The sequence below is a fragment of the Acomys minous genome (assembly GCF_964271855.1).
Source record: "Acomys minous genome assembly, chromosome: 9".
Lineage (NCBI taxonomy): Eukaryota > Metazoa > Chordata > Mammalia > Rodentia > Muridae > Acomys > Acomys minous.
In genome coordinates, this window is record NC_140490.1 from 80,328,833 (window position 1) to 80,389,630 (window position 60,798).

The 60,798-nt window shown below is 53.3% G+C and overlaps 3 protein-coding genes across 7 annotated transcripts; 2 read left to right on the plus strand and 1 right to left on the minus strand.

Moving 5' to 3' along the window:
• Nucleotides 1–13,627: 13,627 nt before the first annotated feature.
• Nucleotides 13,628–19,576, minus strand: PRSS57 (serine protease 57). The gene is made up of 5 exons (XM_084795597.1): nt 19,394–19,576; nt 18,031–18,184; nt 16,844–16,988; nt 14,797–15,060; nt 13,628–14,052 (listed from the first exon to the last, which is right to left on the minus strand). Exons 1-5 carry the CDS (start codon nt 19,470–19,472, stop codon nt 13,861–13,863), a joined length of 834 nt encoding a protein of 277 aa, XP_084651723.1. The 5' UTR covers nt 19,473–19,576; the 3' UTR covers nt 13,628–13,860.
• A 4,844-nt stretch (nt 19,577–24,420) lies between these two features.
• Nucleotides 24,421–50,590, plus strand: PALM (paralemmin). Of its 3 annotated transcripts, none has more exons than XM_084795582.1 (9): nt 24,421–24,616; nt 36,725–36,776; nt 37,284–37,364; nt 37,605–37,735; nt 39,510–39,660; nt 41,496–41,517; nt 42,996–43,055; nt 44,493–44,624; nt 48,660–50,590. In XM_084795582.1, the coding sequence occupies exons 1-9, from the start codon at nt 24,612–24,614 to the stop codon at nt 49,181–49,183; spliced, it is 1,158 nt and encodes a 385-aa protein (XP_084651708.1). In that variant the 5' UTR covers nt 24,421–24,611; the 3' UTR covers nt 49,184–50,590. The 3 variants fall into 3 exon arrangements, with proteins under 3 accessions (XP_084651708.1, XP_084651709.1, XP_084651710.1); XM_084795584.1 differs by lacking the exon at nt 24,421–24,616 and adding an exon at nt 35,929–35,950; XM_084795583.1 differs by lacking the exon at nt 44,493–44,624 and having other exon boundaries at nt 24,422–24,616.
• A 100-nt stretch (nt 50,591–50,690) lies between these two features.
• On the plus strand, nt 50,691–60,582 carry MISP (mitotic spindle positioning). 3 transcript variants are annotated; one of them, XM_084795705.1, is made up of 5 exons: nt 50,691–50,768; nt 55,433–57,173; nt 57,948–58,078; nt 59,208–59,246; nt 60,070–60,582. In XM_084795705.1, the coding sequence occupies exons 2-5, from the start codon at nt 55,496–55,498 to the stop codon at nt 60,157–60,159; spliced, it is 1,938 nt and encodes a 645-aa protein (XP_084651831.1). In that variant the 5' UTR covers nt 50,691–50,768; nt 55,433–55,495; the 3' UTR covers nt 60,160–60,582. The 3 variants fall into 3 exon arrangements, with proteins under 3 accessions (XP_084651831.1, XP_084651830.1, XP_084651832.1); XM_084795704.1 differs by lacking the exon at nt 50,691–50,768 and adding an exon at nt 52,318–52,402; XM_084795706.1 differs by lacking the exon at nt 50,691–50,768 and adding an exon at nt 54,501–54,762.
• The last annotated feature ends 216 nt before the right edge of the window (nt 60,583–60,798 follow it).

Sequence of the window (60,798 nt, forward strand, 5' to 3'; positions counted from 1 at the left end):
ATTTCATCTGGCGACCACGAAGGGACTCGAGGTGCGGGTTTCTCCCCGAACGGATTAAGGGACCGGTCCACAGGAGTTTTCATGACCAGCCGAGCTCGCCCGGCCGGCTTCGTCATTAGGTGAGTCATCCGTTCGCATATCTCAAGAATGGGCCATTCGCTGTCCAAGGAAGCAAAGTTCATAAAAGGCTTAAAGGACGTACTCAGAGAGAGAGGTATTAGGGTAAAAAAGAAACATTTGATTGAGTTTTTTGTTTTTATTGACCAGACCTGTCCCTGGTTCATGATTGATGGACCTACTATTCATTCTGAAAAGTGGCAGAAGGTGGGGCGTGAGCTTAATGCACTTATTAAAAAAGATGGTAATACAGCGGTGTCGAACAGTATTTTTTCTTATTGGGGCCTTATACGGGACATAATTGAGTCCGGCGAAAACGAAAGCGGAGAGAGGCAGCTCCTCTCCGTGGCTGAACTCTGCCTGCGCGAATCTCTCCCTCCTTCTCGTGTTCCTTCCTGTTCCTCTTTGCAGGGTTCCTCTCTTCCTACATCCTCGGAGCCCTTAAAAAATCTTTCCCCTGCGCCTGCGTCCAAGCCTTCCCCTTCCTCCCGCCGTCTCTATCCGTCGCTTCCTCCCACCCATGAGGACCCCATTTCCGCTATGGAACGCGGGTGTTCACCACTTTGTGCCCCTGTTTTTCCCCCAAAAAGGGCACCCTCTGTCCGATCCGGTCCGCCAGCCTCTCCTGTTCCCCCTCCGTCAGTCGGCCCTTCACGCGCCTCCCGCCATTCCGCCATTTTCCTTTCTCAGGCCCCAGATGAGCCCTTGGATCCGGATGCTGCTGCCACCCTTGAGGAGGAGGCTGCTCGACATCATTCCGATGATGGCCTCCTCCGCGCGGCGCCAACCTTTCCCTCCTCTACCTTGCTCACTCTTCCTCCTCCCCTTGCTAAGCCCTACCCTGCCTCCCGGCTCCCGCCACCTTGTTCCCTCCCAAACTGCTTTTGCCAGACGGAGGCTCATCTCCAACACCAGATCTCCCATGCGACGAAGATTCTTCAGCTTCAACAACGGCTTTCGCTTTTAACAACGCGCATTTCCTCCACAGCTCCGTTTATTTTCCCTGTCACCCGTTCCCAGAGCCAGCCCGCCCTGAGCGGGGCGAAAACTGAGGCCATTGATTCAGGCGCTGCTTTGGGAGACCCACCTGCCCCTACACCCTCCCAGTCGTCCGCGGCCCTTGTAGATTCTGATAGTGAGCATGATTCCTCAGGTTCGGAGGGAGAACAGAAAGGTGGTGGAACGGCTCCTGACCCTACCCCCACTGCTTATCATAAACTCAAATTTAAAAAGCTAGAAAAACTTAACACGGCTGTCCGTAGTTACGGACCTAATGCGCCGTTCACACTCTCCCTCCTTGATGATTTGGCAGATGGAGGTCATCTAACGCCCAACGAGTGGATCACCACTGCACAGACTGTCCTCACTCGAGGACAGTTCCTTTCTTGGAGGGCGGACTGGGCTGATCGTTGCCGTGACCTTATCCGAAAAAACGTACAGCAGGGACATCGCGAGACCCGTGAATGGTCTCTTGACAAACTCCTTGGCCAGGGCAAATATGCCACTGACGAAAAACAGCGTGCACTCCCCTTTTCCTTACTTTCACATTCTAGTTCTGCCGCTCTCGCTGCTTGGAGAACTATTGCTTCCACGGGCTCCGCCCTGTCCCCTATTACCAAGATTCTTCAGGGACCTCAGGAGCCCTTCAGCGACTTCGCTGCGCGCCTCCTGGAGGCTTCAGAAAGATCCCTTGGTCCTGGCCAGACAGACAGTAAATTTCTTACACAATTGGCCTTTGAAAATGCCAACTCAGCCTGTAAGGCAGTTCTTAGACACAAATATAAGGGCAGGGATCTTGATGAGATAATTCAGCTTTGCCGAGAGGTTGATCCCCTAACTGATAAGTTTACCAAGGCCATTATGGCCGTCGGAGCCCTCCCTAGCGGGGCCTCCTGTTACCGGTGCGGCCAACCGGGACATTTTGCCCGCGCCTGCCCAAATGAGCGTAACCGCCCACCCTCACAGGCTGGACAGCCGCCGGTCGTTCCGCCACCCACTGGATCCCGGGGACCTGTGGCCCGGCCCCCCCCTACTACGCTCTGCCCTCGTTGCCGTAGAGGTCGTCATTGGGCCAACACCTGCCGTTCCACTGTTGATGCTATGGGTAACCCTCTCCCCCCGCGTTCGGGAAACTCCTCTGGGGGCCAGTCCCGGGCCCCTCACCCTATCCAATTCCAGCCTGCGTCGGGACCGGTGTCACAGGCTCCCCCCAATTTACAGACCCGCTTCCATCCACAGACCTCCTACCCCACCTCCCAAACCCAACCTCCTCCCATTCCAGCGGCGGCCCCTTGCCCTCCCCCACAGGATTGGACTTCCGTGCCACCACCTCTACAATACTGACGCCCGAGGATGGAACCTTGTCCTTGCCTGTCGCCCTCTTTGGAAACCCTCCCCCTCTTCCCCTCCTGGTCCTCGGCCGTGCCTCTTCTGCCCTTATCGGGCTACTCATCTATCCCCTCGTTTTAAAACACCCGCTCCCTTCTCCTACGCTCCTCCTTGCCGCCGCTACCCAGGGCCCTCTCTCCATCTCTCCTGGTCAGATTCTGGCCTGGGCCCTTCCGTTAACCCTGGCTGACTCTGTTGTCTCTCCTCCCGCCACCCCGACTCCCTCCCTGCCCCCCTCCGCTTTTTGGGTCCAACGCTTAACTTCTGATAGACCCCATCTTACACTAAGGCTTGATGGCCGCCCCTTTGAAGGCATCATTGATTCCGGGGCAGATTCGACGGTCCTGTCCCAATCTTCTTGGCCCTCGTCTTGGCCCTGTCAGCCCTCCCTTACTCACCTTCAGGGCATCGGAATATCTACCAATACCCTTCAAAGTTCTAAGGTCCTTCGCTGGACTGACCCTGATGGCCAGACAGGGACGGTGCAACCGTTCATTGTCCCAGGGTTACCCGTTAATCTGTGGGGCCGGGACATACTCTCTCAGATGGGGGTCTTTATCTATAGCCCCTCCTCTCCTGTCACGCATCAGCTTTTGGATCAAGGCTATTTGCCAGGCCAGGGCCTCGGCAAGCTGGGACAGGGGCGTCTCGAGCCCATTGTCCCTATGCCTAGGATTAGTCGCCAAGGGCTGGGATATGAACAAAATTTTTTATAAGGGCCACTTCTCCCCCTGCACTCCAGGCCGATAAAATTACTTGGAGAACTGATTCTCCTGTCTGGATCGATCAGTGGCCCCTTCCTTCCCGTAAACTGGCCGCAGCCTCAAGGCTGGTGCAGGAGCAACTTGATGCAGGCCATGTTGAGCCCTCTACTTCCCCCTGGAACACCCCCATTTTTGTCATCCAAAAAAAGAATGGTGCCTGGCGACTCCTCCAGGACCTCAGGGAAATTAACAAGACCATGATGCCCATGGGAGCTCTGCAGCCTGGTCTCCCCTCTCCTGTAGCTATCCCTAAAGGATTTCATAAACTTGTTCTCGACCTTAAAGATTGCTTCTTTTGCATTCCCCTACACCCTGACGATTCCAAACGTTTTGCCTTTAGCCTCCCTGTTGTTAATCATGTGGGGCCCTCACCCAGATTTCAATGGCGGGTACTTCCTCAGGGCATGGCCAACAGTCCCACTCTTTGTCAAAAATATGTAGCCCAGGCCATCGACCCGCTACGCCTTAGGTACCCACATTTATATATTATTCATTATATGGATGACATCTTACTTGCTGGCCCTAACACGGCTGAGCTCTCTCTCGTCACCCAGGAACTTGTTAAGAGTTTGGGTCATCTGGGACTTAAAATTGCCCCAGACAAAATACAACTACACCCCCCTTTTCTTTTTCTGGGCTATGAACTTGGGACCTCTTCAGTCAGGACCCAAAAGGTCCAGCTCCGCCGAGACACCCTTAAAACACTTCATGACTTCCAGCAGCTTTTGGGGGACATAAACTGGCTGCGCCCCTACCTTAAGCTCACTACTGGAGAGCTTAAACCCCTTTTTGATATTTTAAAAGGCAACTCTGACCCTTCTTCACCACGCAGTCTCACTGCTGAAGCTTCAGTGGCCCTACAAAAGGTCGAAGACGCCATCTTCCACCAGTCCATCTCCTATTATGACCCTACCCAGCCTTTCGCGCTCATAATTTTTCCTTCCCTCTTTGCCCCCACAGGACTGCTCTGGCAACGGGCCCCTCTTTTTTGGCTTCATCTCTCCTCCTCCTCCACTAAGGTCCTTCCTACTTATCCTACTCTGGTTGCGTCTCTCATTCGGCAGGGGCGGGAAGCGGCCACCAGGCTTTTCGGAAGGGACCCTCACTCTATTATCACGCCTTACTCGGCCACACAAATAAGGTGGCTTTTTCAAAATTCAGATGATTGGGCGGTCTCCTGTATTTCTTTTTGCGGCCTATTAGATAATCATTATCCCCCAGATAAACTAATTCAATTCCTGCAGCGACAACCTGTCATCTTCCCGAGAGTCACCCGCTCCAGACCCCTCCCCCAAGCTTCCCTGGTTTTTACTGATGGCTCCTCTACCGGGGTTGCTGCCCTTTCTGTGGACGGAGCTATCCTGCAAAAACAAACCCCCCATACCTCTGCTCAGCTTGTTGAGCTGGAAGCTGTTGCACACGCCTTTACATTGCTTCCCCATACTCCCTTTAATCTATATACTGATAGTGCCTATGTCGCGTCCTCTGTTCCACTCCTCGAGACGGTTCCTCGTATTAAGCCTGCTACTAATGCCTCCCCTCTCTTCTCCCGTATCCAACAGCTTATTCTTTTGCGCTCTCAGCCTTTTTTCGTTGGTCATATTCGCGCTCACTCTACCCTGCCAGGGCCTCTGACTACACTTAATGCCCAGGTGGACTCAGCCACGCGCCCCCTGCTTTCAGGGCTGGCCGTTCCATCCGCCAGTGACCCCGTTGCTATGGCCAGGGAGGCTCACGCCCTCCACCACCTTAATTCCCAAAGCCTCCGCCACATGTTCTCCATCACTCGGGAACAAGCCCGGGCTATTGTTAAAGAATGCCAGGCATGTGTCACCTTTCTTCCCGAGCCACATACGGGAGTCAACCCTCGTGGCCTCATGCCTGGACAGGTCTGACAAATGGATGTTACTCATTTCTCCTCTTTTAAGAAACTTAAGTATATTCATGTGTCTATAGATACTTTTAGTGGATTTATTTGCGCCTCTCCGCACGCTGGAGAGGCTACTAGAGATGTTATTGATCATGTTTTATATTGCCTTACTGTTGCCCCCAAACCCTTTACATTAAAGACTGATAACGGCCCTGGGTATACAAGCTCTGCCTTCAAGTCCTTCTGTGCCCAACTACAGATTAAACATGTTACGGGGATACCTTACAATCCCCAAGGACAAGGAATTGTCGAGAGGGCCCATCAGACACTTAAAGCAATGCTTAATAAATTACAGTTTTCCAAAGGAATCCTATATCCCTCTACAGCAGGGCCTCGCCTGCTTCTCAATCATACATTGTTCATCCTAAATTTTCTACAAAAGGATGATCTTGGCCATTCGGCGGCCGATCGCCTTTGGCACTCCTCCACCTCCTCCACCTATGCCAAGGCTCTGTGGAAGGATCCTCTGACCCACCGATGGCATGGACCCGACCCAGTCCTTATTTGGGGCAAAGGTCATGCCTGCATTTATGATCAGAAAGAACAAAATGCGCGCTGGTTACCTGAGCGCCTAGTCAAACCTTTTAACCCCCCTCTCCCAGGGAACTCCCCTGAGGAAAAGATGTAATTGTGCTCTTTTTTAGGATAAAAAAGATACCGCCGATGCATCACGTTGCTACTCACCACGTCGCTCCTTTGCCTCTGCCTCCCTGAAGTGATTCTCGCCGCATTTCTGCGCCAACCTCAGCCTTATACAATCTATAATTTTATCTGGGTCATTATTAACCAAGCGGGAGATATTGTTAGTTCCTCCTCCTCTCAGGGCATTAATCCCCAGTGGCTCGATTTACAGGTTGACCTCTGTGCCCTGGCCCTGGGAGGCCCCTCTTCTTGGGGCGTGGAAGACATTTTTTTTTCTCTCGCTCGGTTGGTGGTCCCAGTCCCGGCTGCTGTAATGACCTGGAGCACATCATGCTCCACAAAACCTTACACCAAGATGGGATTGCTTGGGCCAGAGGGCTCTATGTTTTCCCGGGACCCTCTCATCACTGTGGTGGGGCCCAAGATTTTTACTGTGCCTCTTGGGGGTGTGAGACCACTGGCGACACGTACTGGAAGCCATCCTCTTCTTGGGACCCTTAAAGACCTTTGCAATGTAGCTCGTTCAGTTACCAATGGCTGGTGCAACCCCCTGACCATTCGCTTCACTGAGCCCGGTAAACGTGCCATTTGGACGGGTCGTGGATTTAAATGGGGCCTCCGTGTTTATAAATCAGAGTACGATTTTGGACTTACGTTTTGGTTACACCTCCTGAAAAAGGTACCCAGTAAGGGCGCTGCAGTGGTTGGGCCTAATCATATTTTCCATCATCCTGTTCCCGTTCCTGCTCCTGACCCGCCCCCCCCCCCCCCCGCCTAAACCCGCCACCCCCATGCCTCCCTCCCCTCCCACCCCCTCCCTTCCGACCTACCCTCCCCCTGGGCCCCCCCCCCCATTTCGGCTGATGTCATTCCCCAGTTGACAAATGCCTCCATATGGGCCTTTAAAAAAAAAAAAAAAAAAAAAAAATGAATGACTCCTCCTTGTCATTTCCTGAATGTTGGATGTGTTTCTCCCCCTCCCCGCCCTTTTACGAGGGTATTGCTCTTCTTTCCACCTTGCTCTTTACTAATGTTACCCCACCCTCACCGGCTTAGCTCCCGACAATCGCATTACCCTCCAGCCTGTTTCCGGCATAGGTACTTGCCTCCTGGGTCCCCATATGCTCCCTCCCCCAACCTCTTCCCCTCAGCGACGTTCGCGCCCAGACTGTCATTCCCGACCTCTCCCTCCCCTACATTCTCGCGCCAAATAACACCCATTTTGCTTGTTCCTCTGGTTTAACCTCGATCGTCTATGCCCCTACCTTCCTTTCCTCCAAAGACTGGTGTGTCCTTGTTATTCTTCTTCCCCGTTTTACTATTCATGACCCCGACTCATTTTTAAATTTTCTGAAAGGGGGAATTTCCCCAACCCTAACCTTGCCTCCCCCTGGCTTACTACCCTTCTCCTCACCCTACTCGGGCCCCTCGTTGGTGTTCTCCTTCTATTATCCTTTGGCCCATGGACTTTAAACCGTCTTACAGGGTTTGTTAAAAGTCAGGTTGAAGCTGCCACCAAGAATATCCAGGTTCACTACCGCAGCCTGGAGACTGAGGACTCAAATGAGACTTCTATTTCCATCCAGGAGATTTCACCTACGCCTCAGTCGGTTAACTACGGGCGGCCTTTGCAGTTCCTATGGGCGGCCTTTGCAGTTCCCGAGGATGCAGAATGCTGGATGGTGAGCCTGGTTGTGCCCTCGGTGCCTTTGGTAAACCTGTGCAAGCCCTCCCCTATATCTTTTGGCCTGAGCCCACCTTGACCTGACCCGCGATAGTGCCTGGTAAGTCAGAGACGGAGCGATCGAATAAGTCTCGGTTATCAGACGTCGGTCGGTCCTTGGTGGGAGGACAGACCATAGGCGTGGTAAGATTGAGCATCGATCCTCTAGCAGGCTCAGGCCATCGCGAGGCCCCCTCTCCTTGGGAATTTGGCCGGTCCAGAATAACTGTTGTCCTGAAACATTGGACATTAGTGATTCTTAAATATACCGCCATCCTGTAACAATGACTGGTGACCTCCTAAAGGTCATTCGCTGGGCTGTAAGGTCTCCCTCAGGCCAAAGTAAACAAAAGGGGTGAGGATGCCAGGGACCAAAAGGCCTGAGGCCGACTCCCACCCATTCAGTATTTGCAGCAAACATCCTGCTGGGCCACTCATTAGGTATGCAAGGCATCCGGCTTAGTCCTGAGAAGACAGCGATCTGATCCTAAGATAACCACAGAGATATCCTGCTTTGTCTCACCTGAAAGACCCCTCCCCTTGCAAATGTTCCCGGGGCTCAACCCAGAAGATTTTGTACTTTTCCACTACTCCCTTGCGTACCCCGCCCGCCCTAAAGCAGGTTTTAAAAAGCCTGCCCTTACCTTTAATAAACGAGCTCTTGACAAGCAATTGTTCGCTTGAGCTACTGTCTCTCTCCCGCCCATGTCTTTATGTACAGGTTGCGACCCCCCTCGATCCCCCAATAACTGACCAGCTGGACTGGTTGGTGGACTAATTATCGTTACATGGATTAATTTCATCTTCATATTAAGCATGGGCATCCTCTGCTCTGGAACATGCTGCAGGGATAGTCAAGCCATCCGTCTCCTCAGTTTTCCCATCCTTGTTTTCGGCATGCTTAATACACCGCTCAGGTATCCACTGAGGTGCAGGAGCATCTGTAGGATAAACACAAACATACCCACGCCCCCATACTAGTACAGGGTCAGGGCCGTAAATTTTCCCATCTAGTGGATCCTTCCAGTATACCAATGGCTTTACCTTATCTAAAGGACGCCAATGGCGGTCTGCTGATGATGATTCATCTTTATCCAAAGTTAAAAAATTTAAAGTAAAGAGAGCATGTGATAATAGGGTTTTTGGAGTATCCTTTATACCCCATATTCCCCCTTTTATTTTTCTTAAATGATTTTTAAGTAAATGATTTGTCTTTTCTATAATCCCTTGCCCCTGTGGATTATAAGGAATTCCTGTATTATGTTGTATTGAGAATTGATGACAAAATTTTTTAAAAGATTTACTAGTATACGCAGGGGTGTTATCAGTTTTTAATAACTTTGGGTACTCCTAAAATAGAAAAACATTGTAATAAGTGAGTTATAACATATACAATACGTTCTCCTGGAAAAACATTAGCTACCATATAATGAGAAAAAGAATCTATAGTAACATGCACAAATGATAATTTTCCAAAAGTGGGTATATGTGTCACATCCATTTGCCATAAATCATTAGGTCGCAGCCCTCGAGAATTTACTCCATAATGAGGGACAGGCAACAAAGGTGCACAGGAAGAACATTGTTTAACTATATGTCTAGCCTGTTCTCTGGTTAAATTAAATTGCTTTCGTAGTGATAAAGCAGATTGATGATGTAAAGAATGAGAACGATATGCACTTTCAATATTAATATTATAAATTTTTGTAAGAGAATCAGCAAGAACATTATTTTCAGCTAAAGGCCCGGGAAGGTCGGAGTGACTACGAATATATATTTAAAGGATAAGAACACTGCAATAACAAGGATTGAATAAGACTTAAATGTTTCTGAATAAAGGAAGCTGAAGAATTAATTAAAGTAACAATTTCTAACCATTGTAAAGCTTGCACTATATAAAGACTATCCGAATAAATATTTAAAGAATCAGGAACTTGTAGTAATGCTTGATAAACTGTATAAAGTTTTACTATCTGAGTGGAAACGTCCTGTAATTTCCATGTATATCTTTGATCATTAAGGATCAAAACAGCATTACCATTAGATGAGCCATCAATAAAAACAGCAACTGCTGGGGTTAAGGGTGTCTGCTTAACTATTTTAGAAAAGACTATACTATGGTAAGATGCAAAGCTCAATCCTTGTCTATCTTTAGTTGTCCTAACTTACATCTTATAAAGATAAAGCAACGTTATAATCTGTAGTCTGCAGATAAGTGTTAGAGGACTACATCTGTTTAATTCTAGTGTATCTGAATTGCTTGTTTTTAGCTATATATTGGCTGATTATTTTAGAAAACACCTGCGCTTAAGTGAGCTAGTACTTAACAAAACCATGAGCTTTAATTATTTTAAACAGTTTGTGATAGTAGCTCTTAACTTTACATACCAGTTGTAGTTAGAGTACCAGTATGGCTTAAGAGTGCTTACTATTATGTTTATAATTATTATTACTGTTGTATTTTTTAACCCACTAATAACCAATCAAAATATAGACACCTTTTATTATTACTTTTATAATAGGCTTAGTCTGAGTCACAGCAGACACTGCAGATATTAATTATTTAAACTATCTTTTTATAGTGGAGCAGGCACGGGATCCCCGTTTCAATCCCATGCCATCTGTTTTTAATAATTTTTATTAAGTTACCTTTTATCTATAATCTTAAATATTTGTTATTATTATTATTATTATTATTATTATTATTATTATTATTATTATAAATCTGGGCCACTCTTTTATATAACTTACAGCTCTTTGCCCAGAGTTTGGCAATGATTCCCAGTATCTGTCCCAATCCCCCACTGGGTAGAGTCTCTGAGAACATCTATGCTGGGCTAATATTTACTTATACATGAATACATACCATTGTTTTTTTTTTTGTTTTGTTTTGGTTTTTTGTATTTTTAAATGTATCCCTTCGTTTTACTGGAGCGGCTTTACCCTTAATGTAAGCATACAGTAACAGCTGAGCAATTTTATTTCTTGCATTAATTTGTATTTTATTTTACATATACTATGATTTTTTTTATATTTATATTTTATAATACCTTGAGAAGTTACTTCAGCATCAAGTTGAAAACTTTTTTTTCCCATATGGCATATTAATATAGATTACAGCAGTTTTAAAGAAAATTTATCAGTGTTACTAATATGTTTAATTTATAATTTATATAAGTTTTAAGTTATTAATACTTTATATTGACTGTATATAATTAATACAAATGAGTCCTGTTACATTTGTTTAAGAATGAAATCATAGAGTATAACCATAATTTTTAGAACTTAAAGCCAGATTTTTTACAGTGTTTTGAACTAGGATTGAATTGTATAATATCTGTATTACAAATGTACATGCACTCATATATTTTAAACAAGAATTTGAACTTAAATTTTAAACATCATAGTCAATAAGCAAATTATTAATCCTTAGATAAAAGTTCACAGATATATGCTGGAGATGTAATTTTAATACTTTTAAAGTCAATAAGAAACAAACATGTAGTAAAAGAGACAAAATGTTTCTTAATTTTATAGCATAATTTAAAAGAATCTTACACCTAAATGTTAAATGTTAAAGGCAGAACCTGTTAAAGATAATAGAGAAACTAGTAGTATCTGAGTTTGGCATCCTGCCCAGAATGTTTCTTGTGTGTGAAACTTTTTTTTTTCTCTAATGGACAGCCTTTATAGTGAAAGTTGTTCAGAGCCCATCACCAAGGAGTACAAGGAGTGACTAGGACTGAAAAAGACCTTACCAGTGCTTTTATCTGGTCACTGTTTATCACCCAGTTCCCGGAAAGACCCATCACATTAGCTCTCAGGGTTCAGTCTTTTACTTTTCTTGTTGGGTGTAGTAACCCTGTACTCACCATGTTGAGGCTTCTAGGCTTGTTGGAGTTTGGAGCACATCATCAGAAGTTCAGGCAGCTCTGGGCTTGTTGCCAGTTTGATCTAAGCAGAAGACTCCCAGTCCGCTCCAAGGACAAAGCTAATTAATCAGTTTTTTACTGCCTTTTTTGAGAATCTTTTAAATGAGTTAGAACTAATGGCCAACAGATGAAATTTCGCCCTTTTTTTTTTTTTACACCAGAATATAAAATAACACCAACCTCATGCTGGCTGTGGGAGCAACCTGCCTTGTTTCATGTCCAAAGCAACCTGCCTTGTTTCATGTCCAAAACTATCGTCAGTCTCAGTCCACAAGCAAACAGATAAACAAATAGACAGATACAGAAACGCCTTTGTCACTTGCAGGGGGGAAGAAAACTAGACCAGTGGATGGAGGCCACTTATCCACACAAATAGATACAAATAAAGACAGAAAACAACGCCAAAAGTCATAGTAGTCTGGACTATACCAAAACCAGAACCAAATGAGCGGTCAACCCGGTGATCAGGCGGGCCGAGGGCGCTCCCCAAGTGGAGGGAGATAGACTCCCTTCCTGGAGGTCAGGAACGTCTTCCAGCCTCCCCGTCAGGAGGTACACCATCTCCTGGCACAGGCAAAGAGCCACCTTGACACTGTGACTAACCCAAATGCTCGAGCTCCAAAGTGAAACTAAGAGGGACAGAGAGACAGATAAGACAGACAAAGAAGAGTGGCGGCCGCCCTACCTAATTCCTCGACCGGAGTCCGGGTCCTGGAGGGGACTTGGTGATCTTGCTGGGGCCTCCAATGTAAGACTGAGACCTCTAGAAAGATTTCCAGTCTATTCCCCGAGTCCCCACCAAGAGACGGAGTCCATTGCCGATGCAAATGCATAGGAGTAGAAATTTATTGAGCCATCGCGATGGGGTCTGTCCAGCTCTTTTAAGCTGTAGACCTCGAGAAACAGAGGCACAGGCCTTTTATAGGTTTTAGACAAAAAAAATGAGTTAATTGGTTGGCATTTAGGCATAAAAGCTGAAAGCAGGGAGTTACAAGTCTTGGCGTTTGGTGGTTGGATAGTGGGTGGACAGGCAAGTTAACCTATGGAAAAGATTGATTGAAGCAGTCATAGGAACTTTTTTAGTTGAGGAGGGGTAGTGGAAATTTTAAACACAGCTGGTTGTCCTTGAGCACAGACTGAGACCTTGAGTCAAGTTGGATTCTTTAGGCTTTTTTTTTTTTTTATAAGTGACCGGAAGGTACAAGCATCTATAGGAACTTTCTCTAGTCCATGAGCAGTATAAAAACCCTTGATTCATTCCCCTACTTTATTCCAGGTTTCAATATTAATTGTACCTTCTTTAGGGAACCATGGACATACTTCATCAACAAATTCAAGAAAACGAGAAACTTGTTTAGAACCTACTGTAATACCTCTAGCAGTAAGCAAAGATTTAACTACATTAACAAACATTTTTCTTTCAGTACTTGAATTTACACCCATTTTATCGCCTGTGAAAAACTCTTTTACATATTTCTCTCAATACTTGCATTTATTCTTATTTTATCGCCTGTAAAAACACTATTCCTTGCCTCAGATACTACTCACCCTGGCCGCGGCTGGTTGAGGCAAGCGGCGTTCCTTGGTTCCGAGTTCCCGGGTTTCGGCACCAAATGACGGAGACCAGCTCCGCGAACGTCTTGAGTACAGGCGGACTACTGCTCTGGTGGCAAGTAGCCTTGAACAGGCGGACTACTGCTCTGGTGGCAAGTAGCCTTAAGAAACGGGCGGACTATTGCTCCGGTGGCAAATAGCAGTGGTTTATTTCTTAAGTACAGCTTTTATACTATTCTAAAGTAGCATATTCGGGCTTGGCGCGTAACATTAGTTATTCATTAATATTACCAATAACAAACTTGGTTCTCACACCTATTAGACTAAACACATTCTGGGAATCAGTCAAGGGAGACAATTTCACGAACAAGAAAGAAGATAACTATAAGCCTTCCCTCACCTTGAACCAACAACTGTTTCAACTTTATCAAGAAGTTCTCAAGGAGCTACTGCCAAGACTTCTGGGAGCAGAGCCAGAGCCACCCAACCCTTCCAGGAGGGGCAGCCCCTGAGCTCTTCCCCAAAATCCTTAGTTAACCCTTTCAGGCCGATACCAAGTAGCAGTTCTCCTCAGGTGGGGGCATCGCCGTGGGTCTTGGCTGAGAGGGTGCGCATGTGGGTTAAGGGGGCTCCTGGAGTTGAGCACATAACAAGCCATGTGTCAGCCTTCAGTACAGCTCTTAAGCTACGATGGACGACTGCAGCCCAGGCGCCAAGTTCTCTGGCTTCCGGGCCAAGCCATGGACTCTGCCTGCGGTGAGCAAGGGCCACAGGTTGCCACTCTTCTCCGCCCCAGTAGGGGGCTGAGGTTCAAACCGCACCGGCAGAGCACCCCACAGAACCAGGGCAGGGACTTCGCCGCACCACATCCCAGATCCAGGGCACAAACGCTGACACTTGAGTGTAGACATCCGGGGTTTTGGGGTCACCACACCAGAAGCCCGAGAAAGAGACAAGTCCATGGGCCCGGCTCCCACAGACCAAGGGCCCCCCAGAGTCTGCCTGGGGTGAAAAAAAAGGTTGAAGTTAAATGTTGCTCTTGGGGTCTTGTTCCCCCCCCCCCCCGGAATCTCATCTACAGACAGTTCTGTGGTCTTTGAACAATGCACAGCCTGTGTAGCTGTGTAGCAGCCCTCCAATGTGTCTCCCCAAAACGCTGATGTTTTACTTAAGTCTCAGCCTGTAGGTTATCTTTCAGAATTCCTCAATATCCACCCTAAAAATCCCCAACTCACTGGCTAGTCTCGCGCCGCCATACTGTAATAGAATCTTATTTTAGGAGCTCAAGCTGCAGAGAGCATGTCTGCTTTCCCGCCCCCTACTGGACATGCCTCGCACGTTCAGGTACAGAACCCCAGGACAGCCGGGCGTGGTGGCGCACGCCTTTAATCCCAGCACTCGGGAGACAGAGGTGGGCGGATCACTGTGAGTTCGAGGCCAGCCTGGTCCGACAAAGTGAGTCCAGGACAGCCAAGGCTACACAGAGAAACCCTGTCTCGAAAAACCAAAAAAAAAAAAAAAAAAAAAAAAAGAACCCCAGGACATTTTGCGCAGGGTCCAGCCTGCAGAAATACAAGTAACCCTGGTTCTCAACCCTACCTCTCACCTTCCTGGGCCTCGATTTCTCCATCTAGTCAAACACTGGTGGGACTCAGTTCTCAAAGGGACCCTATTTCCAACCCCTGACCCTTTTTGTGGGCCTCGGTTTCCCCATCCAGCAAGCAAGCGTGGTGTGTGGGATCCTACCGAGCAGAAGCCACGCCACCTGCGGTCCACGCTGTGAGTGCAGAGCATCGCAGGACTCAGCAGGCCTTGCCAGGAGTTGTTGCAGACACTCAGGTCCAGTACGCGCACCTCTGCTTCCATCAGGCCGGGCGGAAGCTCCTCAAAGTCAGACACGGAGCCCCAGCCCAACACGTGGCAACGCGTGCCGGCCGAGGGGGGCCCGGCACCTCTCCGTGGCAGTCGTAATAGCCTCACAGCAGGGCCCAGGGCAGCAGAACCATTCAGCTGCGAAAAGAAGTCTGGATTCAGGGCCACCGACTCGCTCACCCCACTCGTAGCCGTCTCCCACCTTAGTGTCCCTCCAGAGACTGCAGGGTGTGGATTGCATCAAGAACCAATAGTGGCTGTGGTCCGCCGTCGGATCCTTTGCATCCTGCCCCACGATGTAGCTCCATAAGCACCAGGGCTAAGACCTCCCACCTCACTCTCAGCTTCCTGCTCCTGGCTTCTTAGCCCCCAGAACTCCCCTTGTCCTGCGGGCCCACCACTGCAACTCTCTTGAGAGTTACCCAGCAGGGACAATTTGGACGTCACTTCCTTCAGTAGGCCTCGCAAAGTCTACAGTGCTAACAGGCGCGTCGGGACCCCTGGGCACCCGTTAGCTGTGGGGTGCTGTGGGGCTCTGTGGGGCACTGTGGGGCGGCTGCCTGGGGCCTCAGTCAGGTCTCCTGACACAGGAAGGTGTGAAAAGAATGACCAGACCCTAGGGAAAGGACTGGCACATGTAGCTGTACCTTTACCTCAGTTTCCCCATTCTCCCAAGCTTCTCTTACCCCATTTCCTAGCTTTAGTTTCCCCACCTGGACTGGAGATCAGGGGACTCTAGAGGGACCCATCCCCCAGCCTCTGCCTGTGGAAACCCTCATATATTCTCTCTCTCTCTCTCTCTCTCTCTCTCTCTCTCTCTCTCTCTCTCTCTCTCTCTCTCTCTCTCTCTCTCTCTCTCTCTCTCTCTCTCTCCCTCCCTCCCTCTCTGGTTTTTGGTTGTGTGTGTGTTTTTTTTCTTCTAGATGTATTTATTTATTATGCATGTGGTGTACCCCTGCAGGCCAGAAGAGGGCACCAGATCTCATTCTACATGGTTGTGAGCCACCATGTGCTTGCTGGGAATTGAACTCAGGTCCTCTGGAAGAGCAGACAGTGTTCTTAATCTCTGAGCCATCTCTCCAGCCCCCTGGTTTTTGGTTTTTGAAGACAAGGTATCTCTGTGTAGCCTTGATTGTCCTGGACTCACTTTGTAGACCAGGCTGGCCTCGAACTCACAGCCACCCGCCAGCGTCTGGTTCCCACAGTGCTGGGAGTACAGGCGTGCCCCACAGTACCTGGCTTCATGCTCTCCTTTTTGACATAAGAAATCACCACAGTACTTGAGAGTGTTTGAGGATGCCATAGGCCAGCTCTGAGACATGCCCTTGAGACACAGGACCCAGCGGCTCTTGGCTTGAGTTTTGTTCTGAAAGACGTGGGAGCCATGGAAGATTCTGGGCAGTAGAGACACGTGACAGGATTCAGGGGTTCAAGGTCCCGCCAGGCACATTCAAACAGAATTCAAGGACCGCAGGCATGGGCGAGTGGCAGAGCCCTTTCTTAGCAACCAAGAAAAGAGTTCAGAGCTGGGCGTGGTGGCACATGCCTTTAATCCCAGCACTCGGGAGGCAGAGGCAGGCAGATTGCTAACACAGAGAGACCTTGTCTCAAAGAAAAGAAAGTGTTCATACCAAGAAGAGACTTGATACCCTATGAGCATATACAGGGGGAGGAGGTCCCCCTCAGGCACAGTCATAGGGGAGGGGAGTAGGGGAAAATGGGAGGGAGGGAGGAATGGGAGGATACAAGGGATGGGATAACCATTGAGATGTAACAAGAATAAATAAATTTTTAAAAACTCAAAAAAAAAAAAGAAAAAAGAAAGAAAGAAAGTGTTCATACCCAGCGACACGAGAAAATTAAATGAATAAACTCAGAATTCAGGTGGGCCTGGACTGCCAGTCACCCTCCCGCAGCTCACCCTTAGTAGGCAGATATCGTTGGCCTGTGTGGCAGGCTGGAAATTGGGGTGCCTGACAGCAGCTGCAATGCTAAACACCTGTTGTGTGGGCTCCGGGGCGAGCAGCGCATGGGCCCCAAGCACCACCAGGCCAGTGGAGGGGTCCCTGCAGGGAGACGAGGAGAGCAAGATCAGCAGGAGCTCTGTGGTCGTGAGCTAACGCCGCCCCCCCATCTCCAGCCTTATAGCTCCCCTCCACTATAACAATGTACTAACTTACAATGATAAAAATAAACTTAAGCTGGACACAATACAACCTTATCTGTTACAATTCTTACTTCTATGTCACTATTTTGTAGTACTGCTTATGAAGCTAAAAGCCTCAGGCTTCTAGCTGGACAAGTGCTCTACCCATGGCTATGCTTGAAGCCCCTCACTGGGGGATTCTAGGCGGGGCTCCACCCTGACCACGCCCCCAGCCCCTCACTGGGGGATTCTAGGCGGGGCTCCACCCTGACCACGCCCCCAGCCCCTCACTGGGGGATTCTAGGTAGAGGCTCCACCCTGACCACGCCCCCAGCCCCTCACTGGGGGATTTTTTTGTTTGTTTGTTGTTGTTGTTGTTGTTGTTGTTGTTTTCCCTAGAGACAAGGTTTCTCTGTGAAGCCTTGGCTGTCCTAGACTCGCTTTTGTAGACCAGGCTGGCCTCGAACTCACAGCAATCCTCCTGCCTCTGCCTCTTGAGTGCTGGGATTAAAGGCCTGCACCACCATGCCCCGACTCACTGGGGAATTCTAAGCAGAGGCTCCACCCCTGACCACACGCCCCCAGGTTCTGGGGAATCTATGTGGGGCTCCATACCTGTGTCTTGCTCCAGCACCTAACTGGAGAATTCTAGGTGCGGGGCTCTACTATTCAACTATTTGTTTCTAGTGGAGGAAGGGTTCCAGTCTGTAGCTAGAGCTGAACTTCCATTTTTCCATCCTCCTGACTTAGCCTTCTGGCTAACTGGAATTCCCAGGCAGTGCTGTCATTCTGGGCAGCAATGTGAATCCCAACAGGAACGCGCTTTGTTTGTGTTGACGGTAATCATACTTATTATATTCGATTTTTATCACCAGAAGCGCCGGAGGGAGGCGGGAAAGCTTGGTCCTGCCTGTGTCACACCCTGGCCTTATGGTTGTCCCTCAGTGGTCCCAGCAGGTCACCTGTCACTGAAGCAGTGGGCAGCTGACAGCACCCAGCGGGCATGGAAGAGGAAGCCTCCGCAGTGGTGACGGCCCTCGAAGCTCACAGAGGCCATGTAGGGCCGGGAATGCGGCATCACCTCGTGGCCTCCAATTATGTGGGATCCGCAGCAACCTGTGGCAAGTGTGGCTGTGTGAGAGATCAGGACAGGAGGCTGGCCGGCGGAGAACACCCATGGGCAAGGAGTAGGGGGGGAGGCGGGACTGAGGGGAAGAGGTACATGTTGAGGGAGACACTCAAGAGGCAGAGGCAGGAGGATCTCTGTGAGTTCGAGGCCAGCCTGGTTTACAAAGGGAGTCCACGACAGCCAGGGCTACACTGAGAAACCCTGTCTGGGAACAGACAGACTGATGAATGGACAGACAGACAGACAGATGATAGACAGGAGAGAGAGCAAGAAGCAGAGAACCTTTGGGCTAGAGAGACGGCTCAATAGGTAAAGGAAATTGCTACCAAGCTTGACAACCCGAGTTCCATACCGAGAGCCCACTGGTAGAAGGCCAGAACTGACCCCCGCAAGCTTTCCACTGGCTGAGACAAGCACCATAGACACGTGTCCCCTCAAAATAACATTTGTTTGTTTGTTTTGGTTTTGGTTTTTGGAGACAAGGTTTCTCTGTATTAGCCTTGGCTGTCCTGGACTCCCTTTTGTACACCAGGCTGGCCTCGAATTCACAGTGATCCACCTGCCTCTGTCTGCCTCCTGAGTGCTGGGATTAAAGGCGTGCACCGCCACACCCAGCCTCAAAATAACTTTTTAAAAAGCAGGAGGCTTGGATAAATGCCCATTACTGAAAACCCCTGGTCTTCAGATGTTTGTTCATTTTTTTAAAATTTTTTTTTGGTTCTTTTTTGTTTTTGTTTTTGTTTTTTTGTTTTTCGAGACAGGGTTCCTCTGTGTAGCCCTGGCTGTCCTGGACTCGCTCTGTAGACCACACCTATCTGCCTGCCTACGCCTCCAGAGGGCTGGGATCACAGGTGTGCACCACCGCAGCCAGCCAAGGGCTCGGATTCTAACCCTAGCACCTGCGTGGTTGCTCACAACCCTTTGTAAGCTCCAGGGGCTCTCTGCCTCCCCTCTCTAGCCTCATTTCTCACTGCATGCAGGGAAAACCCCTCATACACACAAAAATAAAAACAAGAAAGGTTAAGGAAACCCAGACTTCACTACCATGTACCTGAGGTGGCAAAGATCCCCTGCTGGGGTCCTTGCACTCCAACACAGTCTGCCTGTTCAGCAGCTGGATTAGGTGGGGGCCTGTTTAGGAGCCTGGAGTCACCTAGGGTCACCTTGGGGCGTGTAATAATGGCGGGAGATCTTACCAGGGCTCCTCGTGAGCTGCATCAGGGCAGCTGCCGCTGTCAGCAGCAGCAGCCGCTCCCAGCCTCCTGTCCTGGGCATCTTGGCTGTGGCGGGATGGCGTCTCCCTGGCAAGGTCTGCAGGTGCAGGAGGCACCCTCACCAACGGTCCAGCCCAGAGAGAGACAGGCTGTGTGGTCTGTGGTCAGGAGGCGGAGCAGGGGATTCTGGGAAACAGGGAAAGGCGATCGGACGGTTCCGTGTTCCCAGAAGTGCTGCTCATGACAGTCCAGAAGCTTAGAACCAAGACCGTTTTGTGAGCTCAAAGCCACCCAACACTTCCCTAGTAAGGGTATCTGGCCCCTTCCAGGCTGGACACAGGTCACTTGCTCCTGCCCCTCAGGAGCATCTCGGGACAGTCGCCCTGGAAGCACCAACTCTGCTTCTCTGTCTGTCCCTGTGAGGACCATGAGGAAAGCCTATTTTTTGGAGGGGTCTGGATTTGGCTGCCTTTGTCCCATCAATTGAGCTCCTACTGGGTCCCAGGCTTCCTCAGAAAAACTGGGGGTATAACAGAGACTGACCATGAGGTCTGGGGTCCAGAGACCAGCCAGCAGGACATGTACTGGCCTTGGCTTTCCTTATGGTGGGGACATTTGGGAGAGAAAGTTCAGATAGGCTTATGTAGCCCAGGCTGCTCCCAAATTCAATAAGCACCTTGAAATAGCCACCCAGCTGAGAATGACACTGGACCCGGGGTTCTCCTGTCTCCACCTTCCCAGAGCTGGCATCACAGGTGTTGGCTACCATGGCCCCAGGTAAGGTGGGAAGTTAAGCCTCCGTAGGTTGCGGGATAGAGTCCAGAGCACACACTGGCTGCGCTGGCACTGGTCTACATATGGTGGCCAGGGTCGCAGCTGGAGGTCCACTACAGGCCGAGCTTCAGGTGGCCTGTAGGACCCCGCCCCCGCAGGGCTGAGGCACATGTTGGGGACAGATAGGCCTGGGTGGGCTCAGGGAGCAGCTGGGGGGAAGGGGTGAGGGCACGGGGTCAGCAAAGCCGCCCTGCAGGACAGGGCACTGTTGCCTTGGCTACCGGGGGCGGAGTGGAGGCGGCACGGAGGGAGAGATAAAGAGCCAATCTGATGGTGTGCACCGTTCATCCTAGCTCTCTGAAGTCACTCGTAGATGGGTCTCTGAGCTTAGGAGCAACCTGGTTTACAGAGTGAGACCTTGCCAAAAAACTGAAAGAGAGTCTGGGGAGATGGCTCAGCAGGTAAGAGCGCTGGCTGGTCTTCGAAAAGACCTGGATTTGGGTTCTCAGCATTCACATGGCAGGGCCTTATAATAGCTTGTAACTATGGTTGTAGGAGAACTGACGCCCTCTTCTGGCCGCTGTGGGTACTGCATGCATGTGGTGCAGATTCACAGGAAAACACTCATGAAAAAAAAAAAAGAGACAAAGACAGAGCTAAAGGGGCTGGAGAGGTGGCTCAGAGGTTAAGAGCGCTGCCTGCTCTTCCAAAGGTCCTGAGTTCAATTCCCAGCAACCACATGGTGGCTCACAACCATCTATACTGAGATCTGGTGCCCTCTTCTGACTTACAGGTGTGCATGCAGGCATAATACTGTATACATAATATATAAATACATCTTTTTTTAAAAAAACGGAGCTGAAGACATATATAAAGAGACAGAGTGAGCTGGGTGTGGTGGTGCACGCTTTTAATCCCAGCACTCGAGAGGCAGGGGCAGGAGGGTCTCTGAGAATTCGAGGCCAGCCAGGTCTACAGAGTGAGTTCCAGGACAGGCAGGGCTACACAGAGAAACCCCTTCTGGAGGAAACGAAACCACATAGCCAATGAGGCAAGGGTGCAGGCTGCAGACGAGGGGCCCGTCGCTTCCGGTTTCCTTCTGCTTTGTTGAAGTTGTGAAACGTGTAACCATCCTGTGCTCACCTCAACTGCCAAGCTCGCAACAGCGCTCAGGAATCCTGTACAGCCTTGAGAAACCCACGAGGCCTTCCCACCTTGGTTCTGGGGCCCCTAGACCTCCCTATGCCCTCTGCGGTTATTTTGGTTTGTTTTTTGTTTTTTTGTGTTTTTTGTTGTTGTTGTTGTTGTTTTGTTTTGTTTTTTGAGACAGGGTTTCTCTGTGTAGCCCTGGCTGTCCTGGACTCGCTTTGTAGACCAGGCTGATCTCGAACTCACAGCGATCCGCCTGCCTCTGCCTCCCAAGTGATGGGATCAAAGGCGTGCGCCACCACGCCCGGCGCCCTCCTGGGGTTGTCGTTTTTTGTTTTTTTTTACTTTCATATTTTATTTGCTTAATAACTAATGTACTCATTGGTAAATTTTTGTGTTTTTTGAGACAGAGTCTCCTATACATAAAGAGATAGAGAAAAGGAAAGTGGAGAGAAGAATGCTGTACAAGGGCCTGGTGTGGTGGCACTCGCCTTTAATCCCAGCACTCTCAGGAGGCAGAGGCAGGCGGATCGTTGTGAGTTCGAGACCAGCCTGGTCTACAGAGTGAGTCCAGGACAGCCAGGGCTACACACAGAGAAACCCTGTATTAAAAAAAAAGAAAATGCTGTCCCAAGCTTGGACCTGCCCCCTTGCATTGTCAGTGTCCTCACCAGAGGGCACTGCTTCTCCATCTCCTTCTACTTTGGATGAAGTGTTTTTCTCTTTTCTTTCTTTTCTTTTTCTTTTTGTCTTTTTGAGGGTTTTCCTGTGTAGGCCCGGCTGTCCTGGCCTCGCTCTGTAGACCAGGCTGGCCTTGAACTCACAACGATCCGCCTGCCTCTGCCTCCTGAGTGCTGGGATTAAAGGTGTGAGCCACCACACCCTGCTTGTTTTCAGTTTTGTAAAAAAAAATTTTTCATTTTTTTTAATTTAAAAAGTTTCAAACATAAATAAATAGCCAGGCAGTGGTGTGTACTTTTTTTGTTTGTTTGCTTGTTTTGTTTTGTTTTGTTTTTGTTTTTTGAGACAGGGTTTCTCTGTGTAACCTTTGTTGTCCTGGATTTACTTTGTAGTCCAAGCTGGTCTTGAACTCACAAGTGCTGGGATTATAGGCATGACACCATGCCTGCCTGGTGCACGCTTTTAATCCCAGCACTCGGGGAGACAGAGGCAGGCAGATCTCTGAATTCAAGGCCAGCCTGGTCTACAAAGTGAGTCCAGGACAGCCAGGGCTACATGGAGAAACCCTGTTTCAAAACAACACTCCCTCCCACCCCACAAAAAAGTGTTTTTTGTTTGTTTGTTTATCTCACTATGTAGCCCAGGCTGGCCTGGCACTTGTGGTGACCTTCCTACAGGAGGAAAGGCATGTGTCAATACACGCAACTCCGGCATTCCTAACTTTGTTTGTTTTTCCAGACAGGGTTTCTGTGTGTAACAGTTCTAGCTGTCCTGGAACTCTCTATAGACCGGGCTGGCCTTGAAATCATAGAGATCCTCCTGCCTCTGCCTCTCAAGTGCTGGTCAGCTGGCCTTCTAAAAATCCCATCTACCTCAGTGTTTTGAGACAGGATCTATCCCTGGCCAAAGTGGCTAAGATGGGCATCCTAAGGATCCTCCGCTCTCAGCCGGGCATGGCGGCACACACCTTTAATCCCAGCACTCGGGAGGCAGAGGCAGGCGGATTGCTGTGAGTTCAAGGCCAGCCTGGTCTACAAAGCGAGTCCAGGTCAGCCAATTCTCTCTACTTTTCTCGGGCTGGGATCACAGGTTCATACCACCATGTGACTAGGGATTAAACTTGCCCGGAAAGCACTTTAAATCTTTTATTTTTATTTTTTCATTTTTTTTTGTTTTCCGAGACTGGGTCTCTCTGTGTAGCTTTGGCTGTGAGCCACCATGTGGTTGCTGGAAATTGAACTCAGGACCTTTGGAAGAGCAGGCAGCGCTCTTAACCACTGAGCCATCTCTCCAGCCCAGCACTTCAAATCTTAACTCACTTGTTTAGGAGACAAAGAACACACCCCCCTCTAAAGACAGTGTTCTGGGTCCCCAGTGCATACAGTAAGAGCTCAATAATTCTCTTTAAACTGAAAAGACCTAGGAGCAGCAAAGACACCAGCTGATGGTTTGACTGCCTAATGCAGTCAGCAGAACATAGCGTGCAGCTTGTCTTTGTCAATAAAGTTTTATTGAGACACTTGCACATATCTCTTCCAGTTCCTGTACTGTTGTACAGTCTTGGCAAGACAAACCATCTGGCCTTTCACCTGCCCCTCGGCCTGTCCAGGCGCAGCGAGACTGTCGACACTCCAGCAGCCTGAGGAGAAGGGACAGACAGAGGGACGGAAAGGCTAAGAAACAGATACAGAATTACACGCTCCTATGCCGGTGAGCCCAGATCCAAACCCAGGGTGGGGTGCTGCAGACCTGGCTGAAACAAGGAAGATTTCTCTGAGTGTTAGGCCAACCTGACACAAACACCCCTGCCCCCCCAAATGAGTTTTGTGACTCACTCTCCCTGCTCTGTCCCAAAGGCCCGGTGGGTAACTGTCTAGGGCCAAGGGAAGGGGGGGCTACAGTCTAGACAAAAACACAGGAAGTCACATGGTGTTCCTTCTCGGGGTGACAGGCCCTATGTGGGTTCCCCCCACCCCCACCCCCGCTTTTCTTTTCTTTCTTTTGGTTTTTCGAGACAGGGTTTCTCTGTGTAGCCTTGACTGTCCCAGATTTGCTTTGTCCCTATCTGTTTCTTACTGTGGCTCTCCCGTGCCCTAGGAACAAAGTCTGGGTTCACCAGCTGCCCCTTTGCTCAGTCTGGCTGAGTAAACTCCTGGGTTTAATAGACCGTGTCCAGCCGTTAGCCCAGGCTGGGCCTCTAGAGGGAGATGAGCCCCCCCAACAACTGCTGCTGCGGCTATCCCGCGGCTCGGGGGGGGGCCCCACTCAGGGCCCTGAGCTGTATCTGGACTCCTTTCTTCCCTCCCATGGAGCACTCAGGGTGACTGGGTCCGGGGTCTGGGAGACGCTTTGGGGCGCAGCTGTGCGGCGCGGCGCGGGGCGTCTGTGGCCGGCAGGAGGCGCGCGCGGGCGCGCGGGGGTGCAGGAGCGCGCGGAGGCGGCGCGCGCACGAGCCCACCCGGCCGCGCCCGGACAATACCCGGCGCGTTTGGGGACGATGCCCGCGCCGGTGCCGCCCCCGCGCCGCGCAGCCCTGGCCGCCAGGCCCTAGAGTCGGCCCTGCCCCGCGCTGCACCGCCCACGGACCTCGCGGGAGATGGAGTGAGTACCCGGCGGCGCGCGCTCCGCCGCCCCAGGCCCCCAACGGGAGACCCAGAGGCGGCGCGGGGAGACCGTCCCCGGCAGCAAAGGGAAAAGAGCAAGCTGGGCCGCGCGCTCCAGGCCTGGTCCCCAATCAAGCTGGGATGGAGGTGGGGGGGCACCCGGTTTGCACCCACACATCGCATGCGGGATGCGAAGGAGAGAGGCCCACGCGCGCGCAGGACCCTTCATCCAAGCTGGGCCACCTGTGGGTGGGCGCCACCCACCCACCCACCCGAGAGCCTGCGGGACCTCGGAAGTAGTGGGACCCTTCCTCAAGAGGCTGGATGCTCCTCGCCTCCCCTCCCCCAGTTTGGGCTTGCGGCTCCCGGCGCTTCTGCCGGCCGGTCCCTCCTGCGCTCTGCCCTCCTCGTGGCCTTCCCCGGGTCCGCAGCCTTCTGGCCAAACCGACTCCGGCCCTTTAGATGTCCTGAGTTGCCACTGGTTAGAGAGATAGATTTCCGCGGGGAGCTAGGCGGGCGGTTCCCTGTCAGAAGCTTTAATCTGATTTTCCCCCTTTCCCTCTTAAGAGTGTCCCCTCCCCCCTCCCCAGAAAAAAGGGGGGGGGACCAGATGGTGTGACTCAAAGGAGTGGCTGGTTCAGGTTGAAAACGGTGGTGGTACCCACTCACCAAACCTAGTGTGGTGGGAACTGGGGTCTTTTCGTGTGCGTCTGAGAGGCGGTGGGCAGTGGAAGATTCCACACACAGCCGTTCAGGCATGCAACCCGCTGGGGGAGGTGAGGTTGTTCCCCCCCCCCAAGCCCCTTACTCCCACAGGTGGGAAAGATAGGTGGTTAAGGGGTGCTTGACAGGCCTGGGGATGAGGCAACATCTTACGGGTCACAAATCTGCCTGCTTGGTGGCTTGGGGCACCCCACAAGGGGCCCCTGTCCCCACCCCAGCCAGGGCTGGGACAGAGACTGAGAAGTCCGGCCAGCCCGGCTTGGCTGGGCTGGTGGCCTCCCGCCCGTCCCTCTCTGGGTGTGTTTTGTGCAACACAACTTTCCTCTTGGGATTAACCCGTGACCTGCCACACCCTCCGATGGGTGGGAGCTGTCACATCCTTCCCGGGGCCAAGAAGGCCGACACCCAGCCTTGCGCCCTTTACTTCAGAAAACCCAGACAAAGGCTGGGCTGCACCCCCCCACCCCACCCCCAGGAGCCCAGCCAGGGGCTCAGGGGAGCCAGAGCCTGCACTTGCCTGCCCTACAGCCCCTGGCTTGTTTATCTGTTCCTCTGTCCTGGCCCGAGGGAGCCTGTGACAGCGCCTCCAGGCCGGGGGGTGTGGCTGTGGCCAGTGAGGCTGTGCTGACAGGTGAGAAAACGACCTTTCCAGGCCTCTATTGTTTCCTGTTGGTTCAGCCCTCTCTATCCTACTGGGGATCCTAAGGCTCAGAGGGACCCCTAGATGATGCCGCAGAGCCACACAGCACACCCACAGTCCCTTAGCACCAGAGGCAAGGCGCTTGTGGATTCTTGATACTCTGGCTCATGGGCCTCTCCCCGGGTGGGTGGTCCATCGGCTAAACTCACTCCTTTGAGGAACTTCATGGCCCAAAACGTGGGGGATGGTTGAAAAGGCTACAGGACAGGGATGGTCATGAAGCATTTTAAAGGTCAGGGCGTGGTGGCGCGTACCTTTAATCCCGGCACTGCAGCCAGATCTTACAGCCTGGGTGTGTAGAGTGAGGTCCAGGACAGCCAGAGCTACAGAGAAACCCTGTCTTGGAAAACCAAAAAGAGAGAGAAAGAGAGAGAGAGAGAGAGAGAGAGAGAGAGAGAGAGAGAGAGAGAGAGAGAGAGAGAGAGAGAGAGAGAGAGCGCACAGCTCATGCGGAGGACCCCGGTGTGGTTTCCAGCACCCACAAGGCGATCCACAGCCTCCCCGAACTCTAGATCCAGGGGATCTAACGCCCCCTACTGCCCACCACAGACACTGCGTGTATGTGCACAAACCTCCTCCATATGGGCTCTAAAAATGAAATACATCTTTGAAAAAAATGTAAAGATCTAATAAAAATTACTTTTGAAGAGAGCTGGCAGATACGGGTGACCAGGAAGCTCTCTGTGGCAGTCCTCCTGCCTCAGCCCCCTGGAGAGTTGCCAGAATGGAGGTGTTCGACCGTGAAGCTTTCCCTGGATCTTAAACCCACCCCTACGCACCCCTCCCCCTCCCCTTCCCCTCCCCGATGCCTGTCAGTCCTCCTGGTGCCTGATAATTGAATTTCAGATCAAGCTTTGGGTTTTCTTTGTATCTATTTGGTCGCTGGGCTTGCAGACTCTAGGTAGGTCTAGTGTCTGCCTGGGGAACTCTAATGTTTTTCTTCAATATAAGGGAATTTGGTTTGAAATGTGAGGGTTTGTTTGTTTGTTTATGTTTTGTTTTTTTGTTTTTGTTTGAGACAGGTTTCTTTATGTATCCTTGACTGTCCTGGACTGGCTTTATAGACTATGCTAGTCTCAAACTCACAGTGATCCGCCTTCCTCTGTCTCTCGAGAGCCTGGATTACAGGCTTGTTTTTCTTTTTTAAAGAATTATTTGCGTGTGAGTGTGGGAGAGTCTGTGGGCAAGTTCCGTGGCGCAGGCGTGAGAGTCTAACTTTCAGATTCGGTTCTCGCCTTCCACCATGTGGGTTCCAGGGATCGAACTCTGGTCCTCAAGCTTGACAGCAAGCCCCACTACCCACTGCACCCTCTCGCCGTCCTGTGAAACATGAGTTTTTAAGGAGGGACTTTGCAGATGGGCTGGGCAGCCTCAGAACAGGGAAGGTGGCTGGAGAAATGTGAATATAACTGAGTCATTTGGAGACTTCTGTGGCGGTGGTTTTAGTCTATTATTATATTATTTATTATTGGTGGCGTGACACCGGTCTGGAGGTGGAAGGAAGATTGGCAGGTCATTCTGTCTGTCCAACATGTGGGTCCCAGGATTCGAACTCAGGGCCGCAGGTTTTGCAGCAAGCACCTTCACCTCCTGAGCCATCTCAGTGCCAGGCTTGTCCTTGCTGTTCTTTGCTTTCTGAAGCATGTGGCCTCGAGTGGCCTCAGACTCACTACATAGCTGAGGAAGACTTCAACTTCTTTCTTCTTCTTCTTTTTTTGGTTTTTCGAGACAGAGTTTCTCTGTGTAGCCTTGGCTGTCCTGGACTCGCTTTGTAGACCAGGCTGGCCTCGAACTCACAGCAATCCACCTGCTTCTGCCTCCCGAGTGCTGGAATTAAAGGCGTGCGCCACCACGCCCGGCCTGAGCCTTTTCTATAAAGGATTCTCCAGGAACTGGCACACCTGCTGGCCAGACTGGAGCGAGCAGAGCCGGCATGAGGAGCTAACTGGCTTTCTGTGGTTGGTGAAGGCTGCAGAGCCACAGACCGGGACCAAGGGCATGGTGGGGCGAGGTGGAAGAAGACAGGCTGGCTGTGAGATGTCGGGGCCCTCGTGGGCTGCCGAATCTCGTGGAGGTTTCACAGAAGAAACTAGGGACGATCGGAGTGTGGCGTTTCGTCTGATCTTGGGTCGGCCTGGTGATGGAGGAACCCGAGCCTGGGCCTGGATGAGGGGGGAAAACACATCTGTGGAGCTGTGTAGGAGCAGTTGTGGAGGGCGTGGTCAGGCCCGGGTGACAGGAGAAGCGAGAGTCTGAGACACCTCCTACAGGGAGATAAGACCATGCATGTCCTCCCTCCCTCCTTCTCTCTCTCTCTCTCTCTCTCTCTTTTCTCACTTGTTTTTTTTTTTTCCTTTGAGACAGGGTTTCTCTGTGTAGCCCTGGCTGTCCTGAACTCACTTTGTAGACCAGGCTGGCCTTGAACTCACAGCGATCCGCCTGCCTCTGCCTCCCCAGTACTGGGATTAAAAGTGTGCGCCACCACGCCTGGCCCTACCTTATTCTTTGAGCCAGCTCTCTCCTTGGGCTGGAACTCAGTTGGTTAAAGGTGCATTGATGGTGCTCCAGGGTTACTTCCCAGGCCTGGGACCATGAGCCTGCGCTGCCATGCCTGTCTTTTTACGTAGGTGCTGGGGATTTGAACTCAGGTCTTCATGCTTGTGCAGCAAGCACTTTCCACCCCAGTTTGTCCATTTCTGTTCGTATTCTCTGTTAGGAAGCCTCAGGGCAGGACCAGGAGGGTGGGCAGGGACCCCAGCCTGTCCTTGGCTCCGCCCTTTGAGGGAAGTGTGGCTTTGTACCTGTAAATGAGTCGATAAGCACATTGCTGTATTAGGGACCTGTCTCGCTTCCATCTGAGAGGAACAACTTAAGGGAGGGTTCACTCTGGCCATGGTTCACAGCATCCCTCAGGGCTAGAGGGTGTGGCGGTGGTGGCAGGCAGCAGAGAAAGCTGACCACTGAGGCTCAGCCCCCTCCCTTTGAGCACAGGACCCCAGCCTGTGGGATGGCGCCACCACAGTCAGAGCCACTGTCCCACATCAGCTAAGCCAGTGTAGAGACTGTCCTCAGGCACGTGGAGGCTTGCCTCCTCTGCGTTCCAGGTCCCGTCTGGTGGACAGCAGCAACCGTCACAGTCAGTGTCGGCCCCATCTCCGTGACCCCTAGTCAAAGGATTTGTTCAAGTTTTGTGTGGTGGGTTTTTTAGGGAATGACTATTACTGTGTATCCTTGGCTGGCCTCGAACTCACAGAGATCTGCCTGGCTCTGCCTCCTGAGTGCTGGGATTAAAAGCGCACACCACCATGCAGGTTTTTTGGTTTTTTTTTGGTTTTTTTTTTTTTAGTGATTTATTCATTCTTATTTTATGTGCATTGGGTTTTTTGTTTGTTTGTTTGGTTTGCTTTTTTGAGACAGGGTTTCTCTGTGTAGTCCTGGCTGTCCTGGACTCACTCTGTAGATGAGGCTGGCCTTGAACTCACAGAGATCTGCCTGCCTCTGCCTCCCAAGTGCATTGGTATTTTGTGCGTGTGCGCGCGCGCGCGCACGTGTGTGTGTGTGTGTGTGTGTGTGTGTGTGTCTGGCTAGCCTGGAACTGGAGCTACAGACAGATATGAGCCACCATGTAGGTGCTGGGAATTGAACCTGGGTCCTTGGAAGAGCAGCCAGTGCTCTTTACGTTTGGGGCTGGAGAGGATGCTTAGGCATTAAGAGCACTGGATGCTCTTGTAGAGGACCCAGTTTCTTTCCCAGCACCGACCTGGTGGCTCACAGCTGTCTGTAAGTTCTATTTCAGGGGATCCAGTGTCTTCCCTGACCTCTGAGGGTGTTCCACGGACATGATGCGCAGGCAGACAGGCAGGCAAAACACTCAAATTACTAAAATAAATAGCAGGGCGTGATGACGCACGCCTTTAATCCCAGCACTTGGGACGCAGAGGCAGGCTGATCTCTGTGAGTTCGAGGCTAGCCTTGTCTACAAAGGGAGTCCAGGACAGCCAAGGCTACACAGAGAAACCTAGTCTCCAAAAACCAAATAAAACAAAATAAATAAACATAAAGGATAAATATGTGTGTCTGTGTGTCTGTCTGAGCACTAACAGTGACTCCAGTGGGACGTTTGCACCTGTCCCTGAGGTGGTCTCTGATGCCTCTGGGGCTGGGGCTCAGTGGGAAGGCTGCTGGCCTGGTGTCACATGACCTTGGGCTCCATCCCCAGCGTCACAGAGAACAGCCATAGGGTCACAGGCCTGTCATGGAAGCCCTGGGAGGGTTAGGAGGCTTCATAGGAAGGCCAAAGGTGTTCTGGGTTACCTGAGAGCGGTCTCCAAGGCAAGGTGGCTCTCTGAGTATACCTGAAACAAACGCGATTTGTTTACACTTGATCTGTCCATTTCCCATAAAGGAACATTCAACCTACATAGTGATGCAGTTTGTTCAACCATCATCTCCAGCTCGCTAGAGAACAGCTGTCTCAACCCCACCACCCTTCCCAGGGTCCGCCTAGCACTGTGGGAAAACGCAGAGATTTACTTTATAATTAATAATAGTAGCAAAATCAAAGTTGTGAAGTCGTGGTTGGGGGTCACCCCAACGTAAGTGTATTAAAGCGTCGCAGCTTCAGGGAGGCTGAGAACCACTGCTCTGGAACCTTCCATCACCCCAGAGTGAAGCCTACACACAGCGGCAGTCACCCCATTCCCTGCCAGGTCTCCAGCACCCCTGAATCTGTTTCCCATCTTGGGAATGCCCTGTTGCAGAATTTGCTGTTGTGGAGTCCCACACCGTGTGGCCTTGCCGCATTGCCATGCCCTGGCATGCGGCATGTGTGTGAGAGCCGTGGTCTCTCCATGCCCTGGCACGTGGCATGTGTGTGAGAGCCGTGGTCTCTCCATGCCCTGGCACATGGCGTGTGTGTGAGAGCCGTGGTCTCTCCATGCCCTGGCACGTGGCATGTGTGTGAGAGCCGTGGTCCTCTTCACAGTTGACCAGCTCCTGTGGACAGATGTCCATGCTGTGCACGTGGTGTCCACCTGTGGTCACTGACTGGTTTACATGGACCCTGTGGGTCCTGGCCGCGACCTGAAGTTGGCAAGACAGGTGTTCTGGCGGCAACTTCCCCATCACATCTCACTGGTCCTACAAACATTAAGTACCTCCTGTGTGCATGGTGCTGGAGACAGAGCTGGGAGAAAAAGACACCGCGTTGCTCTCGTGGAATAACAAGACAGTGGAGCGCTGTGCGCATGCCCCTGTGGTTAAAGCTAGTGAGAGTTCAAGGTTGCACGTTAAGATGGGCTGGAGGCCTAGCAAGGCGCTTGGCCCGTGGAGATCTGGGGGAGACTGCACCAAGTGGGCTGAAGGGCAAGTAGCAAGGTCTTGGCAGTGTTGGGGGGGGGGCAGGGTGTCTGTGAAAACCGGTCTCTGCCTAAGAATATGTCATGGTCCCCATTCGCCTTTCAGGATCCAGGGTGGGGGAGAGGGTGCGGGGGGGGGGCAGCTTTTCCTCCAACCACAGGTTAAGAGACAGTGTTGCCTGACGTGGTGGCGCACACCTTTAATCCCAGCACTCGGGAGGCAGAGGCAGGCGGATGTCTGTGAGTTCGAGGTCAGCCTGGTCTACAAAGTGAGTCCAGGACAGCCAGGGCTACACAGAGAAACCCTGTCTCGGGGCCGGGGATCGGCGGGGAGAGCCAGTGTCATCTTTCCCTGTGCTGCCTCCTCTCTGTCGCTGGGGCCTGACTGAGTCTGTACTGCTGCCTGAGGTTGCTGTAGTCCTGGGCTGGGGGATTAGGAGAGTCCCTGGAGGGCTCCCTGGGGGAAGGCTGGGGCAGGCTGCCTGAGGGGGAAGGCTAGGGCAGGCTGCCTTAGGAGGGGGAAGGCTAGGGCAGGCTGCCTTAGGAGGGGGAAGGCTAGGGCAAGCTGCCTGAGGGAGAAGGCTAGGGCAGGCTAGGAGCAAGCTGAGGGAAGTCGAGTTTCAGGTCTGAAGGCATCAAATAGCCCAGGAGACACAGGCTACCCCGAGGGAGGGGCCACCAGACAGGTTGATTAGGCAGCCCCACGGCTGGTTGTCCTCTGTGGGGGTAGGGCACCCGCCCTGGTGACCACCCCTCCGCTCCAGGCCAAGGTCACCATCAGCACTTCCCTTTCATTTAGCCTCAGGAATGTTCTGGGAGCTCCACTCCACGCCTGACCAGCTCGATCCCTCCCATTGCTGTCCCGCTGGACGCTGGAGCTGCCCGGGCTGTGAAGGCATAAGCTTGGCCAACGCCCCACCCCCTCCACCCCCACCCACATGTCTCCTATCCCTGCCCGGGGCCGCCCTGTCCGCTGGGTGACCTTGGGCCTGTTGCATAACCTCTCTGGGCCTTGCAAAAACAAGACTGGAAGCCAAGGCTTGGGCTAGGCTGTCGCTGGATTCTCATTATCTCGTCTGGAGCTGAGTTATCTCAGGAGCTGGGAGATGACGCCCTCCCTGGTCCTCAGCCACCCACACTCAGCAGCAGAGGAGCCCAGATCCCCCTCTGTGTGCCCGAAAATAGTCCCCAGAAGGTGCGACTCTGAGCTGCAGGCGGAGTGGGCAGAGGGTGCTCCGTAAACAGCTCCCAGCTGGTGTCCCGCTGTCCCCAGAGGCAGCAGGACAGGCTCAGAGACCACAAGTCACCTGTCTGGGGACACACAGACATAGAAGTGTTTGTCCATGTCACACAAAAGTGTCAGCTTCTCTGTGCATGCTTATGTAAGACCTTTGGAGATAGGGGCTCGATTGGTGTTTCCCAGCCCCACTAGAGCCCAAAGGGGCTCCTCAATGTCTGTGTAGCCCAGGCTAGCCTTGGGCTTACTGAGAGTTCCCTGCCTCAGCTTCCCAACCGCAGGGTTAACAAACATCACCCATATACCCGGCTCCATCTGCAGGCGTATACACACACACATGCACGCACACACACATCTCTATTTATTTTCAGTATTTCGAGACAGGGTTTCTCTGGGTAACAGCCCTGGCTGTCCTTGACTTGCTCTGTAGACCAGGCTGGCTTTGAACTCACAGCGATCCGCCTGCCTCTGCCTCCCTTAGTGCTGGAATTCGTTTTTGAGATCGAGTCCTACATAGCCCAGGCTGGCCCCAAACTCACTATGTAACTAGGAACGACCCTGAGCTGATTGTCTGCACTACAACCTCCTGCGTGCTGTGATGACCCAGGCCTCTGGCATCTCTCACTCTGTGTTTTGAGACCAGGTCTCACCAAGTTTTTCAGGATGGCTTTGAACTCACTACCCTCCTGCCTCCATCTCTCTATTGCTGAAATCACAGGCATGGGCCTGCCAGCTATGACTTAGGCGTAATGAATTGCATATTTCTCCCCTTCTGAACCTTCACTGCCTGGTCCAGACTCTTCTTAGAGACATATCAGGCCACACCAATAACCAAAATGGGAGACAAGCGCCCTCTCCCGCATCGGTCCCCGCCCCAAAGCTAGTGGAGCCTCGCAGCCCCCGCCCCCAGCACTGGGCGGGGGTGGATGCTCAACGCAGGCCCCACCTCCACACGCAGGGCCTCGCGTTGCCATGGGGACAGCGAGGTTGCTAGGGCGACCGCCTCCCGCGGGCTCGCCATCCATCACAGCAGTGGCGCCCGGGGGTGGGGAGGGGCGCGGGAGGAGCTCAGCTGCGCGCCAGTACTTGTGACCACCCGGTGACAATATGGGGATGAAGGACTGCGGGGTGGAAGTTGTGTTCATGGGAGGACTGAGAATGTCTGTGTCCGCTGTCCGTGTCTGCCTGACTTTCGTCGGTTCTGGCCGTCCGGCTGAGGACACTGCCTGCCTTGTTTTCCCACCCGCCCACCGGCTACACAGCTGTCCCTGTGTCCGGCCTGGATGGCCACCTGACTCTTTGATGGAGAGGCGGGGATTGTACACTGCGTGCCCCCTTTTCTTTCACCCTGGGGGGGTCTTTAATCTTTTCACTTTTTGCTTGTTTTTTTTTTTTTTTTTTTCGAGACAAGGTTTCTCTGTGTAGTGTAACCTCTGGCTGTCCTGGACTCACTTTGTAGACCATGCCGGCCTCGAACTCGCAGCGATCGGCCTGCCTCTGCCTCCCCAGTGCTGGGATTAAAGGCGTGCGCCACCACGTTCGGCCTTTCAGTTTTATTTTTAATGGTCTCACAGTGTAGCTCTGACTGGCTGGAAACTTGCTGTGTAGTCCACCGCTGCCTCCCAGGTGCAGGGGTTAGAGAAGTGTGCCACCGCTCCTCCTGGGTGGCCTGGCTGTCGAGAGAGACCCCACCCCGCACCCTACCTCTGCGCTCTTCCTAGAAGGGAATGCGGAGCCGCCTCTGGCTTCCCAGCAGCCCCTCCTGTGTGTAGCCCTCTCTGCGCTCCCAGGAGACTCTCTGTGGAGTCTCCCGGGGTCAGGAGCTAGCAGGTAGATGCCGGCTGGCTGTGCCATACCACAAGGGATGGTGTGAGTGAAGGAGGGAGGCCGGGTCTCATTGTTGCTATGAGATGGTAGTTTGGGTTGTTGGGTTTAGAGGGGGTTGCTGGGAGGCGGAGGGGACAGAAGTTTGGGCTGGGCCAGCGACATGCGGTGCTGTAAGGAAGTGAGAAGTGGGCCTCGTGGGAAGAGACAGCCACGGAAGACTCAGCTCCCCGTGTGCCAACCCCTTCCTTATCTCCAAGGCAAACTGGGTCCGACCTTTTGGGAATCCTAGGTCACTCTGGGACTGAGAGGCCTGAGGCAGGAGGATTGGATGTTTCAGGCCAGCATGGGTAACTTAGTGAGACCTTCCTCGCCAGAGGGCAGGGCAAATACGTAAGGCGGTAAAGTGTTGCCTAAACAGTAGGACCGGAGTTCGATCCCAGCACCCACGTTAAAGCTAGGCGTGTGGTGTGGTGGCCTGTGCAGCAATGGGGGAGTGGCCCCAGGTGAACCCCTTGAGGTCCTTGGCTAGCTACTAATCAGTGACAAGCCCTGTCTTAAAAATCAAGCTGGGTGCCCGGCATGGTGCTGCGCGCCTTTAATCCCACCACTAGGCAGGGCCAGGCAATCGCTGTGAGTTCAAGGCCAGCCTAGTCTACAGAGTGAGTTCTAGGACAGCCAGGGTTACACAGAGAGACAGTGTCTCCAAAAACCAGAAATCAAGCTGGGTGGTGACGGTGGAGTGACATCCAAGACCTCTGGCTTCCACACCTCTATCTGTACATGTGTACAAATCCATGTGCACACACACACACACACTCACACACACTCACATACACTCACACACAGTGCAGAGTAAGAACTCAAGTCTCGGGCCATGCCCAGATATGGAGCCTCACCTAGAATCCCTCACTGAGGGTCTAGGGGCGTCATCAGGATAGAGTGCTCCAACCCCGTCGCTTAGAATCCCCCAGTGATGTGCTAGGGGCGTGGTCAGGGTGGAGCCCCACCTAGAATCCCCCAGTGAGGTGCTGGGGGCGTGGTCAGGGTGGAGCCCTGCCTAGAATCCCCCAGTGAGGGACTGGGGGCGTGGTCAGGGGTGGAGCCCCTGCTTATCAGGTCCAGAGCCCTAGATTCCATCCCCAGGCCTGTAAAAACAGATAAATCAGTGTGTGCTCACTCTGCCAGGCTCCAGGGAGGCACTGAGAGGAGAAGGTGCTTCCTGCCAGGAAGGGAGCAGCTGCACGGGGTCACCTGTCAGGGCGTGGGAGCCAGGTCACTTCACAGGCCTCAGTGAGGTCAGGAAACTAAACCCAAGAACTGGGGGTGGGGAGGTGCCGCCGGCTCCAGGTTGTCTGAACAGACCTGGGTGGAGGCAGTTCGTGGTGGGGGCTGTAGGGACCGCCCCCAACTCCAGTCCTAGGCAAGCTCAGAGCTAGATGTTTCTCTTGCTCCCGAGGTACCCAGATGGAGAAACTGAGGCCCAGAGAGGTACCCGGGAAGCCTTCTGCAGGGATGCTGGGATACTGACTCTAGGCCAAGGGTGTTGAACATGGCTGTAATTTCAGTCTGTGGAGATAAGGCATGGGGGGGGGGCGGGGGGGCGGGGGCTGGGAAAGGTGACTGAGCCTAACTCTTTTTGGCCACCTGACAAGGCGGAGACGAGCTTGGCTTTGCGAACACTTCGCTGTGTGTCCTGGGGAATTCATACTGTGTCCGGGATCCTGGGCTGCTTTGAGACCCGACCGTTCCGTCGTTTACTTTGGGTGGTTGGGAGGCTGACGGAGGATGGAGATCCTTCACCCTCCCTCTGCCTGATCCGGTTGAGGGGGGAGGGTCCCTGAGGATCACCTTGACATGTCTTCTAGTCTGTCCTGGGAGGTGACACCCCCTCTTTAATTTTGCTGCCTGGTGAACTCCTACATGGCCCAAGCCTAATGCGCCCTTTTCCTATACCCGTCCCGGGTCTCTAGGCAAAGCGTCTTGAGGGAGCCAGGGAAAGGAGGATCCCGCCCCCCCCCCATTGGCAATCTGGGGTTAGAGGGTGAACCTGGCTTGGCTAGGTGGTTAAGGATCTGTTGAGTTTTTTGTTTTTTGTTTTTTTGTTTTTCGAGACAGGGTTTCTCTGTGTAGCCTTGGCTGTGCTGGACTTGCTTTGTAGACCAGGCTGGCCTCGATCTCACAGCGATCCGCCTGCTGGGATTAAAGGCGTGCCCCACCACGCCTGGCTGTGGTTAAGGATCTGACTTTGTCTCTTATGTGCAGGGTCCTGGCTACAGACACTGTGTCCCAGCAGGAGCGGCTACAGGCCATCGCTGTAAGTTCCTCCCCCTGTGGACCTGGGGTCGTGAGCAGGGAGGGTGGGGTAAGACTTCAGGGTTCTCGATGCGCAGTTCAGACCTGGGGGTGCAGCGAGCAGAGAGTCATCCAGGGTTCCCCAAAAATGAAATAGAGACCCTCAGCCAGGCATGGTGGCACACCCCTTTAATCCCAGCACTCGGAGAGGCAGAGGCAGGTGGATCGCTGTGAGTTTGAGGCCAATCTGGTCTACAAAGCGAGTCCAGGACAGCCAGGGCTGTTACACGGAGAAACCCTGTCTCGAAAAAGAGGCCTTCTTGTTTCCATGTGGCCTTTGGTCCCCTTGGGGGACAGGTGGGGACACTGAGGCTGGCTTTTGTCACAGCTCAGGCCCACAGTCAGCGGATGCTCCCGTGTCTGGGTCCCCTGGCTGTATTGGGTACAGTTCGCAGGCATCCGGGTGTCCCGGGTCACACGGTTGTGGTCCTGGGAACTCTGGCTGCCCTGACTCGGTCTACACACACAGGAGAAGCGGAGGAAACAGGCGGAGATTGAGAACAAGCGGAGACAATTGGAGGATGACCGAAGACAGCTGCAGTACCTGAAGGTAGGCGGGGCCCGGCGGGCGGGGCGGGGCCCGGCGGGCGGGGCCTACCGTAGGGACACTTTAGGCTCCATATCTCTTTGAGCCCTGGTCTTTGCGATGGACCCCGGCCTGTGCGGTTGTGTGGGGCCTGCATGGCATGACTAGCATGTGTGACCACCACGACGCTGACTGACCTCAGCCCTAACTTGACCCCACTTATAAGCCTGGGTCCTATCCCTGACTAACCACCCGGCACCTCAGTCCAAGGCACTTCGGGAACGCTGGCTGCTGGAGGGGACACCATCCTCAGCCTCGGAGGTCGACGAGGACATGAGAAAGCAAATGCAGGAAGATGAACAGAAGGCCCGGGTCCTGGAGGGGTCCATCACCAGGTGGGCGATAGAGGATGGGCCTGAGGATGCTTCCAGGAACCCCTGTCAGGGATGGGCACGTGTCACAGTGTGGACCTTTCCATGTGCCTCAGTGAGGGTCACACAGTGCCCAGCATCAGTGTGCATCCCGTGTGGACAGTGGGGCAGACCTTGCTGTGGGTTTCCTCCTCTGTGACACATGCCTTACACCTGGAGGGACAGGCCAGAGGCCTGGCAAGCTGAAGTCCCCGAGGAAGGGAGGCACAGTCATCAGCCACCAGGGCTTCCTGGCGCCAGCCCAGCTGGCCTTTGCAGCCCTAATGGAGACCACAGAGGCAGCTGGGCCTGCAGGAAGCTGTGGCGGGGTCGGGACTGAGAGTGGCCTTCCCGTGGGGGCTAGAACAACACACACACGTTTCCGGCTGGAGGGGGGAGGGGGCATGCATCTGGCCTGGAGAACAGGGGTTTGGGGTAGAAGGAAGTGACAATGGCGAATGCGTAAATTGTGCGCAAGCCAGGAAGGGACCTCTAGGTGACTGAGCCTGGCCACGGAGGCCCTATCTGCGGCTAGGTGGGATTCCCCTGTCCTGGAGGAGCAGTTACAGATGGCATTTGGAGTTTTTCTGCACGTGAAGGGGGCACGTGAAGGGCAACCGGACTTCCTGTTCCCTTCCTAGGACCCATTGAGGGTTTTCTGAGGTTTTGCTTTGGTTTTTGCCTTGCTGGTGAAACCAAGGACTTCAAGCCTGCTAGGCCTAGGCTTCGCCCCTGACCACACCCCCAGCCCCTCACTGGGGGATTCTGGGTGGGGCTCCACCCCTGACCACGCCCCAGGCCCCTCACTGCCTCCATCCTTTCTGACTTTAAACCTTTCTTTCTTTCTTTCTTTTTCTTTTCTTTTCTTTTTTCTTTTTTTTTTCTTTTTCTTTTTTTTTTGATGTTTGAGACAGGTTTCTCTGTGTAGCCTTGTCTGTCCTGGACTCACTTTGTAGACCAGGCTGGCCTCGAACTCACAGCCATTAACCTGCCTCTGCCTCCCCAGTGCTGGGATTAGAGGTGTGCGCCACCAGGCTGGGCTTTTTAAACCATTTTCTACGTTTTGTCATTTTTGCTTTTTTTGAACCAGGATCTCTACAGCTCAGACCTAACACTGGCCGCACTCCTGCGGCGTCCTGCTAGCCCTGGGACAACACTGGCACATCGCCATTGCCTGCCTCTGCCCTAATTGTTTTTTGGGGGGATTTGTTTTGGGCTGAAGTCTTCTGCTGCTGGTGACAGTGACACATGTTTCTCCACTGTTCCTACAAAGCTAACATTTCCTGTCAGTTTTGAGTGGGAAAACACGGAAGAGGGAGTTTGTTTGAGCAACTGTACACAGTAGACGCAGCCCTGCTGTTTGCTGGCTGAGTGAGTTGCAGCTTCACCAGGGCTACATAGCAAGTCCCTATGGTAAAAAAAAAAAAAAACAAATCGTAGGCCCGGTGGAATGGCTGCCAAGCTTAAAACCTGAGTTTTATCTCCAGAACTCACACAGTGACCTCCACCGGCACCGTGGCATGTGCACACATAGATGCTATGTTATAATAAGTAAGTGTACCAGGCGGTGGTGGCACACGCCTGTAATCCCAGCACTCGGGAGGCAGAGGCAGACGGATCGTTGTGAGTTCGAGGCCAGCCTGGTCCACAGAGCAAGTTCCAAGACAGCCAGGGCTACACAGAGAGACTCTGTCTTGCGAGAAACCAAAAACCTAAATCTGCGGAGCTGCTGTGTGACCTCTCTCTTACCCCTCTCCAGGCTTGAGAAAGAAATTGATGTCCTGGAGTTTGGAGAATCAGCCCCAGCCGCCCCAGAGGAGAACTCGGCAGGCCCCGGCGCAGCCCGGCCCCCGTCTGCAAGCCCAGCCAAGGAAGAGCAAAAGCCAGAATCACTGGTGAATTCTCAGGAGGTAAGAGGCTCCTGGAGAGGCCGCGCCGTCCTGAGTGACACCAGGCATTGCTCGGCCTCTCTGGCCTTCAGTTTCCTGTTACACAGAGGCTACATCGCCTCTGATGAAGTAGTGGACAGTCAGGCCTCAGTCCTGAATGGACCTACCTCAGATTTTCCTTTTTGCTATTTTTTTTTTCCTTCCTTCCTTCAGGCTTTTTCTTTTCTTTCTTTTTGGGGGGGGATGTTGTATATTGAACTCAGGACCTGAGGCATGTTAGACAAGCACCCAGTTACTGACCCACATCTTAGCCTAACATCCTTTTTGTTTGTTTTTTTGTTTGTTTGTTTTGTTCTTCAAGACAGGGTTTCTCTGTGTAGCCCTGGCTGTCCTGGACTTGCTTTGTAGACCAGGCTGGCCTCAAACTCACAGCGATCCGCCTGCCTCTGTCTCCCGAGTGCTGGGATTACAGCCGTGCACCACCACCAGCCAGCCCCATAAATAATTATTGTTTTTAATTATTGTTTTTAATTACATGTATTATCCATAAGCCCAGCTAGCAGTCAGTCAAGACACAGACACTTGTTATATTTTAAAATAGCCTTAGTTAACCTGGGGCAGGGCAGAAATTAATCCTCTAAACTATCTCCCACAGTAGGACAGGCATGGGATCCCTGCCTCAACCCCATGCCGTCTGCTTCTAATAATTTCTATCAAGCTACCTCCCATCCATAATCCTAAATACTTGCTAATGTTCTTCATCTGGGCTGGATTCTCCATCCACACCGGCCATGTGCTTCTCTTCCATCTGACCCGTGGCGGCCTTCCTCTCTTCCCTTCAGGTCTCTCTCCTTCCTCCTTGTTGTCGTCATCCTTTCCTCCTCTTCTTCCCAGGATTCCACTCTCTCCTAGCCCCACCTATCTCCTCTGCCCTGCCCAGGGGTGGGATGGCTTTTTATTAAGCAAAAGGTGGGTCACAGAGACAGCAAGCAGTAATTAGCATCAAAATACATCAGACCATCCCCCCCAAAAAAATTTTTTTTAAACTTCCATTTAGCCGGGCATAGTGGCGCACGCCTGTAATCCCAGCACTTGGGAGGCAGAGGCAGGCGGATCTCTGTGAGTTCGAGGCCAACCTGGTCTACAGAGTGAGTCCCGGACAGCTAGGACTACACAAAGAAACCCTGTCTCAAAAACAAATAAATTACCCGGGCATGGTGGCGCACACCCTTAATCCCAGCACTTGGGAGGCAGAGGCAGGTGGATCACTATGAGTTCGAGGCCAGCCTGGTCTACAAAGCAAGTCCAGGACAGCCAAGACTAACACAGAGAGACCCTGTCTCAAAAAAATAAATAAATAAAATAAAATAAAAAGACAAACAAATAAAAACCCTCTCCTTTTGATGGAGGGAGGACCAAGCCCAGAAAGGTTAAGAGTCTGACTCCTGGCCACACTGCTGACAGGAGATGTGTAGGCACTGGTCTGGGGATTGATGAGCCCAAGGCCTGGTGCATGCTGGGAAAGTGTTCTGCTGCTGCTGTTCCAGAGTCCCGCCCCAGCCCGCGGCTGCTGTAAGCTGTTCTGCTTTGGGGGAGACCAAATGATGTGGATCTGCCTCCCGGAATCCTTGATCATGAGGAGGGTGGGCAGGCTTCTGGGGGGGATCGGTTTTGAAGGCTGAGCAGTTCTCCAAGCACAAATGGACAGCTTTTGTTGCAGACCCTTTTAGGGGCTCAGTCTGTCCCTCCAGGGCTCTCAGCCCCACATCCCCACTCTCCAGCCCACGTGACGCTTAGTGCAGTGGAGGATGCAGAGTAAGTAGCTCTAATCCTCCTCCTCCTCCTCTCTCTTGCAGACTCCGTTGGGTACCCCAAAAGGTAAGCTTCTGGCTGGGACATGCGGTCTCTGGCACCCCCTGGTGGCCAAAGCTGGGTTGGCGGGTGAGGCAGCCCGGCAGCCCTGCCTGCTAGCCTCTGGGTTAGCCTCCGTAAAATGTCGCTCTTGTCCTAACAGTGCAGGAGGATTTTGCATGCTCGCTGGCAGCCCGGCTCAGCCTAAGTCAGTGTGCTTCAGGCACAGTGAGAAAGGAGGGCGGAGGGCTGGGGGGGTGACTTGGTGGTCTAGCATGGGTACTCTTCTCCCAGGGCACCTGACTGCCGTGAGCACCTACATACACGTGCACAGACAGACACATACACACCCAACTAAAATACAATAAACTTCACTAGTACCCCGCAAGGTGGGGAGCGATGGAGAGACACATTAAAAACAAAAACACAAAAAAGAGCCGACGTGGTGGCGCACGCCTTTAATCCCAGCACTCGGGAGGCAGAGGCTGGCGGATCTCTGAGTTCGAGGCCAGCCTGGTCTACACAGTGAGTCCAGGAGGCCTGCGCCACTGCGCCCCACTCTAAGATGTCTTTGGAGCATGTGTTTCCTGCCCAGCGCACCTGGCAGGGATGGCAAGACAGCCCAGGACTCTCTGACCTGATTTGCTGTTAATTATTCATAGGGAGAGTCTCCTAGTCTTGCTGTAGAATTAAAAATTAATAATTAAAAGAAAAATCCACGCGGGCCTCTCAGGGATTTTGTGGAAGTCATTTTGGGCTGAATAATGAGTCTGTGGGGCTGAGCTTGGCTAACTTTGGGGTGAGGGGCCGCAGGTCTGGAGTCTGCAGGTGTGTGTTTGAGTGTCAGTGCGTGTGTTGGAGTCTGTGGACTCAGACCGTTGCATCAGAAGTCTGAGGGGTTTCTGGTGCACATGTCTGGTGGTGGAGGGTGCAGGTGCTGGGAGTCTGGGGGGTGCAGGTGCATGTGTTGGGGGCCTGGGGTGCAGGTGCACGTGTTGGGGGCCTGGGGTGTAGGTTCACGTGTTGGGGGCAGGTGCAGGTGCATGTGTTGGGGGCAGGTGCAGGTGCATGTGTTGGGGGCCTGGGGTGCAGGTGCACGTGTTGGGGGCAGGTGCAGGTGCATGTGTTGGGGGCCTGGAGTGTAGGTGCACGTGTTGGGGGCCTGGGGTACAGGGGCACATGTTGGGGGCCTGGGGTGCAGGTGCACGTGTTGGGGGCAGGTGCAGGTGCATGTGTTGGGGGCAGGTGCAGGTGCACGTGTTGGGGGCCTGGAGTGTAGGTGCACGTGTTGGGGGCCTGGGGTGCAGGTGCACGTGTTGGAGGTCTGAGGCTTTAAGTGCATATGTCAGGGAGTTTGGGGTTCCAGTACATGTTCTGGGGAGTCTGACTGTTTAGGCCATGTCTGTGGACCAGGTATATTGGGGTCTGGATTCGTGGTCGTGTAAGGTGTTTTGGGGGGGATCCTCCAAACTTGTCTCTGACTCCATCTCTTTCTCCCTGTGCAGAGAATCGCATGTCCTCCACACCAGTGCGGAGTCCTGGGGGGTCCACTATGATGAAAGCAGGTGAGTCGGCCTCCACTCCCGCCCTGTGTTTAGCTGCCCTCTGAAGCTCTGGGCCCTGGGGGGTGGGGCTGCCAGGGTGGCGTTCACCAGACCAGGCTGGCCTCAGCAGAGTGGCTGGTGGTCTCAATACCCGTTTGCTTTGCTGTGACATGCCCACTGGCCCAGCATGGGGGCTCTAACCCAGTGCCCCCGCAGCAGCTTCCATTCCTAACCGCAGCCTGGGGACCTGGGGGCGGGGAGGGCGGCACACAGGCTGAACATGCTCCCACACATGCCTGAACACGCTTGCATCACATCCTGCCTGCTCCAGGGGTCTCGGCATCACACCGACCTCACGTAAGGATCTGATGTGTTCTGTACCCAAAACCCAGGAAGACGAAGGCTTGATGACGTCTTGTCAACGTCCCAGGGAAGGGAGAAACTTGCAGAGTTCAAGTTCAGGGGGCCCAGGCGTGGTCCTTAATTCAGAAGGTCCCTTTAGAACCTCTGTAGTGGTAACACCAGATACAGCTCCTCCTGTCCCCCGCCCCGCCCCCATACCCCTGCAAGGCAGTGACTTTGCTAATAACTCAGTGGGCTGCCTTGCAAGGTAGGTACAGAGACAAATGGCTAACTACAGTTTTCCATTCATCAAATGCTTATGGAGCCAGGCAAGGAGGAGAGGGAGTTGGTATTCTAGTGGGTGGGCGTGGCTGTTTAATCAACCCGGTGAAGAAGAGGAGAGTGTAGGTTGTGAGAAGGGGGACCACTGCGGACCAGCAGGGCGACCCCCTCCACCGTGTGCTTACCAGCGCCCTCCGGTGGCCGCACGGAGAACAGCAGGCCTGAGGTACGCACCAGTCCCAGCCTGGGTGGGTGGGGTGGTGCCCTGCGTGTCCGCAGCGGGAAGTTCTAGATGTCCCTGAAGGCGATCATGAGAGGACCCAGCCAATGGGGATAGACAGCAGGCTGCAATGGAGTCCTGGGAGCCCTGTCCCGTTCAGTGTGAGGGTCGCGTGCTGTACTAGATGTCGCCGCTGCGCTTTGGCCTCTTGTTCAGCACCATGAGGGGGCGTCTGGGCAGGGAAATGGTCGGTGCCTGGGCAGCTGCTGATCTCACAAGGGCATGGTGACCACGCCTTCCATCCCAGCATCTGTGAGTTCGAGGCCAGGAAGAGTCTGGTGGCTCAGCAGGGCACAGTGGGCACACAGGCATTAGCATGGGGTGTCCGTCCGGGTTCTGAGCAGAGTGCAGACTTGAACCCTTGGCTTCGGGAGCTACAGAAAAGGTCTGGAGTGGAGAGGGCGTCATCCGAGGGTGTGTACCCAGCATCCCCCTTGTCACTGCCATTGCTGCTTGGATCTGCTGCTACCCTTCTTTCCTGGCTTGGCCATAGCCCGGCGGGGGGCACCTGAGGGCAGATGGGTCAAGGTGTAACCCCGTGCCTCTCGTGCCAGCCATGTACTCGGTGGAGATCACGGTGGAGAAGGACAAGGTGACCGGGGAAACTAGGGTGCTGTCGAGCACCACACTGCTCCCCCGGGACCCACTCCCTCAGGGCGTGAAAGTCTACGAGGACGAAACGAAAGGTATGAGAAGCCATGCCTTGTGCCGGGACACCCGGCAGAGCCAAGGTTGCTCCTCCCAGCCCAGCACTCTCTCCTGGCTGTGTCAGCCATTTAAAACCTGGGCAGTGTCCTGAGCACTCAGGTGAAATCTAGAGGCAGCTTCTGCCATTGCAAAGCGCCTTCTTGTCACTCAGAGACTTGGGGTGAGGAGGGACCATCTCAGAGGCCCACAGTCACGTAGCATCTGGCAGGAGCCACGGCTCAGGTCCCGAGGTACACGGGATACTGAAAGAGGGATTGTTGAGCCGGGCGTGGTGGCGCACGCCTTTAATCCCAGCACTCGGGAGGCAGAGGCGGGCGGATCGCTGTGAGTTCGAGGCCAGCCTGGTCTACAAAGCGAGTCCAGGACAGCCAAGGCTAACACAGAGAGACCCTGTCTCGAAAAACCAAAAAAAAAAAAAAAAAAAGGGATTGTAAGCTACAGGGGAGAAGGGACTGTGGCCTGAAAGCGGTGGGTGACCCGGGTGGAGGGTTGTTGGGTGGTGTTGGCTCAGTTTATTAACAATTAAACTTTATTATACAACCCAACTAGCATATACAAGAAGGAAAAAAGGCTAAAGGGACAGAAGATTAAAACCTCCTGGAATCCGTTCGGCAGGACGGGTCCTTAGGTGTCTCAGTCCCACGAGCTGGTCCGGTCCTTTCCTCTCTCTCCGCGCCTTCTTCTTTTTCCTCTCCACCTCTTTCTCTTTTCTCTCCCCCACCTTCCCAGTCATATGCAAAGGGCGGTCCCTTCTCCCTTCGAGGGTCAATTAGGAAAACAATAGCCACGGTGGGGTTCCTAGGTAGGCTTCCTGAATTCCAAGCCCAGGAAGGCTCCAAACAGTCTCTCACAAGGTATTCATGGTGTGCCCCAAGGATAAAGCCCGCCAAGACTGCTTCCACCTGAGACAAAGCTTAATCTTTCCTACACCTCACCCTTCTCTCTAAAAAATTAAGAACTATATACACATATATACATATATACATATATACATACTCATCAGGAATCAAGAACATAACAAAGTCCTTTTATACTTGTTAACCTAAGGGAAAGTATATCACTATCCTATCAAAGAGAGTCCTTTTTTTTCATGAGAAATTGTAATTATTAATCTACTAAAGCTTCTAGTAATACTGTGGCTATCTAGTCTTTAATCCCATCAGAGACCCAAGAAGGAAAATCTATCTAATAAAGGAAGTGCTGGCAGGCAACTTCCAAGTTGCAGAGTACAGAGAGAGCAGACTGCCTGGATAGTCACCGAATTCTCTCCTTCATTGGGGCAATCAGTCTTCAGCCTTTCAGCCCAAAACATCCAACGAACTGCTTTTTGAAGCAGGAAATCCGACGGTCTGGTCCATCTATTCTCTTTAAAGCTGGACAGTCATCTTTCCAGCATTATTGTTGATTGTTGTAGACAGTCAGCCTGTCATCAGCCGTAGAGATAAGAGCAGTAGCAGAGCAGTTTTTCCGTCTAGTGACCATTCTGTCACCAGCGTCTCTTGAAGCCCCCATCTTCAATGATGTAAATGGAGAGGCGGCCAGGAGCGGATGTCTCTCTCTGTCAGGAAAGCCCTCATCATTAAATGTCATATTTTGTGGAACAGATCAGGCTTTATATATCTGTAATGCCTGGGGACAGAAATCACGGCCTCCAGAAGGCTGTGTGTGCAAAGGCTAACAACTAAGCCACGCCCCCAGCCCCTCACTGGGGGATTCTAGATGGGGCTCCACCCACCCACCCTGCCCACCACCCACCTGACCACGCCCCCAGCCCCTCACCGGGGGATTCTAGATGGGGCTCCACCGACCCACCCACCCCACCCATCTGACCATGTCCTCGGCCCCTCACTGGGGGATTCTAGGCTGTTATTTTGGCTTTCCTGATTCCTTTTTTTGTTTTGTTTTGTTTTGTTGTTTGTTTTTTTGAGACAGGGTTTTTCTGTATAGACTTTGCTGCACTTTGTAGACCAGGCTGGCCTTGAACTCACAGCCATCTGCCTTCCTCTGCCTCCCGAGTGCTGGGATTAAAGGCATGCACCACCACACCTGGCCTCCTGACTGGTTTTATACGTGTTTTCCAGAACTGAGCTGTGGAGAAGTGCTCTTGAGCAAACTAGAGTACATCTAATCTGGGACATTCTTTTCACAGGAGCAATAAAGGCAAATTTGTCCCCACTCCATCCTCTTTTCTTTTTTCCTTCCCCCTCCCCCATCCTCTTTTCTTTTTAAGATTTATTTTTTATTATGCATATATATATATATATATACACACAGTGCTCTACCTGCACATACACCTGCATATCAGAAGAGGGCATCAGATCACATTACAGATGTTTGTGAGCCACCATGTGGTTGCTGGAAATTAAACTCATGACTTTCAGAAGAGCAGTCAGTGCTCTTAGCCTCTGAGCCATCTCTCCAACCTCCTCATCCTGTCTTTTAAGAAATACATATCCTAGCCAGGCAGTGGGGACCACATACCTTTAATCCCGGCACCTGAGAGGCAGAGGCAGGCGGATCGTTGTGAGTTCAAGGCCAGCCTGGTCTACAAAGTGATTCCAGGACACCCAAGACTACGCAGAGAAATCCTGTCTTGAAAAAAAGAAAGAAAGAAAGAAAAAATATATATACCCTCTAATTCTCCTTTTTACAGTTAGTGATTTATGAGGTTTGGTCCCTGATGTATAGTAATTTTATCTACTTTCAGAACATCCCATTACCCTAAAAGAAGCTCCCATCCCAGCGAGCTATGAGCTATCCCATCCCACCGTGAATCCACTCCCTGTCTCAGGATCGGACATTTCGGAAATTTCCTATCATGGAGTCCCACACCATGTCGTCTTTTTGTTTTGTTTTGTTTTTTAAAGATTTTTGGAGACAGGGTTTCTCTGTGTAGCCTTGGCTGTCTTGGACTCGCTCTGTAGACCAGGCTGGCCTCGAATTCCAGGGATCCGCCTGCCTTTGCCTCCCGAGTGCTGGGATTAAAGGCGTGTGCCACCACACCCACCCCTACCCCACCCTCTCAAGATTTATTTATTATGTATACAGTGCTCTGCCTGCACATACACTTGCGACCAGAAGAGGGCATCAAATCACATTATAGATGGTTGTGAGCCACCATGTGGTTGCTGGGAATTGAACTCAGGACCTTTGGAAGAGCAGGCAGAGCTCTTAACCTCCAGCCCCCCCCCCCCCGCCCATGTGGTCTTTTGTATATGAATCTCTCACTGAGCACAGTGTCTATAAGGTCCCCCCCCATGCTGTGGTGTGCGTCAGAGCCTGGCTCCTCTTCATCACTGTGTGGGAGGACCATGCTGTGTATGTTTCTGTGTGAATACACTCCTGTGTCTTGGGTGTAGCTGCGGTTGGACTTCCTGGCTCCTGTGGAGGTGACACTATGCAGGACTGTGAGGCCGGTATCCATTGCACTGTGCCGCCCCTGGCAGAGTGGCTCCACACATCTTACCCTGGGCAGTTGCCCCCCACCTCTGCACAGTCTCTCTGGGGACCCAGAACCAGCTAGACTGGAGCCTGGTTGCTTAGCAACAGCAGGGGATCTGCTTCCGTGGAGACTGGCTTGGATTCTCAAGGAGCCCAGGCCCATGGGAGAGTTTTGACCAAGGGGCCAGGCACAGGCACTCTCTTTCCAGGGGACAGGACACTGATATCTGGAGGGGTACCCCTGACCCTTCACTGGATCCCTGGGGCCACCCTGTCTTGCTCCCTTCAGTATAGGATCTTAGAGGAGTTTGCCTAGCTGAGGTCCAGCGTGCCCTGGGGCTGTAGACAGCTTCTCTTCTCCCCCACCCGAGCCGTGTGGAGTCGCACTTCTTACTTAGCTCACCAAAACTCGAGAAAGTGACGGCCAGGCCTGGTGGGACACACCTGTTGTCCCAGCACTCAGGGAGCTGCTGCTCCAGCTCACGGCAATCCTCCTGCCTCAGCTTCCAGGCCCCGCCCTCGCATCCCCCAGCTAACTCTGTGTGTGTGTGTGTGTGTGTGTCCCCACGCAGTGGTCCACGCCGTGGACGGCCTTGCTGAGAACGGGATCCAGCCTCTAAGCTCCTCCGAGGTGGACGAACTCATTCACAAAGCCGATGAGGTCACGCTGAGTGAGGCAGGGTCCGCAGTGCCCCCGCCTGCAGAGCCTCGGGGACTCGCAGAAGATGTCACCAGGACCACACCGTCCAGGAGGGAGATCACAGGAGTTGAGGCTCAACCGGGAGAGGCCACGTCAGGCCCACCGGGCATCCAGCCTGGTCAGGAGCCCCCGGTCACCATGGTCTTCATGGGTTATCAGAACGTGGAGGATGAAGCAGAGACCAAGAAGGTTCTGGGCCTGCAGGACACCATCAAGGCTGAGCTGGTGGTGATCGAAGATGCCGCCACCCCCAGAGAGCTCGCGCCGCTCAACGGCAGTGCGCCTGAGCCCCCGGCCACCAAGGAGGAGAACCAGACGGGGCCCACGGCCACCCCCAGCGATGCCCAGGATCTTGACATGAAGAAGCCTCGCTGTAGATGCTGTTCCGTCATGTGAACCATCGGGGCCCAGGCCCCGGCCCCCATCCTACGCTCCACACTCAACCCAGCAGCCCGGCCCTCCCCGGCGCCTGCCCACCCTCGCCCGCCCTCCGCCTCACGGGCCCCAGACACGTGTGTGGTCCCTATGCACCTCGAGTAGCGGGTTGGGGAGGGGGGTGCTCCGCCCGTCAACACACACTCCACACTCACCCCAAACCTCTGAGCCGTGCATTTTCCCTTGGTGAGAGACAGGCTGACCCATCTCAGCTCCCCTAAAAGTGGGAACACCCCCCACCCACTCCAGGTCAGAGCAGGTTTACACAGGCGGTTCACCCATACCACGGTCCCAGCCTGGTGTTCCCTTGCTGCCCCAGGCCAGCCTGTCTGTGCCTTATCGCTACTTTTGGGGAGTGCCCAGGGGACCAGAAAAGAGGGGGGGGTGTCTCCCTGGCCAATGTGCCAGAGGCCTAATGTGGGCAGGTGGGTGAGGCCACACTTCTTTGGGGACTCAGAGTCTTGAAGTCCTACGGTAGAGCACGGGCACCTGTGGATCCCCCCACCCACCCACCCAGTAGTTAGCAGAGCTCAAATCAGGGGGCATCCCTTCACTAAGAATGGAGCCATCGCCCCCAAGATGGGGGTCATTGTTGGCAAGGCCCTAAAGTCAGCCACCCCCTGTCCTTACCATGCACACACTGGGCCCTTCTTCCTGGTGCTAATTTTGGGACCCTTGGGGTCCCCTGTGCCCTCTTCTCCAGTTGGCTTGGACCAGGGTCCTGGGATCCCCACATATCCCATACCCCAAAAGTCAGGGGGTATGTCTGCCAGCACTGCAGAGCCTGGCATTTCCAGGTGGATTTAGGTTGCCCCACACACACCTTGGGTGGGAGTAAGGGAAAGCCCCCATCTGCCACCTGGCTGGACAGGAGCCGGGGCAGGGGGTCTCCCACCTGCGAGCAGGCAGCAGCAGTCACTTTGGTCCCCAGAGGCACAGCCCTGCACACAGGAGCTGGCTCAGCCCTCTCCAACCCTCATCGGCTTTGGAGGGCCACGCCCAGGCTAGGTCTCTTTTTTCCTTGGGACTCCCGCCTGGTGTGCAGGGCGCAGGACCACCTGGCGGGGCCCTGTCACTCCCCGAGGCCGCAGTAGGGTTTGAGCAGAGGCCGCGGGATCTGTGTCCCGTCCTGCCCGTGGCCTGGAGGAGAGACACTCTTCCCCGATGGGTGAGCCACGGCTGTGGCACCCCTTCCTCTTCCTCCTCCTTCTGAGTCTGCCCGAGTTCCTCAAGCCCTGGGTCTCGGCTGAGGTGCCCTTGCTGCCCCCCGCTGCTTTTGATGTGTGATGAGGCCCCACTCCCTTTATCCCCATGTTCTTAACTTTCCCAGAGAAACAAATTAAAAGGAAAAAAAAAAAAGTGTGCCGAGCCAGGTTGCAGTTCTTGAGTTTCATCTGGGCGGGAAGGGGTGTGGCCACTTGGTGGGGAGCCATAAAAAGGCCAGGCCCAGCAGGACACAGGAGGACACCTCCCCTGCAGCGCTGCACCCCCTCAGAGTGAGTCCCTCAGGGTGGAACTTCTCCAGGACTCTGCGGCACCCGGACAGGTGAGGGACTGCTGTGGGCAGCCACCCGAGGGCCTTGGTCTCCACATCTACCACACCCAGGTCCTGGAGCACTGAGGTTGGGGATACAGGTCCCCAAAAGACACCCCACAAGCTCTGAACTAAGTTCAGAGGGGAGTAAGGGAGACCCACAATCTTTCCTCTCTGTGTGGCCTAGGAGAGTTTTTTTTCTCCTTTGGACTCAGTTTCCCTATTCTGTATAGAACACCTGACTGGGAATCCTGTGCCCTCCCCTCCCCAAACACACAGTATTCCAGGCTTGACGTCTGTGTACCCCAAACTGGCCTCAAACTCGCAGCAATCCCCCTGCTTTGATTTCCTGAGTGCCAAAGATGTCAGGTGTGTGGGCTGAATCTGGGGGCCCTTTGGGGACTCAGTTTCCCTGTGAAAGGTAGTTCGTATTGTGGGGTGCCTAAAACGTGGGGAGGGGTTGCTAATTTAAATCTCTCTGACCTGTGGGGCTTCAATGTCTGGGTGTGCTAACCAGTGAAGGGGCCGGTGCGGGCACTGGGAGGGACAGGTGCATTCCACAGTCTGCCTTTGACACTCAGCAGCGCTATGTGGAGAAAGACAGGCTGTTACCCCATCTCTTGAGTCCCCCCCCCCAGAGGCAGAACTGGGGGAACCACTGGTTGGAAGAAAAGGCAGAAATTCAGAGGAGGCCCACAAGGCAGCCCTGAGAGAAGGTCAGGAACCCCTGTCATTGCTTGGGCCCCAACAGACCATGGGCTTCCAGAGGCACTTGCTTTGTTGGTTGGTTTCCTGTGTAGCCCTGGCTATCCAGGACTCACTCTGTCGACCAGGCTGGCCTCGAACTCGCAGAGATCCAGCTCCCTCTGCCTCCCGGAGTGCTGGGATGACAGGCGGTGCCACCATGCCCGGCTCCAGAGCCACTTGGATCCGGTGGGGAGCGATGTGTGCCTTGGCCAGCACCCCCTTCGCATCCCACTAGGGTCCACGCCTCACCTGCTTGGCTCCTGGGCACTTTTGTTTATTTTTGAGTTTTAGAGAGTTCTTTTTCTGTGTAGCCAAGGCTGGCCTGACGCTAATAGCAATCCCACTGCCTCAGCCTCCTGAGTTGTGGTGAGACAGGCTTGTTCCGCTATCCCTGTCTTTGTGGGTGTTTCTGAACGCTTCATGGTTTTCTGTGAACTTTTGTTGCGTGTGTGTGACCAGAGAATTCCCATTTCCTGGATGAGAAAACAAGGCTCAGAGGGTTGGGCAAGAAGCGGCGGGAAAGCAGACGGACCAGCCCTGTCTGGGGGGTTCAGTCTCCCCATTCCATGGGAGCAGCGTGGCCCTTTGTTGGGAGGAGGTAGCCCCCTGTCAGCGGGACCAGCAAAGGTGGGAAGGCAGGCCGAGGCTCGGTTCCGGCTCTGTGAGGCCAAGGCCTGCAGCGGGCACCGTGCCTGCCCTTGCCAGCCTGAGTATCGTTTTTCTCTCTTCTCTGGACTTTGTTTCCCATGTCCGGGTGGGGACGGAGAGGAGGGGCACACCTGCTCCCGGGTGGGGCCTCCGTCCCCTTGGTAACATGTGGCCAGGGCGGAGCCCAGGGGCCTCCCTGCAGAGGACAGAGCCTGAGGCAGGGAGGCGACCTGGGCACCTGAAGCTAACAGGTGAGGCCGGGAGGCCCGGGGTGGGGACGGGCTGGCTCGCACCCCCACCCACCCCATCGCCCCTGTCTGTACCTGCCCCCTCTCCACCCCACCGACCCCCCTCCTCCACGCACCTCCCATCCCCTCTTGTTGTCCTCCCGGATCTGAGAGCCTGTTCTGTCACCCACTAACCCTAAAGAAACCCCGGGCCTGGTGTGGATAAGGACCTCAGTTCACTGAGAGAAAGAGGCAGGAGCCACAGGCACCCCCATGGCCAGAGCTCTGTGAGGCCCCTCCCCCCCCCATGGAGTCAGAGCCCGATTGGAAGAAACCAGAGGAGCAAAAGGCCGGACTGTTCAGGCTCAGGCGGGCCCAGACTCTGGGCCCAGAGGTCATCTTGCCAGGGTTTCCCCATGGCCCGCTGTCCTGGCAGCAGGAAGGCCCTGAGGGACTGGACAGAGGACTCCTTAGGGCCCAACCCTACTAGGTGCCCGCCGGCCCCACCAAGGAGCCTTTGCCCCGTGGGTAAGAGGCCACAGGAAGCAGGTGTGCCCACAGGGACCATAAACCCAGTTTCAATAGAGTCACAGTTCCAGGGTGTGCCTGGGTGGAGCAGGCTCCTCTCCGAGGAGGAGGTAGTCCCGAAGGAAGGGGCTTTGGAAAGCACTCCATCACCTCTGTGAACTCCATCAGCAGCCTTGAATAGGACATTGATGTGTGAGGTGCTCGACAGTTGTTTTTGTTATTATTGTTTGTTTTTGCTTTTTTGTTGTTGTTGTTGTGTTTTTCGAGACAGGGTTTCTCTGTGTAACCTTGGCTATCCTGGACTCCATTTGTAGATCAGGCTGGCCTCGAACTCACAGAGATCCTCTTGCTTCTGTGTGTCCTTGACGGTTGGGATTATATAGGCGTGCACCACCACGCCAGGCTTTGATTTTTTTTTTTTTAGACAGGGTCCCCCCCTTTCATATATATATCCTGGCTGGTTTAGAACTCATGGAGGTCCATCTGCCCTTGTATCCCAAGCGCTGGGGTTAAAGGAGTGGACTGTCACACCCAGCATAACTCGGTTTTATAGGTCCTTGGTAAGATTGTCCTAGCCAAGCCAATAACAGAGAAGGCCCAGTGGCCTTGATTGAATTCCAACCAAGAGGGCAGAGAGCCACCCTCTGACCTCAATCATTGGGGAAGAGTGAGCCCCACCTATGGAGGGCGGACACCCTGTCTCTAGGGGTCACGTCTGACTGTCCAGTGACAGACCATAAAATACTGTACACACCTCAGTCAGCCAACAAGCTCTGGGCTGGAATATGGGAGACAGTTGGGAGGAAGCCCAGGAACACCATGGTTCATTAAATGAGTCTTAATTAAGTGCTTGCTGTATGCTGTATGCATTAGGAATATCCACCCACACAGAAGGAATTAGCCCATTCTCAGAAGAACCATAAAGGGAAAGTTAAGTGAGGGCAGCACAGGGATTGCTAGATGCTGGGAAAACAGGCTTCAAAATACAAAGAGGGGCCGGGCGGTGGTGGCGCATGCCTTTAATCCCAGCGCTCGGGAGGCAGAGGCAGGCGGATCGCTGTGAGTTCGAGGCCAGCCTGGTCTACAAAGTGAGTCCAGGACAGCCAAGGCTCCGCAGAGAAACCCTGTCTCGAAAAACCAAAAGCAAACAAAACCAAAGAAGACAGGGCTCAAGAGTGGAGCCACACTTAGAGTCGCTCAGTGAGGGGGTTGGGGGCGTGGTCAGGGCGGAGTCCTCACCCGGAATCCCCCAGTGAGGGGCTCGGGGCGTGGTCAGGGGCGGAGTCCTCACCTGGAATCCCCCAGTGAGGGGCTGGGGGCGTGGTCAGGGCGGAGTCCTCACCTGGAATCCCCCAGTGAGGGGCTCGGGGCGTGGTCAGGGGCAGAGTCCTCACCTGGAATCCCCCTGTGAGGGGCTGGGGGCGTGGTCAGGGCGGAGTCCTCACCTGGAATGCCCCCGGTGAGGGGCTGGGGGCGTGGTTTACCTGTGTACACTTGCTGTGGTTGATGAACCTCTAGACTGTGCAGTCAGGTTGTGGCGTTGAGCACTGAGTGGGGCTCCAGGAGAGTGAAGAAACAAAAGCGAAAGCAGGTGTGAGTGCTTGAGAAGGAGCTGGGGCAGAGGTTGAGCCCCACCCAGGTCCAGGGACAAAGTCCAAGGCGCTCCCCATTCCTCTTGGCTTTATGGTCCTGAGGAGGCGGGTGCTGTTGAGACGGGACACCAGGTGCTCTTTGGGGCAGACAGAGATCCAAGGTGTGGGGACCGGCAAACAGGCTTTGCTGCACTTTGAGCCTCAGTTTCCCCACTTGGCACCATCCACTGCCAAGACCCAGAGCCCAACGGTTGTCTGTTGCAGGTGAGGTGCGAAGATAGTAAGTGGTCCTCCCTCTGGGAATTAGCTGAGGGACGAGGGCTGTGCCCTGGAGACGGGGAAGAGACGCGGTGGGGAGCCTACACTCTCAGGGGTAAGGCTGACCTTGATTGGGGTTGCTGAAGAGAGGGTAAGGGTGGGCAGGACGGAGCAACAGCAAGTGCTCCAGCTGCAGGCTGTTTTAGAAGAGTGATGACACATGCCTGTCATCCCAGCAGTCGGGTGGCTGAGGCAGGAGGATTGTTACAAGTTCTGACACAGCTGGGGCTACAGAGTGAAAGCATGAAAGGGAGGGAGGGGGCAAGGAAAGAATAAAGAGATTAAGAGCCGGGCGTGGTGGCGCAGGCCTTTAATCCCAGCACTCGGGAGGCAGAGGCAGGCGGATCGCTGTGAGTTCGAGGCCAGCCTGGTCTACAAAGTGAGTCCAGGACAGCCAAGGCTACACAGAGAGACCCTGTCTCGGGGGGAAAAAAATCTTATAGGAAAATGAAGGTTTGTTGTGTGAGCCCACAGATAATTGGGTTTCGGGTATAGTTTGAGCCAAGAACTTAAATGTTTTGGGGAGATGGCTTGTAGGGATCGGGATTGTTTGTCAGGGGGCTCCTGATGCCGCCCCTGTCCCCAAGTGGTCTAACATGATCCTTTCCTCCCTAAGTGAGCCTGGAACTCCCCAAGTGACAGGAGGAGGAGGAGGAAGGTCACACCCAGACCCCTGGAGATGGATCGAGTGACCAGATACCCCATCTTCAGTAACCCCCACTCAGCACGTGTCACAAGCTTGGCCCTGGATGAAGACACTAGCTACACCGTGGAGCTGGTGGGCGTGGGCCCTGAAGCTGACTGGAACCAGGAAGATATGCAGGCCTGGTCCGCTGGGTACCAGACTGGACCAGATATGAAGAACAGAAGTGTGTCCTCCATCAGACGAGTCTTCCTTGGCCAGCCGTCCCCAAGGTCACTGTACCTGGAAGATGAGGATGAGGAGATGGATGCTTACCACCTGGATAGCACGGGCGACGCCCCCCACAGACAGCCAAGGGACCTGGAGGCGGAGCGCTGGGCGGTGATCCAGAGCCAGGCAGTCAGGAGGGGTGGCACGGTGGCCACACTCCAGGCCGGGTCAGATCGTGAGGACTCCAGGCTTGCGGGCCAGCCTCGGTCCACATTCACAGAGGATATCTTGGTGGACACAGAGCAAATTGATTTCCTGGCCGCTCGACAGCAATTCCTGAGTTTAGAAAAGGCCAACGCAAACCCGGTCACATGGGGCCCCACAGCCAGGGAGACCCTTGCACGTACCCCACCAGCGGTCAACCAGTCCCCCAAGACCTCCACCGGGCCCTGCCTAGCCAACGGCTATGCCGTTCCTGTCCTGTCACCAGTAAAGGAGGTGACCTGGGAGAAGTCTGTTCATGTTTCCCCAGCTAGCTCCAATCGTACAGCCACCGGTCCTGGCCACCAGACCCGAGCAGAGTCCCCTGAAACCCCGAAAGAGACCCCCATCGAGAGAGAGATCAGACTAGCCCAGGAGCGAGAGGCAGAGCTGCGGGAGCAGAGAGGGCTCGGACCGGCTGCCGGGCATCAAGAGCTGGTGCAGATTCCCAGCAGGCCACTTCTCAGCAAGGTGAGCCTGGTGGAGACACCACCACGAAGGGACAGGGGTCGCCCATCCCTCTACGTGCAAAGGGACATGGTGCAGGAGACGCAGCGAGAAGAGGACCACCGACGAGAGGGTCTGCAGGTGGGCAGGGCGTCCACACCCGACTGGCCTTCCCAGGACCCTCAGCCTGGACTGCAGAGAAGCCCCGATAGCATCCTCAGCCCAGATGCCAGAGCCACAGACCCCATCCCAGAGGCAAGGAAAGTCAACCGGATCCCACCGGATGCCTACCAGCCGTATCTGGGCTCCGGGACCCCCAAACTAGAATTTTCGGCCTTCGGAATGTACAGCAGCAAGCCAAGTAGTGTATCCACAGAGGACACCTTCCAGAAGGCCACGGGGTCTCCCGGGCATAGCTCAGAATGCTCCGGAAGGCCTCCGAGCTCAAAACAAGAGCAGCCCAAGGCCCCTGGGAAGCCCCTGCGTGCCAACGGGGCTGTGGTGCGATTACAGAATTTCCACCTGCGCCCGCTGCGATTCAGGGTCCCCGATGTCCCCCAGCAGGCGGAGACCTCCCATAGCTGGGGTTGGGAGGTGCCCGGAGGCCCGAAGTTGAGGCTGCAGAAGTCACAGTCATCTGATCTGCTGGAAAAGGAGGTTGCAAGCGTCCTGCGGAGGGAGCGTGAGGTGGCTGAGGAGCGGAGAAACCTCTTCTTCCCAGAGGTGTTCTCCCCAGAGCTGGACCACCAGGACGAGAGCCTAGAGCAGGAGTCCCGGAGTTCCTCCCGGGCATCTGGTGAGCAGGGTTGGGGCATGGCTGCTCTTGCCAGGAAGGTGAGAGTGAGTGCGGAGAGGAGACAGAGTTTATTTTTATTTTATTATTTTTTTAAAGATTTATTATTTATTATTATGTATACAGAGCGCTGCCTGCATGTCCACCTGCAGGCCAGAGGAGGGCACCAGATCACATTATAGATGGCTGTGAGCCACCATGTGGTTGCTGGGAATTGAACTCAGGACCTCTGGAAGAACAGTCAGTGCTCTTAACCGTTGAGCCATCTCTCCAGCCCCAGGAGACAGAGTTTAAACAGAGCCATTTTTCCCAGGAAGTGGATTTTGGAGAGCAACCGGCAACTACTTTGCTTTAGAGTTTTTTAAATTTTTAAAAAAGATTTTATTTATTTATTTATTTATTTATTTATTTATTTATTTATTTATTTATTATTTATACTCTGCCCCCATGTGTGCCTGCATGCCAGAAGAGGGCACCAGATCTCATTAAAGATGGTTGTGAGCCACCCTGTGGTTGCTGGGAATTGAACTCGGGACCTTTGGAAGAGCAGCCAGTGCTCTTAACCTCTGAGTTTTTGAAAATTTTTTATCGGGTGCATAGGGTTTTGCGCTACTAAAGTCTTTCCCCGAGTGCCTATTTTCAGTCAACCTGTCCCAACGAGTTGCCTGTCTGTTCACCTGTCTCCGTAATCGCTCCAGAGACCCCGGGTCTCCTGGCCTGAGGGCTGACAAACAGCTCACCCTTCCTGATGTCGCCTGCGTCTGCCCCCCACCACAGGCATCACCGGCAGCTACTCGGTGTCGGAGTCGCCGTTATGCTCCCCCATCCACCTGCACTCAGGCCTGGTGTGGAAAGTGGAGGACCTGGAGGCCAGCGCTCCAGGCCAGAAGACAAAAAAGGAGACGTGGGTGAGTTCAGTTGCCCACGGGGCAAGTGACGTCATCATCACACTGCCTGGGTGCCTTTTCTAGTCTGAGAGGACACACAAGCAGGGTCACCCTCAGGGTCAGAGGCCAAAGGTTAATGACGGGGGAAAAAAAAATGACCAGATACTGACTGGTCTTTTTTTTGGTCTTTGGAGACAGAGTTTCTCCGTGTAGTCTTGTTTGTCCTGGACTCACTTTGTAGACCAGGCTGGCCTCGAACTCACAGTGATCAACCGACTATTAATTTGAGCTTCACACAGATTCCAAGGGTTCCAATTCAGTTTCTCACACTTCCATCTTACCCCCTAAGCCACCCTCCCCAGCAACTCCCACGCCCATGCCCCCTCCCCCCACCCCCCCACCCACTAATCATGGGACAGGATGTGCCACAGCCCAGCGGTGGGCTGTACAGAAATCACACCTCTTTTTAGGGGGGAGGTTTCCAGGGTTTCTCTGTGTAGGCTTGGCTGTCCTGGAACTCTCTTTGTAGACCAGGCTGGCGTCTAACTCCTGCCTCTGCCTCCCAAGTGCTAGGATCTAAGGTGTGCACCACCACGCCTGGCCCAGAAATCACACCATTAGCATCTTTGGGATCACACACACACACACACACACACACACCCCACACACAAAACAGCCTGATTTCAAGTGTAGGTACCTGGGCCATGCTGGGTGAGTCCAGAGGAGACCTCAGAGAATGACACACACTCCACCCCACACGCCTGGTCTCACGGCCTGACACCATGTTGTGTGGACAAGGCTGGGCAAGAGTGACCCAGAGTCAAGTACAAGCAAGTAGCAGTCGCGGCCCCTTGCTTACCCTTAGGAGTGTTCACGGACGGAATGCTGTCCGTGTGCTGGGGCTAGGACTTGTGGCCCCCACTGTGGCACGCTGAGACTAACTATGGATCCTGCTGGCCAGGGGACAGTATGACAGTACAACATGCCCAGTAGCTTTGAGCTTGGTGACCACGAGACTCTGGGAAGGCCTCACCAGCTGGGATCTCTTCCCATGTTGCACTTTGGGGTGGTTCAGCTGTGTGAGGACTTTCAGGTGGGCACTGGGGCCAGGCAGGAAGGATGCGTACTGACTTTTGTTCTTTTCACGCAGTATGCAGGTATCAACCCCGCAGACCGTGTCAACTCAGAGGTGAGTGAGTTCCAGACAGAAAGGACTCCAGTCTGTCCCTTTCTGCCAGTTCCTCAACCATAGCACTGGCCACTGAACCCTTTCTTCTGGATGTAGGAATGCACTGGTAGTGTCTTCCTGGGGTAGATTGTGCTGTCATCTTCTTGTGATGCCTGCCATGGGCACAGATTATGGCAAAAAGGTGTTTGTGTGAGGCTTTTTACCGGGAGACAAAGAGTTCAATAAATTGAGCCACAGATAAGAATTTTTTTTTTTTTTGAGACAGGGTCTCTCTGGGTAGCCTTGGCTGTCTTGGACTCTCTTTGTAGACCAGGCTGGCCTCGAACTCACAACAATCCGCCTTCCTCTGCCTCCCGAGTGCTGGGATTAAAGGCGTGCGCCACCATGCCTGGCTTTATTATTATTATTATTATTATTATTATTATTATTATTATTATTATTATTATCATCATCATCATCATCATCATCATCATCATCATCATCATTACTATTATTTATTATTTATTGATAACCCTGGCTGGCCACATGGAACTTGCTATGTAAACTAAGCTGGCCTCAAACTCACAATCTTCCAGCTTCAGCCTCCTGAGTGCTGAGATTATAGATGTAACTTTCTGGCCTGCAGCTGGGCACAATTTCCTCGGCGTGGAGCTCAGCAGAGATTAGCAGGCTCCTAGGTCATATCGTTAGGAGAGGGTGCGAAACAAAGTAGGGGGAGTTCGCACCTCAGCTCTGTGCCGGACACCCCTGCACGTTGGCAATGGGCAGCCAGCTGGGGGTGGGTCATGTCTCCATGGAGGTCCCTGCTTTCCCTTGTGTGCAGGTCTTGGGAGCCACACGGGTAACACGACACAAGAACGTCTTGGCAGAACGCTGGGAAGCGCACATCTATGCGAGCGAGGATGAAGACTGAGCCTGGAAATAGGGGTACCCTCCCCATCCCACCCCAGTCCTGTGGTAGCTGCCAGGCCCGCCCTGCCCCCCAGAGTCCTCTGTCAGGTCGCTGGACAGCCTTGCTTCACACCCAGCTCGGGCTGATGTCCACGGCCTGGAAGTTGGTTTTGTTTTCCTGGGGTGGGAGAGCACTTCCTGTTTAGGGGCGGTTCTCAGATGCGGCTGAAATGGTTGCTCCTGCCAGCTTTCTGTGAACCTAAGACTTTGCCAAATGCTCTGGATTTAATACCTTGGGAGCTGTGGGTCCACAGGTGCCCCTTACAGCCCTCGGCCCCTCTGCAAGGTGCCGAGCCAGAAAGAGGGCGCCATTTAGGGACCTGCCATTCCAGTCTTGCCAACCCCAAACCTGGTCAAATTGCTACGAAATAAATCTGTGATGAGCTGCCTGCCTGGTGTAGAGGACGCACCACACAGCCCCTGCCGCCCCTCCTTCTGGACCCTTCATCTTGGTGGCATCAGTCCCACTTCCCTGAGGTCCTGGAAGCTCATTTGTGGCAAGCTGGGCAGACGGGGTTGGGAGGCTATGAGGTGCTGTTGCAGGGATGTGTTCTGGACAGAGAAGGGCTCAGGCAAGATGGCAGGGCAGATGTCAACGTCT

Coding starts and splice junctions, on each gene's coding strand:
- MISP (XM_084795705.1), top strand. CDS start 55,496: ATGGATCGAGTGACCAGATACCCCATCTTCAGTAACCCCCACTCAGCA. Junction 57,174..57,947: donor GAGTTCCTCCCGGGCATCTG/GTGAGCAGGGTT, acceptor CCCCCACCACAG/GCATCACCGGCAGCTACTCG. Junction 58,079..59,207: donor AGACAAAAAAGGAGACGTGG/GTGAGTTCAGTT, acceptor CTTTTCACGCAG/TATGCAGGTATCAACCCCGC.
- PALM (XM_084795582.1), top strand. Junction 36,777..37,283: donor AGCGGCTACAGGCCATCGCT/GTAAGTTCCTCC, acceptor CTACACACACAG/GAGAAGCGGAGGAAACAGGC. Junction 39,661..41,495: donor CACTGGTGAATTCTCAGGAG/GTAAGAGGCTCC, acceptor TCTCTCTTGCAG/ACTCCGTTGGGTACCCCAAA.
- PRSS57 (XM_084795597.1), bottom strand. CDS start 19,472: ATGCCCAGGACAGGAGGCTGGGAGCGGCTGCTGCTGCTGACAGCGGCA. Junction 15,061..16,843: donor ACGATATCTGCCTACTAAGG/GTGAGCTGCGGG, acceptor TTCTTTTCGCAG/CTGAATGGTTCTGCTGCCCT. Junction 14,053..14,796: donor GGTGGCGTGGCTTCTGCTCG/GTAGGATCCCAC, acceptor TTTTCACCCCAG/GCAGACTCTGGGGGGCCCTT.